Below are 71855 nucleotides of genomic sequence, written 5' to 3'. Positions count from 1 at the left end.
TGGGTGACACATGCCTGTACTCAGAAGGCTGAGGCTGGAGGACCCTGAGTTCATGGCCAGCTTGGGATACATAGTGACATCAGGGTACAAATAAACATTTAATTTTTGATATTTGTTCCCTACTGTATAGAATTATAATTTACCTTATCCTTTAATTAGACAGGGGCTTGCTAAATTACCCCAAGCTGACCTGGGACTCAAGTTCATGGCTAAGCTGTCCTCGAGCATGCTGGCCTCCTGCCTCAGCCCTCATAGTAGTTGTGATTACATGCCTGTACCTCCAAGCCTAACTTGAAAGGACTCACCTAAAAGGTTTATTTTATTATTATTGTGTTTGTGTGTGGACAATGCATGCATACAGGGTACACTTGTGCTACAACATGCATACAGATGCCAGAGGAGACAACTTTGTACAGTGGGTGGTGCTTTCCACTTTTATGTGGTTCTGGGGATTGAACTCAAGGCAAGAGCCTTTACCACTGAACCACTTACCTAACTCTTGCTTAAATGCACTCTTGGACCTGGAAATCCAAATCAATGCCTAGTATAGTCACCAAAAAAATAATACTAACTAGCATTTACTCTCTCTCTCTCTCTTTTTTTTTTTTTTTTTTTTTTTGGATTTGGTTTTTTTGAGACAGGGTTTCTCTGTATAGCCGTGGTTGTCCTGGAACTCACTCTGTAGGCCAAGCTGGCCTCAAACTCAGAAATCCGCCTGCCTCTGCCTCCCAGAGTGATGGGATTACAGGCGTGCGCCACCACCGCCCGACTAGCATTTACTCTTTTAACTGTATTTTTTTAAATTAGTACATGGCTTAGTAGCCTGAAGCAGGAGGATTATCACAAGATCAAGGCTAGCCAAAGCTACAGAGTGAGACTCTGTTTCAAAAAACAATTAAAATAAATAAAAATGAACAAATAAACTAGTGTACAAGGCCAATTCCTAAATAGAATGTTTGGGCTGGAGGGATGGCTCAGCAGTTAAGAGCACTGACTGCTCTTCCAGAGATCCTGAAATTCCCAGCAATCACATGGTGGCTCACAATCATCTGTAATGGGATCTGGTGCCCTCTTCTAGTGTGTCTGAAGACATCAACAGTATATGTGTGTGTGTGTTTGTGTGTGTGTGAGTGAGTGTGTGTGTGTGTGTGTGTGTGTATTCTTATATATAAGAAGGCTTATTCTTATTTGCCACTTCTATATGCCTATTTTCCTTCATATATAAAAATATCACGCCGGTGGTGGTGGTGGTGGTGCATGCCTTTAATCCCAGCACCTGGGAGGCAGAGGCAAGCGGATTTCTGAGTTCAAGGCCAGCCTGGTCTACAGAGTGAGTTCCAGGACAGCCAGGACTATACAGAGAAACCCTGTCTCAAAAAAAAAAAAAAAACAAAACAAAATCACGTTATTCTGTCTGTCTAATATATATATATTATATATTAGACATATATATATGAGACAAGGTCTCACTTTATAGTCCAGGCTAGCCTGGACCTCATTACATAGTCCAGGTTGGCCTTAAATTCACATTGTTTCTCCCACCTTACTCTTCTAGATGTTGGGATTATAGTAATGAGCCACTATGCACAGCTTGAAAACATCATTTTAGATATAGGCATTTTGTATTTTGCATAGTTGTACTACTTACCAATTTTAGCAACTACAGGGTTGGTAATTAATACTAGTCTATCAAAACAATTCAAATTTCAGATGCTGCAGAAAACTAATCAAATAATTGCATAAAGAAACTAGCTCTTACACACTGAAACTAACAGAAGTTATGGACCAAATGGATTTAACAGATATCTATAGAACATTTCATCCTAAATAAAAGAATATACGTTCTTCTCAGCACCTCATGGCACCTTCTCCAAAACTGACCATATAATCAGTCACAAAAGAGAACTCAACAGATACAAGAAGGTTGAAATAATCCCATGTTTCCTATCAGATCACTATGGATTAAGGCTGGTCTTCAAAAGCAAAAAAAAAAAAAAAAACCAAAAAACAAAAAACCCCCAGAAATCCCACATACACATGGAAGCTGAACAATGCTCTACTCAATGATAATTGGTCAAGGAAGAAATAAAAGAAATCAAAGACTTTTTAGAATTTAATGAAAATGAAGCCATATCATACCTGAACCTATGGGACACAATGAAAGCAGTGCTAAGAGGAAAACTCATAGCTATGAGTGCCTCCAAAAAGAAACTGGAGAGAGCATACACTAGCAGCTTGACAGCACACCTGAAAGCTCTAGGACAAAAAGAAGCAAATACACCCCAGAGGAGTAGACAGCAGGAAATAATCAAACTCAGAGCTGAAATCAACCAAGTAGAAACAAAAAGAACTATACAAAGAATCAACCAATGTAGGAGCAGATTCTTTGAGAAAAATCAGCAAGTTAGATAAACCCTTAGCCAGACTAACCAGGGGGCACAGAGACAGAATCCAAATTAACAAAATCAGAAAGGAAAAGGTAGACATAACAACAGAAACTGAGGAAATAAAAAAAAAACAAAAACAACAACAAAAAAAACCCAAAAAACAGATCCTACTACAAATGCCTTTACTCAACAAAACTGGAAAATCTGGATGAAATGGACAATTTCCTAGACAGATACCAAGTACCAAAGTTATATCAGGATCAGAAAAACCACCTGAATAGTCCCATAACTCCTAATGAAATAGAAGCAGTCATCAATAGTCTCCCAACCAAGAAAAGCACAGGACCAGATGTGTTTAGTGCAGAGTTCTATTAAACCTTCAATGAAGACCTAATACCACTATTCACAAACTATTCTACAAAATACAAACAGAAGGACCACTACCCAATTCTTTCTATGAAGCCACAATTACCCTGATACCTAAACCACACAAAGACCCTACAAAGAAGGAGAACTTCAGACCAATTTCCCTTATGACTATCGATGCAAAAATAATAAAATTCTTGCAAACCGAATCCAAGAACACATCAAAACAATCATTCATCATGAACAAGTAGGCTTCATCCCAGGAATGCAGGGATGGTTCGATATAAGGAAATCCATCAACATAATTCGCTATATTTAAAAACTCAAAGAAAAAAAACCCACACGATCATTACATTAGATGCTGAGAAAGCATTTGACAAAATCTAACACCCTTTAATGATAAAAGTCTTAGAAAGATCTGGAATTCAAGTCCCATTGTTACTATGTTTACTATGTTACCATTGTTTACTATGTTCATACCTAAACATAGTAAAAGCAATATACAGCAAACCAGTAGCCAACATCAAACTAAATGGAGAGAAACTTGAAGAAATCCCCCTAAAATCAGGGGCTAAACAAGGCTGCCAACTTTCTCCATACCCATTCAATATACTACTTGAAGTCCTAGCCAGAGCAATTAGACAGCAAAAAGAGGTCAAAGGGATACAAATTGGAATGGAAGAATCCACTATTTGCAGATGATATGATAGTATATTTAAATGACCCCAAAAATTCTACCAGAGAACTCCTAAACCTGATAAACAACTTCAGCAAAGTGGCTGGATATAAAATTAACTCGAACAAATCAGTGGCCTTCCTGTACTCAAAAGATAAAAATGCTGAGAAAGAAATTAGAGAAACAACTCCCTTCACAATAGTCACAAATAATATAAAATACCTTGGTGTGACGCTAACTAAACAAGTGAAAGATCTGTATGACAAGAACTTCAAGTCTCTGAAGAAAGAAATTGAAGATTTGGTTCTCTGGTGTCAACTTTTTGAGTTCTTTGTATCTATTGGATATTAGCCCTATATTGGATGTAGGGTTAGTAAATATCTTTTCCCAATTTGTTGGTTGCCATTTTGTCCTATTGACAGTGTCAAAATGGAAAGATCTCCCATGCTCATGGATAGGCAGGATTAATATAGTAAAAATGGGCCATCTTGCCAAAAGCAATCTACAGATTCAATGCAATCCCCATCAAAATTCCAACTCAATTCTTCATAGAGTTAGAAAGAGCAATCTGCAAATTCATTTGGAATAACATAAAACCTAGGATAGCAAAAACTATTCTCAACAATAAAAGAACTTCTGGGGGGAGGAATTATCCCTGACCTCAAGCTCTACTACTGAGCAATAGTGATAAAAACTGCATGGTATTGATATAATGACAGGCAGGTAGATCAATGGAATAGAATTGAAGACCCAGAAATGAACCCACACACCTACGGTCACTTGATCTTTGACAAAGGAGCTAAAACCATCCAGTGGAAAAAAAGATAGCCTTTCAACAATTAGTGCTGGTTCAACTGGTGGTTAGCATGCAGAAGAATGCAAATTGATCCATTATCTCTTTGTACAAAGCTCAAGTCCAAGTGGATCAAGGACCTCCACATAAAACCAGATTCACTGAAGCTAATAGAAAAGAAAGTGGGGAAGAGCCTTGAGCACATGGGTACAGGGGAAAATTTCCTGAACAGAACACCAATAGCTCATGCACTAAGATCAAGAATTGACAAACGGGACCTCATAAAATTACAAAGCTTCTGTAAGGCAAAGGACACTGTCAATAGGACAAAACGGCAACCAACAAATTGGGAAAAGATATTTACCAACCCTACATCCAATAGAGGGCTAATATCCAATACATACAAAGAACTTAAAAGTTGACTCCAGAGAACCAAATAACCCTATTAAAAATGGGGTACAGAGCTAAAAAAAATTCTCAACTGAGGAATACCGAATGGCTTAGAAGCACCTAAAGAAATGTTCAACATCCTTAGTCATCAGGGAAATGCAAATCAAAACAACCCTGAGATTCCACTTCACACCAGTCTGAATGGCTAAGATTAAAAAAAAAACCTCAGGTGCCACAGACACTGGCGAGGATGTGGAGAAAGAGGAACACTCCTCCACTGCTGGTGGGGTTGCAAGCTGGTACAACCACTCTGGAAATCAATTGGGCGGTTCCTCAGAAAATTGGACATAGTACTACCAGAGGACCCTGCTGTATCACTCCTGGGCATATACCCAGAAGATTTTCTAACATGTAATAAGGACACATGCTCCACTATGTTCATAGCAGCCTTATTTATAATAGCTAGAAGCTGGAAAGAACCCAGATATCCCTCAACAGAGCAATGGATACAGAAAATGTGGTACATTTACACAATGGAATACTACTCAGCTATTAAAAACAATGAATTCATGAAATTCTTAGGCAAATGGATGGAACTAGAAAATATCATCCTGAGTAAGGCAACTCAATCACAAAAGAACACACATGGTATGTACTCACTGATAAGTGGATATTAGTTCATTAGCTCGAATACCCAAGATACAATTCACAGACCAAATGAAACTCAAGAAGAAGGAAGATCAAAGTATGGATACTCTGGTCCTTCTTAGAAGGGGGGACAAAATACTCACAGGAGATATAGAGACAAAGTGTGGATCAGAGACTGCCCCACCTGGGGATCCATTCCATATACAGTTACCAAACCCAGACACTATTGTGAATGCTAACAAGAGCTTGCTGACAGGAGCCTGATATAGCTGTCTCCTAAGAGGTTCTACCAGTGCCTGACTATACAGAGGGGGATGCGCTCAGCCAACCACTGAGCACAGGGTTCCCAATGGAGGAGCTAGGGAAAGAACCCAAGGATCTGAAGCCCCATAGGAGAAACAACAAGATGAACCAACCAGTACCCCAGAGCTCCCAGGGACTAAACCACCAACCAAAGAGTGCACATGGAGGGACCCATGGCTCCAGCTGCATATGTAGCAGAGGATGACCTTGTTGGACATCAAAGGGAAGAGAGGCCCTTGGTCCTGAGAAGACTCAATGCCCCAGTATAGGGGAATGCCAGGATAGGGAAGCAGGAGTGAGCAGGTTGGTAAGCAGGGGGAGGGGGGATGGGATAGGAGGTTTTCAGAGGGGAAAACAGGAAATGGGATAACATTTGAAATGTAAATAAAAAAATCTAATAAAAAATAAAAAATAAAAAAGTAGAAACTAGCTCTGTAGTCCACAGATTATTATGGAAATAACAGATGTGTATTGTGATAATCAGTGAACAATTATATAGTTCCTTTTAAAGTCTCTCAGTGAATGGACATTGCAGAGTACAGACAGAAAAGGAAGTAAGCATGTTACTTCCTTTTCTCTTTGTGACTAGTCCATGTAGCATTTTACAGGAGGTTGGTTATGACAAGAAGGATGCAGATATTTCAGAGAAAATGCCACTAGCAAAAATGGAATCATTAAAGGAACTCTTGGGAAATTTTTCAAATAGATACAAAACTTAGAGAGGATTATAACCATTTTCTGAGGCATAGAAAAAGGTGTGGTATATCATGTTATATTGTGGGAAGAAAGCAAGCACAAGGTATTATACAAACTACTGAGAAGGTTTTGTTTAAAAACAATTTTGTGTATTAAGACAGGTTCTATCATATAGTCCAGGTTGGCTTTGAACCCTCATCCTTCTGATACCTTTTGAGTGCTGGAATCAGAGGAATATGTCATCACATCCAATGCCCAAAACCTATTTCCTTTTTAAATGCAAACAAAGCATTTATTCAATGTTACTGATGTTTTAAAGTATAGTATGTGAAATATTACCTTTACATTCTCCTAAATGTACATAGGAAGAGAGCTTTTAGTGTTTCCCCAGTGATTAGAATACCTTTGTGTTTCAAGTTGTACAATTTATTTTAGGTCAGTGGGCAATAATTCTAGTAAAAATATGTGTATCTTCTCATACATCCATCTTGTCTGATAGGAAATGGATTGTGATTCATTTCACTGCAAGTAAAACATTACAAGATATTTACAAGAAAGTATTACAAATAAACACAAAAGTCAAGATGACATAAAGCTGGGGAGATGACTCTGTGGATAAAGTGCTTGCTGAAACGCCTAACAAGCTGGGCACACACCTGTAATCCCAGCACTTGGGAGGCAGAGGCAGGTGGATTTCTGAGTTCGAGGCCAGCCTTGTCTATAGAGTGAGTTCCAGGACAGCCAGGGCTATACAGAGAAACCCTGTCTTGGAAAACAAAAACAAAACAAAACAAACAAACAAACAGAACACGCCTGACAACTTGAATTTGAATCCCTGAAACCAACCTCAAGCTAGACACAGCACACCTCACCTGCTAGCCCAGTTCTACTTTAATACAGGAAGCAGAGATAGAAGAACTCCCAGAAGCCTTTGAGCTGGCTTACTTGGCATATGTGTTATGAACAACAAACACACAAACAAAAATACCCTGTCTCACTCATGACAGAAAGCAAGACCCAACATCTGAGGTTGCCCTCTGACCTTCACACTCAAGCTGAGTGCTTGCACTCACATGAACATATACACATACACATACATACACCATACATATACATACAATGAACAATTTTTAAAAAAAAGCAAAGATAAAACTAATTTTTCCTCTCAGAAATCTTTAGGGCCCACAATGTACAAGAATCTAAACAAATGAGTTTCTTCTGATAATAAATTTCAAAAGAAAAAATGGAGAAATAAAGGAATGAAATGATTGTGTGAAAGAGGATGGGTGTTAGCAGCAATGCTAACCAGATTATACAATTTATTCTGAATAAAATGCCTTCTCTGTGCAGTAAATTCTAAGAGTAAACTTTAAGATATTCCTTGCACTGAAATTAGAAAATACTTTGACAGCAGAAGCATCTCTTTCCCTTAAGTTTAATAAAATCCTCTTGTACCATGAGCCACTGTACCTGCCCAGTCATTTTTAGATCTCACAGTAATCTACAATTGGAAGGCTGTGCTTCAAATGAAGTAAGATATAACTCTCCCCAAACATAATCAAATAGTGCATCTGAAGTGTTTGGACACACTAGTAAACAGGACCCCATAAGCTCTCCTTTTACTAAGAGCACCCCCAGAATGTTTTTTCCTCTGTAATGTGCTTAAACCTGGAGCTGGACTTGAACCATCCTAAACCAAGTTAGTTTAGTACTAAAATCTCTCAATGGGCTTCAACTATGTTTGTAACAAAATCCAAAACTCTTTGTCCTGGCCTCAAGTTTTTGTCTTTGTGTTTTCCCAGATCTCCATGCCTGAGCCAGGCTTGCAGCTTGCAGTGGGCTGCCTACTCCCCAGGCTCCTTTCATCAAGAACACATGCAGATTCCTGCTGTGCTCTTTGAATACACCTGTGCTGTGCCTTTACACCTCTTAGGACACTTACTGTTCAGTAAATGATCCAATTGTTCTCCCTTGAGTTGGGTTCTATTAAAATCTCTCTTTCTCTCTCTCTCTCTCTCTCTCTCTCTGTGTGTGTGTGTGTGTGTGTATGTGTGTGTGTTGTCAGGAGGGCGTTGCCCTGTGGGGGGGACACTGGCCTAGCATGTACAAGGCTATCAATTTCATCCTAGTACCACAAACAAAACAAAACCATACTTTTTGTGGGTTTTAAGAACTTTTGCCTTCATGGACACTATCTTCCATTTAAAAAAAAAAAAAGATAAATTAATAGATTTTGTTAAAAAAAGAGTTAAAAATGTCAAGGTTTCCCGGGGCGGGGCAGAGGGGACAAAAGCAAAGTTTCTTTGATCGTCACAGTTCATTGTTTCCTTCTTACTGAAGAAATTAAAACATGCTCAGTGACTCACACCTGTAACCCTGGCTCTGGAAAGACAGAGACAGAAATTGTTATGGTCTGATCCCACCAGCATAACTGTAGCCATTTTGTTCCATGCCTGCCAGCTATTTCATATTGCTGTGATATGCCTGCCAGCCATTGACACAGAAAAATAATAACTTGACTCAGAACAGGATCATGCTGATGACATACCCTGTTATATTATGTTATGTTATGAGGTTTGTTAATCTTAAGAAATTCCACAAGGCTTCACTAGAACCCATCAAGTTAAAGGTCAATATGAGAGTTGTTATGTCTAAAATACCTTTAGTCAGAGCTGACCACCAGGCAGTGGTGCACCTGAGTATGAACTCATTATAGTTTTCATGATTTTTTCCCCCTTTATAAGCTGACAAAGATGTCCATTGTTATACTTCAGATAATTCTGAGCTATGTTCCACATCTGACCAGTATTAGGACATGTGCTCAATAAACTATTCTGCTTAACTGAGATCAGTGTTTGTACGGTTTGTGTGGTGATTCCTGAACCCCAACAGAGATATCACCCTTAGTTCCAGACTAGAGACAGAGAGATAGACAGGTGAGAAGAGAGGGACAGAGAGACGGAGCTAGAGAGACAGAGACGGGGGTGGGGACAGCCCCACCACACACACACACACCACACGACAGGGAGGGGAAGAGAATGCATGAAAGGAAGGAAGGAAGGAAGGAAGGAAGGAAGGAAGGAAGGAAGGAAGGAAGGAAGAAAGAAAGAAAGAAAGAAAGAAAGAAAGAAAGAAAGAAAGAAAGAAAGAAAGAAAGAAAGAAAGAAAGAAGAAAGAGAATGCATTTGTTCTTCCTTCCGTCAGTCAGTCAGGGGGCTCTGGCCAGAGCAGGTCTTAGGCCTTGGGCCTCGCTGGTCCTGACACCCCTCAAGCGAGCAAGCCCCAGTGGACTTCACCGACCCAGCGATGGTGATGCAGTTCTCGGGCCGCACCCTCACACCTGCTCAGAGGACTGACCTAAGAGTGTTCTCAAACCAACCTCTGAGGCGCCATCTTGACTCCCAAGCCCTTCGGTCTTTTTCTTTGCCCAGAGGCCTGAACACTGCTGTTGCTCCTAGAGAGAACGCCATCTCAGGCAAAGCTCACCTCAGGCATGCCCTCTCAAGGGAACACCTCGGGAGATTTCTTAAGAGAACTCCTTCAGGTGCCGCTCCTCAGACAAGGCCACCTCAGGCATTACCCTTCAGGTTCCTTACCTCAGGCTCTGCTCCCTCAAGAGTCCACCTCAGATGCCTTCCCCTGGGTAACTCCCTCAGGCTTTCCCGCCTGGTTATCCCCTCCCCATCAAACAAAAGCAAAGCTCTCCGCACCTCGAGCTCCGCACCTCGAGCTCCGCACCTCGAGCTCCGCACCTCGAGCTCCGCACCTCGAGCTCCGCACCTCGAGCTCCGCACCTCGAGCTCCGCACCTCGAGCTCCGCACCTCGAGCTCCGCACCTCGAGCTCCGCACCTCGAGCTCCGCACCTCGAGCTCCGCACCTCGAGCTCCGCACCTCGAGCTCCGCACCTCGAGCTCCGCACCTCGAGCTCCGCACCTCGAGCTCCGCACCTCGAGCTCCGCACCTCGAGCTCCGCACCTCGAGCTCCGCACCTGCACGCCTTCCGCAGGCTCAGCCTCTCTAGGAAGCTCCTCCTCCGGCACCTTCCTCCGAGGCTCCGCCTCCTCCGACTTTTCCCTCAGGAACTCTGCCTTCCGAGTTCCTCTCTTGTAGGGAGCGCCGTGTAGGACCGCCCCCTCCCAGAGGCTCCTCCCACTGAGTCTCCTTCCTTCCTCTGGGGCTTCTTCCCCTCAGGCTCCTGCAGTTTAGACTCCCCATGGCGCCCTGTGGCCACAGGATGTGAAGCTTTAGGCCATATCACTGCACACGGCCCCTCGCCCGCACTCCCGACCTCTAGGGTCGCTCAAGTTCTAGCGTGTCTTGAGAATAGTCCTCTATGGTCCATGAGCAGTTGGACATTTCAGAAAAACAAAGTGAAGATGACTTTCTCTTCCTTGTCCCCTCCCCCCCATCGAACACTGGAGCAACACTCTAGGGTCTAACCTTTCCTGTCCACAACTTTACTCAGTTGGCCAACTCTTATTCAGTAAGTCCCGGTGTCGAGCACACTATACCATGCAGCACTCATGGGTATGGAAGTACACAAACAATGGCCATTACGTCCCCTGTCCCCTCCTTGTACTTTGGTCTTACAGGTGCATGCCACCATGCCTGATCCAATGGCATTTGTTAATGCATTGCTAATGTATTTGTTAATGTAGTATATGTCTCAACTTGGACTGTAGGAATACTAAAATTATTTTTACTTCTCTTCATTTTTTATGAAATAACTAAGGAAATTAAACAGATATTCTAGATGAGAGGCTGATGTAAAAATATTTTAATGAGTTAAATGGAACAGATTTAGAGTCTTTCTATGAAAAGTCTCTTTTTTGAGGTTAAAAAAGATGGCTTCATTGCTTCATTTTTTTGTTGTTGTTTTCACCTTTTAAGAAAAAGATTTAGTTTTATTTTATGTGACTGTTTTACCTGCATGCAGTGTCTGTGCACTACCTTGCAGTGCCCGAGGAAGCCAGAAGAGGGCGTTGGATCCTCTGCTGCTGGAATTACAGATGGTTCTTGGCCACAGAGTAGCTGCTGTGAAGGAACCTGGGGCCTCTGTAACAAGGGCTCTCAACTGTTGATCGCCTTTCTAGACCCTGCTTTTGTTTGTTTGAGACTGGGTCTCTCATCCTTGAACTCAGGTTGCTCAGGTAATCCTCCTGCCTCAACCTTACTGAATATTGTGATTAAAACTATCCTTTTTCTCTCCTTTTATCCTCTTCTCTTCCCCTCCCTCTCTATCTCCCTCCCTTCCTCTTTACTTCCTCCCTTCCTCCCTCCTACTCTCTCTTTCCTTCGTTCTCTTCCCCCTAGAGATTGGTACAAAGCAAGTTCTCTTCCACTGACTGTATCTCCAGTGCCTAACTTGAGCCTTTAAGCTTTTAGAAACTAATTCTAAGGGAATTATCAAAGGAGACTAAAATGCACATGAAATCATTAATTACAAAGGAAACTATATTCACTTGTAGGATACTATATGGGTCTTAAAATCTGAACTTTTGGTGGGATGTGTTAAATCGGGATTGACTGAATCGATGTGGAAATAAAAGGAAGTGGAGAGCAATCTTTACATGAGAAGAATTGTTCTTTGATCAGAACAAATGATTTCATGCTGTCAATCAATCAATGTCAATCAATCCTGATCTAACATGATGGGAAGTGCTTGATCTAACATGATGCTTTTGGGCCTGGGATTTGATTTCATCCTATCTACAAACTAACAACCTGTAACTATACCATAGTGATGTAAGACCCTCAGTCAGAAACAAAGACTTCGCTATCTGTGGCCCAGCAAAAGACCATCAGGTTATTTTTAGGAATTCCTTTGGCTCTCAAATTCCATTGGGAGTCATGTACTCTGGAGCAGATAGCTATTGTGCCTGCAGTGGGTTTGAATGACTCTTGTGTGTGTGTACATGTGTGTGTGTGTATTATATAACATATTATTTAATTAACATATATGTATTCATATGTGAGTGTATGTAACTGCAAAGATCTGAAGTTTGCACTAAGAACTATGTACTTAATTGTATATGGTATTACAGATTGTTCAGTTTTGGTAAGAATGACATTGCAAAAATATGGATTCAGGGCTGGAGAGATGGCTCAGCAGTTAGAGCACCGACTGCTCTTCTGGAGGTCCTGAGTTCAAACCCCAGCAACCACACTGTGGCTCACAACCATTTGTAATGGGATCCAGTGCCTTCTTCTGGGGTGTCTGAAGACAGCTACAGTATATTCATAAGCACACAATAAATAAAGATTTAAAAAAATATGGATTCAAGGTAGATGGAAGGGGAGCAAGAAAGTCCAAGAAGATCAATCCAATAGAACCTTCTTTGGTAATAGGAATGCTCTACACCTTCAGTGTCTAACACGATAATGCTAAATAAGGGCAGGTCTGATAACAGTGAGACCAAGCGACAGCAGGACAAATGGCAGGAACTGATACGTTCTGCATTTACTCATCCATTCAGAATAGTAAACACTCTGTACAGGTACTGTGCTAAGTAAAGAAGATATGGCAACAAGGGAACATAACCCTTATGAGAGAGTTTATATGCCAGTGGGAGGAGTCACCCAGTGAGTAGGCAGGTGAAAACATGTCATGTGAGATGTTGGCAAGAAAGTTGGTAAATGCAGCAGGTACCACCTACAAGTACTTCACATAGAAGGAACCCGAGCATCTTCTCTCCAAAAGAGCCTCACAATGATGCTTCTCAGTGTGTGCATCTCATTAATGTGTGTGTGCTCTAATCTAGCAGGTCTCCATAACGTCTCTAGTGACACCCAAGACTGTATACTTTGAGTAGCTAAGATACATACTTTTTCTAGGTTTGCCACATGACACAAACTGTTTATTTAACCAGCTTGCTATAACTCTGCATTCTGACTTCTTTCACTGCAACTGAATGTCATTCTCCAAAGCCACTATCTAGCTTCAAGAGGATAACTGAGGGGCTGGAGAGATGGCTCAGTGGTCAAGAGCACTGACCGTTGACTGCTCTCCTAGAGGACCTGAGGTTTGATTCTTAGTACCCACATGACAGCTCACAACTGCCTGTAACTCTAGTTTCAGGAGAGATCTTCTTCTGGCCTCACTGGGCACCAGACAAGCACAAATAACAGACATTCATGCAGGCAAAACATCCATACACATAAAATAATATAAAATAAAACAATTTAAAAGAAGGACAGAGCTGAATGTTGGTCAAAATGGGCTGTGGAATTTATTGTGAGGTAAAGAAGAGGATATACAGTATTTACTCTTAAAGAAAACTAAAAGCAAAGAAAACTATGTAAACCATTCTATAGTCTGAGAAGGAATATCAGGTATGAATATTTTTGTGAGGAAGTAATATTTAAGAAATTAATAATCCAGAATGGATCCACAAAATTTTGATGATTTGAGTAGTAATGGCCTCCAGAGGCTCATATATATGAATGCTTAGTCAGCAGGCAGTGATACTATTTGAAAGGATTAGAAGGATTAGGAGGTGTGGCCTTGTTTGAGGAAGTGTGCCACTGTGGGCAGGCTCTGAGATTTCAAAGGCTCACGCCAAGCCCAGGCCACACTCTGTCTCTTCTACAGATCAGGATGTAGCTCTCAGCTATTGCTCCATCCCTACCTCTGTGCTGCCATGCTCCCCACCATGATGAAAATGAACTAACCCTCTGAATGTGTCAGCAGGCCCCCAGTCAAATGCTTCTTTATAAGCATTTCCCTGGTTACGGTGTCTCTTCCTAGCAATAGAACAGTGACCAGGACAAAAGCAAACACTTGTTTTCCAAAAATTTAAAAGTTTGTACTTGCTTTTGACCATAACAAAGTATTATTAACGCCATGAAGGAAGCAAATGAGATGCACAGCCCAGGAGTGAAGACAGAGCCCAGACCTCAGAAGATATAGAGGTCTGCATGGAATAATGAGACCTGGGGGCGGGGGGAGGAAAAGGTTAGTGAAGGAAACTTGAGGAGGGAGCACATGGTAAGTTGGTAAAAGGGCAGCAGAGACTCACTTTGCTAAAGAAGAAATCCTTCCCAGATCTGTGCAAAGGCACAAACATATATTTTAAAATGTCAGGAGCATCTATGGTCATAAATCCAGTAATTATATTTGGAAGTGTTTGAACAGGTAAAGAATTCATGATGACATAGGGTATAATTGTAGGGTGTTTTTTACTCTCTTAAGCCCTGAGAGAGGAAAATAAACACACTAAGTATTACTATTTAACTCCTGAATTCACAAAGATCATTTTCCATTCCTGACCATTTTCAAAGATCATCTTTCCTTCTGAAAATTTTTTATTTTTTTATTTTAAGATCTATTTTATTTTGTGTGTATGAATGTTTTACTTGCATGTGTATCTGCGCACCACATGCATGCTTGGTGCCTGAGAAAGTCCCAAGCCTTCATATGAGTGCTGGGAATCGAACCTGGGTCCTTTGCAAGGACAGCAAGTGCTCCTAACTTGTGAGCCATCTTTCCAGTTCCACAAATATCATTTTTTTTAGAACTGGCTTGATTGAAGTTTTGGTTATGGAAAGGAAACAAAATTGCTAGAAGAAAGTCATGACAGACCATGGTTGCCTTCATGAGCTGTGGGAATGTGATCAAGACTAGAGAGTTGGTCAAGCTTTGCTCAAGAACTCTTCCCAGTAAGTAAATAGTTAACAAAGAGACCTCCTTAGGAGACAGAACAGTGTATGATAAACTGAAGCAGTCTTCAGCTTGAGTTAGTGAAAGTCCTCACTGCTCACAGACACCATGGATGCTGTTCTAGACTTCCATTCTACAGGTGTCTAAGGGCTGCTTGCCCATCGTTACTCCAACTCAGGTGTTATGAGTATGAACACTAACACACAAAAATAGAGGAGTGCATTTCTGCATGGCTGGACTTGTTATTTGGCTGCTACTGAGATGTGCTGTTGGTCTGTAAAATACCTATTGTGTGCACAGCACAAGTAGAATATAAATCTGCAATTTTAGAAAGGACATCAGGGATGCTTCCAGCTGGTCTTTGTCTTCAGTTGTTATTCTTGATTTATGATTCTTCCAGCTGCTGTGATAAAGACCATGACCAAAAATGGCTTATGGAAGAGTTTGTTCTCGCTTATGTTTCCAGAGGGAGAGTCTATAATGGTGGGGAGGCATGGTAGCAGGTGACTGTCCCAGGACGCTAAGAAATCATATCTTCAAGTATATCCAGAAAGCAGATATGGCAAAGTGCAGTGAGGCTATCAACTCCCAATCCTACCCCAGTGACACACTTCCTCTGGTAAGGCAGCACCTCCTACAGCTTCAATCATCTCTCTAAACAGTGCCACAAACTGGGGACCCAGTGCTCCAGTGCCTGAGCCTATGGAGAGCATTTTTCATCCAAGCCACCATAATAATTATGTAACCTTTACAAATTCTTAATAGTTATTGTGAATTATCTAGTTAGTCCTTAGTAAATTGATAGATGTTTACTGACATCCATATTATTTGAAACCCAAGCATTCTCTCTCTCTCTCTCTCTCTCTCTCTCTCTCTCTCTCTCTCTCTCTCTCTCTCTCTCTCACACACACACCTTCAAAAGTTACATCTGTGTATGTGAGAGTGACTGTCATGTATAGGTGTGGGCAGAGGCTGGAAGACAGTGTTGAGTCTCCTGGTGCTGGAGTTGGCAGTTAGGAGTTGCTTTGACATGGGTGCTGGGAACCAAACTCAGGGACTTTAGAAGAGGAACAAATTCTCTTAACCACTGAGCTATCTCTCAAACCTGCCGAATTCTCTCTTAGCTTCACCATAATATATGTTTATTATGGTCCAAGCAGTAATTTTTAAGTAGGAATTCTTCATAGCTTTATCGACAAAGCAGGTTGTAATTAAATCCGTTTGTAATTGTATGGTATTTAAATAATTCACAACACTGTATTAAGTTAAATGTAGTAAGATGATAAATTTAAATGTGCTATTTGGTAACATACAGATTGCAAACATAAACCCTTTTCCCTTTTTTTTTTTTTTTTTTTTTTGGTCATTACCACTAAAATCCTCTTTTTCAATGTGAAAGTGAGGGTTGGTCCAGGGCTTGTCGACATACCTAAGCTGGTAGGAGTTTTTAAAAGCTAAAAAAACGGCCCATGTGTGGGAAGTCCATCAACTCTGTATCAGAGGCAGCAAATCCCAATGCAGTTTTCTGGTAGCACAACACGGGAATGTTACCTTCTGCTTCAGGTCTTCCTCCCAGGATGCTGAGGAGAGGATATGAAATCGTATGTAAAACACCGGGAAAGCACAAGTTCCCTCTGAGACAGGAGGAAGTTTTTTCACATGTCAGAGTCCTGCCCCAAGCCACAGCTGCTGTAGAAGCCCTGGGCACTTGGTTCCTTAAAGGCTGCCTAGAAATGAGATAGTTTTACGTGCACAACAGGGCTGTGGCCCCACTCCAGGTCTACTCCACTGGTCATATATCTGTGGAGTCTCCTCTCAAGTACACAGTGGTCATTCTTGACTCTGGCCAGCACACTTCCCAGTCACCTTCATTCTTTTTTATTTTGTTTTTTTTATGGATTCACCATTGCTCTCCTCAGACACACCCAGAGAAGGCATCAGACCCCACTGCAAATGGTTGTGAACCACTATGCGGTTGCTGGGAATTGAACTCAGGACCTCTGGAAGAACAGTCAGTGCTCTTCGGTACTGAGCCATCTCTCCAGTCCCATCACCTTAGCTCTTATTTAAGGACTGTGATTTTTAATTTTATTACACCCATGTAGGTGTTTCGCCTGCTTGTATGTCTGTGCTCTGTGGATGCAGTGCTTGTGGGAGCCAGAAAAGGGGGCATAGGATTCCCTGTGCTGGAGTTACAGATGGTTGTGAACCATCATGTGCGTGCTGGGAACTAAATCCAGAGCCTGTGCCAAGAGCAGCCCGCACTCTTAAGTGCTGAGCCGTCTCTCCAGCCCAATGTTTCATAGTGGGATGGTTAACAATGTCTACTTGATAAGTCTAGAACCACTCAGAGATGAAGTTTCACCAGTTATTGTGAGGGAGTTACCAGATTTTGTTGAGCTGGGAAGACTCACCCTGATTATGGATGGTACCTTACTCTGGGCTGAGCTCTCTCATCTATTGCAGATGCAGTGTGACCAGACTCCTCACTTTTTTGCCACCCTGCTTTTCCATCACGGTGGACTATATTTTCCAAATGTGAACCAAAATAAATCCACGCTTATGCTGGACCTTAGCAATGAAAAAAGTAACTAACATACTCATAAGTATATTTGCATTTTAATTTATTTAGTGTGTGTGTGTGTGTGTGTGTGTGTGTTGGGGGCTATCAGTACCATGGCATGCATGTGAAAGTCAGAGGACCATCTGAGCGAGTGGATTCTCTGCTTTCCATGTTGTGGGATTCCGGGGTGGAGGCAGTGGTTAAATCCCACTCAGACTTCAAGTTTAGCAGCGGGGTGGGGGTGGGGTGCCTTTACTCACTGAGCCATCTTGTAGGAACAAAAAAAATTCTGAAAAATCTGGTGCCTGCACTCACACTTACATCTTTCCCCTAGTATTACTTATATGCTCCTGTAGCACAGATACGGATATTAGGGAATTTGGAGCAATTGCTACAAATTGACTGGTGACTCCAGGCCTAGGAATGTTTCCATCCTTCTAAGGAAGAAACCCACACCTACACCTGTCCTAGCTCCGCCCATACCTGGGTTGGGCCTCTCTTCCTCATCCCTCCTCCACTCAATTTTGATTGGTTATAGGAAGAAACCAGTTCTCCATTGGTCCCTTTGTGAGTGGGAGGAGTCGGGTTGTGTTTCATCTCGCCGCTGCAGGCCGAGCTCGGCCGAGGGTACCCGAGAGGGGCCGAGGCCCGCACAGTAGCGGTACTGAGTAGAGGCTGCTGGACGCGCCCCACCCGGCACCAGGCGGAGCCAGAGATGCTGACCAGGGCTGAACGGCCCCGCCCGGGCCCCGGGCCGCCTCCGGTCTCTCCCTTCCCGCCGCCGTCGCTGCTGCTGCTGCTGTTGGCGATGCTGAGTGCCCCGGTATACGGCCGCGTCCCCCGCTCGGTACCCAGAACCTCGCTGCCCATCTCCGGTAAGATGCAGGGACCCTTGTCCTCAGCCCTTTGCACGGTGCCCTGCCCTTGCCGGCAGGTGCCCACACCCACCTGACCTGCTAACCCCAGTGGCAGCATCTAGGACCCCTCTGCACGGTGCACACCCCTCTGGGACCAAGACCGAGACCTCTACCCTGTGCCTTTCCATCTCATCTCATCCCACCCCACCCATCCCACCTATCCTACCCCCAACCTAGCCTCACACCTCAGCTCCTAAAGCACACACAGGATGCTCCCGGAGCCCCCCTTTTCAGCAGGGTGCAGTCCTTCACCCTGCAGACCTGGATACTGAGGCCCAGGGAGGACCTGGGGTTTGCCGTTATCCCTCTGTTGCCTGCACATATACCCACAACTATCACTTCATTTCTGTGCCCATGCTATTCCCTATTTTCTCTCTCTTTCATTCTAATGGGTCATCAAGACCCACCTTGATCCCTAGCCCAGAATTTTCGTCTTTTCAGCTTCCTTCCCCGTCATCCTTTCAAATGCCCTCCCACTGCCATCCACCCGTATCCCTCCAGCCCACTTCCCCTACGGCTATCAACTCATCCGCTATCAACTAACTCACTTTAATTTCCCGAATGTGTGCTGCTTGCCCTGACCATCCCCTACTTTGAGTGCTAGAAAACACTTTAATGAGCCGATTCAAAGTTCTTCACACAAAACAAAGGGGTGGGGGGGCTGGAGAGATGGCTCTGTTGTTAAGAGCACTTGACTGCTTTTCCGGGAGATCTGAGTTCTGTTCTCAGCACCCATGTCAGTGGCTTACAACCACCTGCAATTCCAGCTCCAAGCAAGCAGGAGTCTATAGTGCATATATGCAGACACTAATGTGTGTGTGTGTGTGCATGTTTAAAGAAACCTAAAAGTTATATATATATATATATATTTTAAAAACCCAACAGGATAGGGCTTAGGTTCTTTATGAAGACATGGACTGCACCAGGGGTACTAGAAAGCATAAATGGCGTTCACAGTTTAAATACTCTTTGCTGATGCGGGCATGAGTGTGGCATGGGCTTGTTTTCTTTTCAGTGGGTACAAATGACTCCACAACTCACAACTGGGTCACAGTAACTTAAAGCTTATGCTTAGGACAAATGACATCTGTGGATGCTGAGTCCAGAAGTCAAAGCTGAGACTAGAACCTCTGGAGTTTCAGTTTGTGCTGAACCCATACCCCACAAAGAGAGTTGCAGACGCTGGTCTTTGCTGATATGCAGGAATCCAGAGAGGCCTAGATGGCAGGGCAAAGCAGAGTAGGTAACACAAGCAGCACCAGAGACTGAGCAAAGGTGAATTCACACAAAGTCATTGTGAACTTTAAATAGTTAAGTGTTGCCGGGCGGTGGTGGCGCTCGCCTGTAATCCCAGCACTCTGGGAGGCAGAGGCAGGCAGATTTCTGAGTTCGAGGCCAGCCTGGTCTATAGAGTGAGTTCTAGGACAGCCAGGACTATACAGAGAAACCCTGTCTCTAAAAAAACCAAATCCAAACAAACAAACAAACAAACAAACAAACAAAAAACCAGTTAAGTGTTGTGGATGCTGATAGTGAGTTGAGTCTGGGTCTAGGCAGAATATGTGCTAAGGAAGGAAGGAAGGAAGGAAGGAAGGAAGGAAGGAAGGAAGGAAGGAAGGACGTGAGCATCTGTGAGGTGTTGGCATGTCCACTTGTTACCGCATGTAATTCTCCCAACACCAGGCTGGTCTATTTCAGAAACACATATCCATCCAATATAGCTTCGGGTTTAATGGGGTAAGGGGAAGTCAGGAGTGTAGGGGAGACAGGAAGTGGACTCCAAATGTGTTAGGGGAATAGTGCCTGCTGTGGTGGTGGTATACACCTTTAATCCCAGCTGTCAGGAAGCAGAGGTGTTTGAGTTTGAGACCAGCTTGGGCAACATAATTATAGTCTATCTCAAACAACAACAACAAGAACAAAACAAAAACAAAAACAAAAAAAACCACACATGAGGAAAGTACTTATACTCTCCATAGGTCCTTTAAAGTACATATCACATTGCTATGAATAGAAGTGACAGATTTAATATTTGTTCAATTTTTTATAGTGTTCTTTTTATAGAAAAAGCATGTCTGACTGGGCCATGTGCTAACTGTTCTGGCCTCCTTGGTTATTGTTCACTGGGGACAGGAAGATGGTTTGCTTGATTCGGCTCTGTTTTTCCCCCTTTGTTGGCTACCAAATAACTAGTCCTTGAAAGACACTAGAAATCACCCCCTTTGGGACCCAGTGTTTCTGACAGGATGGCTGACTCTCCCCTCCCCTCTTCTCTTCCTGCCAGAGGCTGACTCCTATCTCACCCGGTTTGCGGCCCCTCATATATACAATTACTCTGCTCTCCTCGTGGACCCTGCTGCTCACACGCTTTACGTCGGTGCGCGGGACAGCATCTTCGCTTTAACCCTGCCCTTCTCTGGGGAGAAGCCCCGAAGGGTGAGAGATGACAGTGGGGTAACCCAGAGCCAGTAGCATACATTTAAAGCCATCATCTTGAGGGCTGTAGGTGGGAGAATTTCATAATAACTAAAGATGTAATGGAGCAGAAGGGGGAAGGGAGGAGAGAGAGAGAGAGAGAGAGAGAGAGAGAGAGAGCCTGCAGCAGCCTAGAGTTATTTAGGGGTGGGGGGGTGGGTGGCAGGAAGGGTTTTCTGTGAGTGACTGTGGTGGGTATTGGTAAGACCATGACTGTATGGAATAGAGGATGGGGCAGAGGATACCCTCACAGGGTATAAAACCCTTGAATAGAGGATGGGGCAGAGGATACCCTCACAGGGTATAAAACCCTTGAATAGAGGATGGGGCAGAGGATACCCTCACAGGGTATAAAACCCTTGAATGTCAGTAAGGGAGGAGGTAATGGGAAGGGGGTTTTCTTACCTGTGTGGGCTGTGAGGGGGAGCTGTGGTGATAGGAGAGGCTCTGAGGCAGGTATAGAGTTGGGGAAAGGGCACAGTGGCATGCTTCAGGGGCAGCAGGCAGTGGTATCTATCTCTAAAATGGTGGTTTCTCCAGAGAAAGAGAGAGAAAGAGAGAGAGAGAGAGAGACAGAGAGAGAGAGAGAGACAGAGAGACAGAGAGACAGAGAGACTGAGAGAGAGAGAGAGAGAGAGAGAGAGTTTGCAAGCCAATTTCACCACGTATTAGTAAGAACTGTAGTACTTTGTGACACAGTGCACAAAAACATAAATGTGTCCTGATGGAAACTCCTCAGAACAGCACTGTCAGTCATTAAGTCATAACTTCTGACAGTCTATTTCCTTAAATGTGGTTTGGGGTTGGGTGTTCTTTCAGTAGGTCACATGCTTAACTGGCACGCCAAAATCCCTGCATCTGCATCTGCACCACAAAATCTGATGTGGAGGTGTATGCCCGTGACCCCAGAACTGAGGAGGGGGACAAGATGATCAGAAGTTTAAGGTCATCCTTGGCCCTATAAAGAGCCTGAGGACAGCCTGGGCTACCTGAGACCCTGTCTCAAAAATAAAAATGTTTAATCTCACAGTTGATTTTGTTACTCATTCGTGGGTAGGGGACTTCCAGCTGGAAGTGTGGAGAGTGAGGAATCTTGGAAGTTTCCAGATTGTTGAAGCTTGTGGAACTGTCTCTTGTCCCCCTGGCCTCAGTGGGCAGGGTTGCGGGGGAGGGAACCTGGGGAAATGAGTTCTTCTTCTTTCTCAGATCGACTGGGTGGTGCCTGAGGCTCACAGACAGAACTGTAGGAAGAAGGGCAAGAAAGAGGTAGGTGGAAGCCCACACCCTGTCTCGTGTGTCTGTGGAGACCTTGGCTCAGCCCCCAGCAGTGCTCCTCCCGAAGGGTCCAGGCAAAGACTCTAACACCATTGCCCATTGCCCCCATACCGCAGCTGCCTCTAACTATCGATACCCCACCCTGTCCTTCCTCATGCCCACTGCTTCTGATTCTAACCGTCTCTAACCCCCCAGGATGAATGTCACAATTTTATCCAGATTCTCGCCATTGCCAATGCCTCTCACATCCTCACGTGTGGCACCTTCGCTTTTGATCCGAAGTGCGGGGTTATTGTGAGTGACAGGGGCAGAGGGAGAGGGAGAGGGAGCCTGCAGCAGTGCGAATTACTTGGGAGTGGTGGGAGGAGGCTGGGAAGGGATTTATGGGAGTGACCGTGTTGGGCATGGTTAAGACAACCATTATGTAGGATAAGTACTGGAGGGTAAAGGATGCCTTTGTCTGCCTCCAGGGGAGGGCAGTTGGAGTGGGGAAGGGAGATTGTCGTAGAGGGTAGATTATGCTAAGTGTAACAAGACATGAAGTGAGACGGTGAGTGGGGTTAGGGTAGCTGCTGGGCCTGGGAACTGGACAAATCCAAGAGATGCTTCAGAAGCCAGACACGCATGTTTCCTTGTCCATTGGGTGCCTGGGCCCAGCTCTGGAGCCTTTCTTCTTTGGAACAGCCCAGGCTGTCTTCTCCCATCGCATGCCTCATCATTGCTGGCATCCTCTGCCAACCCCGTTCTCTGCAGGGTGTGACTCTCATGACTTCTGATGTCACCACCCTGTAATGTGGTACCAGCTGGCTCTGTGCTCTGAATCTTTGGGGTGAGCCACCCTGTCCACCACATTTTCTTCTAGAGCTTATTTATTGGTGAAGGCCTGTGGGATCTCCCACCCCCAAACCCGGGCAGTCTTGGCATGAATATATTCTTAGTGATGTCTAGTCTACTCACAACTACTTGTTTGGAACTCTGACCTTTCTCTGTTAATTGTATGGTGGTTACCACTGGTCTTCAGGCAGCAGACTTGTGTGACTGAGTGCTGGGGTGAGTCAGAAAGGCTGTGTGTCCTTTGCACACAACAGTGTCCACCATGTCTCTTTCTTGGCTTTGATCCTGAAATACAGATATTGGCTAGACTGTTCTGCAGTCTGCACTAATACAGTGACCCACTTGGGCCTTGATAGTATACATTCCCCAAACCTTCTGTTCTGCAGCATCCTCCTGTCTCTGGTTTAGGATGGATGCAGGCAGCCCCCTTGACTTTCCTTAGGTTTAGTTGGGCTTGCATTCTTTCCACATGCTCTTTATAAAGCCTGGATACGTTTATTAGTTCTGGATAGCATTTGAAACCCTCTGAATCCCATCAACCCATACTGGTGGCTTAGTTCTTTATAGTTACCACTAGGTCCGTAAGGAAGCAGGGCTACTTTCCCCATCTATTTAGACATACTATGACCATCCCAGCTCATATTCTTGGACTTTCCTTTCTTCCTTGGATCTCTGAGTTGGGACACAGGTGGGTCCTAGCCAAAGTACGAAGATGGAATACCTTCTGGGAATGCCTGCAGTGGTTGGTGTGTCTTGGCCCCCTATCTGTTCTTGAGAGATTTAGGTAATGAAGAGTGAGGCTAGGATTCTGTGTCCCACCAGTTCATCTCACCAGTTCAGCATTTTCTCTGAAGCCTTCCTTTTATCTCACAGACCCATGAACCGAGGGGCCGCTCTCTGGAGGGAGAAGATTAGCTCTGATAGCCTGCCAAGGTCCCTCATGAGACTGCTCTGTAGACTCTGTGAACGTCCTCTTCTGATTTTACTCTCTCATTCTGTCTGATCATGATCCTACTTTCCATTAGTGCTGACGCTCCGAGTGATGGGGTTGAGGCTGCGGATAACTGTTCCCTGGCATCTTTGATCTAGACACATCTCAGTCATTGATGACTGTGGAGAAAGGAAGGTCCATGCGAAGTCCTGGAGCTAACGGTTTCTCTAGAGTGCTGTCTTTCCGTGCCAGCTTCCATCACACATGACTCACTGAGGGAACTCCAGCCATTAGTAGAGAAAAATACTAGGCTTCAGTAAGGACCACCAGAAAGGCAATGGCCACTCGCTCTGTTGCAGGCTTAGGTACCTTATATTCACAATTAAGTTTATCATCACATCATGGTATTATTTATTTCTATTATATATTCAGGAAACTGATATTCAGAGAAATTAGATATGCTAAGATTATATAGCTAGAAGAGGCAGAGCCAATATTTGAACCTGGGTTGATCTAGATATGTTCTATAACCCTGTCTGTGTGGCCAGCCTGCAACCTAAGGGACTTCATCTGGTTTCAATCTCTTGTGGCATTTGACACGGCTTATTCATCTTGGAGAATCCTGTAGTTGTTGTTTTTCTATCTGGGAGAGGCCTTTATTTGGCTTCTATTTATTTTTCTTGGGCAAGGCCTTCCCATCCACCCCCAGATTTCAGCTTTAGGGACTGGCCCTCACCAGAGCTGATAGTGAGGCTGTCTACTGACATAGTGATGTAATGAAGAATGTCTGCATACAGATAGAGAAAACCAGTGAGACCGTCTTCCATTTTCATACTGTAGTTCAAGGTCATTTTAATAATCAGAACCTATTTGATGATCAGAGGATAATCTGAACCTACTTATTAATGGGTGGCTCACTTTCTCAAAGGTTAGAAGCTTAGATGATATGATTATGCATGCCACTGGGGAAAACTGTGAGGGAGCTAGTCTTGACATATTGAGTTTTAAGAAGCTGGCAGGTAAGTATTGTGAGAAAGCCCAGCAGTCAATGGGATAGGAACTCGGATTTGGAGGACATGGACTCATTGGAGGGCATCAGTCTCAGGGAGTTGGGTCACTGGTTCACATAGAAAGACTGGGAATACAAGAATGAGTGGGATGTTTGAACGATATGTTAGAAAGACTACAGATAGATCCTAAGGATAAACATGGTGGAGCTCGCAAAAGAAGGAGCTAGAGAAACACCTAACAAATAGGAGGAAGGACTCCAGGAAGATAGAGTTTCAAGAGCCAAGAAATAGGATATTTCAAGGAAATGAATTGAAAGTGCCAGTTGATACTTAGAGATTGAAGTGGATAGAGATCAGGAAAAGGCCCATCTTTTTGGTCTTTGGTGAAATGGAAGGGAACAGTTTTAGACACAGGGGTGGAGAAACAGTTTGGTTTCCAGAATAATAGGGACTTTGTTTGGACAGAACAAAGATCATATTGAGAAATAGTAGAAAATAGGTAGGTTGGGTTGGAGTTTGTGTTCCATGAGCAATGGTGGGTTGTGTGTGTGTGGCATGTGTATGTGCATGCATGTGTGTGTGCACATTTGTGAGTCTGGAAGAGTGATGTGAGGTAAGTATGGCAGTAACCTGGGGGTGGAGCTCTTCAGTGTAGGGCAAGGAGTAGCTCAGGTGAGAGAGAAGGTGCAGCCACACTCGGTGCTGACTGGACTTCAGGGTTGCCTGAGCACCTTGGTAGTCAAAACCACCATCCTCCTCCTCAGGTAAAGATGTTCTCTGGCACATGCGTGGAGTATTGTCCTTCTTTGTGGATCCTTCATTCTAAAATCCTCTTTTAAAACATCTCTCTCCCTTTGGAGAAGCCATCAGATTACCTCTCATCTTCACAGGCCTTCTTTAAGAATTGTCTAAGTGACTCAAGCCTTGTTTGCCATCGGCTGCAAAGAGAGGAGCGACGGGCATCGTCCAGTAACAGCATTAAGCTCAGGGGACACATCTTTACTTCTCACTCCTGAGTGCTGGAGCCACAGTGGATGTCTGTGGAGTTCGTGGGTTAGAGACAGCATGCCTGGCACGTCCATGCCATAACTTTGATTTGAAACCAACTACAGTAATGTCCCTTCGAGTCCTAGCATGAAAGCATCCTTCATTTCCACTTTTAGATGTTGTCTTGAAACCCTCTTAGTGCTGTATGCTAAGGTCACTTGTGACTAACCCTGGTGGAACTCTTATGTCTGTCACTTCCCACCCCTCTGGAGATCCCTGGAAGAAGAAGAAAAAGATACTTATCTCTCAAGGCCTAGGATCATGATCTGAGACTTAGGTCTTCGTCACTGACTTCAGATCCTTCTTCTCTGCTTGGATGTGGAACCCTGGCCTCCCCTCTATGCTTGGGTGGGAACTGAGGGAGAGTGATACTGTTTTCTTCCAGCCCCTGGCCTTCAGCTGGTCCCCGCAGGCTTACGGCCTTTCTTTGCCCTCTTCAGAACGCCGGCCCTCAGAAGGCTGTCTGCCTCCTTCCGTTTCTTTGACTGTAGCCTATCTTCTAGGCAGTTACAGGCTCCAGGATCTGAGAGGGAAGGTCTATGCCAGCCTCATGGTATTCTTCTAGGGCTATTCTAGGTGTGCTTCATGGGGAAGTGTGGGGACGGGTCTGGGGCAAAGGGAAATAAAGCAAAGAAAGAAATGAGTGGGGGGCTGAGGCAGGAGTAAGGTGGCTGAACACGGAGGCGGGAGCGGGGTGAACGGGATATGGATGGACATGGGCTTTTCCTTCATTTGATCTTATATGTTTAATTCTCACCGTGAACCTTCTCCATACACCCTAAACCACCTGCCCCTCCCCTTCCGGTCTGTAGGATGTGTCCAGTTTCCAGCAGGTTGAAAGACTTGAGAGTGGCCGGGGGAAATGTCCTTTTGAGCCAGCTCAGCGGTCAGCAGCTGTAATGGCTGGTGAGTGGGAGAGCCAAGGGTCGGTGGGTCTTGGCTAACGACCTCCTTCCCCATCCCCACTGCTCGGATTTTCGTGTCTCTCCGTCCCTTGGAATGTCTACCTCGCTCATGTCCCCTTTCAGCCTTTCCTGATGTCCGCGGGTGACTGTGACTACCAACATGTCTCCATAGGATGCTTTTTCCCTAGCTCCTCTTCAGAGACTGTAGCCTCTGCACCTCTAGTGTGATTGCTGCTTCTGTGGACCCCATTTTCTTCTCTTACAGTACCCATTCCCGTTTGCAGGAGGGACTGACTGCAGCATGTAGTGTATACATTTGGAGAGAGCATTTTAGAGAGACACAGTGTAGAACAGCACAGTCAGACGACCTTCCTGTGATAACTGAGATGGTTGAGAGCTTTGTCTGATTTGGTAGCCACTTGCTGCCTCGGCTGTGAAGCCATTGAAATGTGATGACTGCGGGGAGGGAATGAGGGAATTTTAAATTAAGTCGAATTTAATTTAGGGAAAGTGGCCCCGTGCTTCCCGTAGCTATCACTTAATACACTTCTAGAATATCTCTATTTAGAGAACCACTGCCAGTGTCTTAGGATATTCCTTTTTAGCCTTTGAGATGTGTGCACACACCCATATGCACTTAAGCATACTTTGTTGTCCCTTTCTTAGTTCTTCAGGGGAATGGCTGTTTTACAATTTATTTCATTACCTCCTCTGAAGGGGCCACCTGCTCAGGGTGGACCCCGCCTAAACTTCTTTTGGAGAATGACGAATTTATTGGCATAGGGAACAGATTGTTTCTGTACTACATAACCCATATTTTAGGGGAGGGCACCTCACAGAGACTCTCAGAACTCAGAGAAAAGCCAGTTGTTTCTTCATGACATTGCAGAAGAGACAGGAACAGAATAGAAATCTTAATGTGTGCATTGTAACATTTAAAGTAGTTAATTTCTGACATAAATAGAATTTGTTATTAATAAATGTAACTTTATCACTTCTCGGCCTTTGGCTAAGATCATGTTTAGTATAAATGTAACTTTAGAGAACTTTCTATAGGATCTTGAAATACTTTTTTGTTCTTATTTTGAGACAAAGTCACGTGTAGTTCAGGCTAGCCTCAAACTCTCTATGTAGCCAAAGATGAGCCTGAACTCCTGATCCTCCTGCCTCTGCCTTGAAAGGCTGGAATGATAGGCTTGCATCTGCCTTATGCAACATTGGTGAGGAAACCCAGACTTCCTGTGTGCCAGGCAAGGCCTCTGCCAGTAATCTTCATCCTCAGCTCTAAAAATGCTTTATGAAGACATTTTAAAAAATTCTATTAGATCTATTTATCTATCTCTGTCTGTCTATCTATCTATCTATCTATCTATCTATCTATCTATCTATCTATCTATCTATCTTTGGTTCTTTGAGACAAGGTCTTACTATATAGCTCTGGCTGTCCTGGAACTCACTCTGTAGACTAGGCTGGCCTTGAACTCATAGAGACTTGCTTGCCTTTCTCTGCCTTCCAAGTGCTGGGATTAAAGGCATGCACCAGTTGAGAAGACAATTTTAAAAGGCACTGTGCTATTCATCTTCTGAGCATACTATAAGTTAATCAAATAATTCCAAATTGTTACTATTTTATATTTTAAGTTTTTAGTATTATCCCCATTGCTACAGTGAACCTGTCTGCGTATGGTCTTTGTCCTCAGTTTCCATCATCCTCTGGGATTCCTAGAAATGGAGTACCACATTGATCTTCCTGCCTTTTCCTCCTTCAGCAAATCCTAGCAGCAAGCCCCACCACAGCCAGCAGATTACCACATTGAAGGCTGTGATAGTTTGTGGCTCATTATCGAAAACCAATGCCACCTTTAGATGGGGTGTACCAATTTACACCCTACGCCTCCGATGTATGGGTTTTTTTCTCACTTTAAATTTGCCATTAATATATTGTTGTCATTTAGGAAAATCTGTGCTAATCTGAGGCTAAAAGTGGCCCTCTGCTTTAATGCCTGAGTCTTTGAATGTCAGTGTAGTTGCGCTTTCCCCCATATTGTTGTGGTACTTATTTTTGTTTCTTCTTGGGAAAATTCTCAGTTCAGATAGGGTGTTAGTATTCCAAGTCACACAACTTTTCCTCTATGGTGTGTGTGTGTGTGTATGTGTGTGTGTGTGTTTTATTTTATGTGTATGAATGTTTTGTCTACACTGATGTCAGTTCAACATGTGCATGCCTGGTGCCTTCAGCAGTCAGAGGAGGCATCAGATCTCCTGAAACTGGAGTTGTGGGCGGTTGTGGGCCACCAGTGATGTGTGTGCTTAGAGCTGAACCTGGGTCCTCTGAAAGAACAGTGAGTGCTATTAACCACTGAACCATCTTTCCAGGCTGATTTAGGTTTTTTTTTTTTTGTTTTGTTTTGTTTTGTTTTTTTGTTTTGTGGGTGGTGGGGGGTGAAGGAGAAAGGACCTCTCTGTGTAGTCCCAATTGTCCTGGAACTTATCATGTAGACCAGGCAGGCCTTACGCTCACAGAGCTCCACCTGCCTCTGCCTCCCCAACTCCAGGCTGAGACTAAAGGTTTGTATCTTCACACTGGCTTTTGATTTATACCTTCTTAAAATTCAGTCTTCTTTTTAAAAAACAGATAGACGTTTTTCCCTTTAAAAAGTTCTCACTGATTCTTTGACTATTTGGAACTTATTTTAATGAATGGTATGTGTGGGGCTCAAAGTCTGTCTTTCCTAGCTAGCTAATGCAGGACTTGTTCTCACAGATTGAGCTGTTTCTTCTTTCTTCCCTGACACTCATTGCCAAGGTTATCATAAAATAAAATTTTCATATATTTTTTGACACATTACAAAAGTTTTATTACCTTTTAATTAATTGCTTCAATGTTATTTTTTTGAGAGAGGGTTTCTCTGTGTAGCTCTGGCAGTCCTGGAATTCACTTCATAGACCGGGCTGACCTTGAACTCACAGAAATCCACATGCCTCTGCCTCTGCCTCCAGGATGTTGAGGCGTGTACCACCATGTCTAGCTTGAATAATATTTCTTACAAACCAAAACTTGACACTTGGACTGCACAAGTGAATTTTGCCCTTACGGGTGACTTTACTCTTAAATCACCCTTCAGTCATACAGTTGATGACTTTCTGTTAGCGAGCAGAAAGCTGAGTAACTACAGTATTCGGCCATCACGATCACCGTCATCCACTGCTGGACCTGAGGAGACCTGGTTCGTACACACTCAGATTTGAATAAAACAGCTTGGTCAGTATTTTTCTTGGCTTTTTACCAACAGTTTTGGCAAAACTCTGAATTGGTCACTGGGGTCATTAAGAAGGATTTCTGAATTGTAGCTGTTGCAAACACTGCTACATTTTGCATAATTGCCTGTCAACACAAATGACTTCCTAGTTACAGGAATGTGAGGTCATTACTAGCATTTTTTTTTCTCTAAGCAATACTCTTAAAGGATATTTGAGTCTCTGGATAACTTGTCTGTTCTGTGAGAAGAAAATTCATATTAAGACATGGTTTAAGGAGAGAAACTTAAACTTTCTTTTAAGTTTATTTTATTGGTTATGTTTATTATTTTTATTTAATTGAACAATCTCCAATGTTTAATTTGATTTGTAATTTTTTTCCTTTAGTTTTTCTTTTCTTTTTTTCTTTCTTTTTTCTTTTTTTAAGACATGGTCTCAGCAGTCATTGACTGACATGGAACTGGCTAAGTAGATTAGACTGGCTTTGAACTTGTAGAAATCTGCCTGCCTCTGCCTTCCGTGTGCTGAGATTAAAAATGTTCACCAACCCGGTCCTGGTTTGTGTTTTGAATGGCATTTCTCCTGGTCAAACAGTTTTCCTCGTATTTACTGGTATTTGTATTTCTTTGGGGGTAAGCCTAATAATCTAGGGTTTATCACTGTTGTTGCTATTGGTTTTTAGACAGGTCCCTCTGTTCCCCGGGCTGGCTTTGAGTCTCTGCTAATAGCCTTGCCTCAGCCTCCCGAGTGCTGGGATAACAGACAAAAGCATCCGTGTCTAGCTGTAAGCACAATTTTGAAATATGACATTTATCTGTACTGTAGTCAGATAAAATTAGCAAAATCATCTCAGTATCTGTATTGGTGATATTTATACCCAGGAAAATGTGAATACTTTGGCAATCGATTCTTATTAGCCTGAAACCGTGGCGGGTCCTTGGCAAGCTCCTTGTCTTCTGTTTGCTCTTTGAAGGTTGGCTTCCACCCAAAAGCCTCTTCTCATCTTCACAGTTGTGCTCTTAACCAGCCCTGTGGAGTCTCTCACATTCTAATGGCTCCTGGTTCTTTACCTGCCCCCCAGACCTAACCTGGATGGAGAACAGGCATCCAGCTGCTTTTCAGAGAGCTGTGCTTGAATGCCCCACAAGGATATGAAAACCCTTGCACCCCAACAAAAGCTCATCATCTTCCTCTGAGTCCCCCAAACCTGCTCCTCGCCCAGCCTCTCTCTGGGTTCAGAGCACTGTTCTTACCAGGCGTCCACGCCAGAGCCAGCGGCCATTGTCTTTGGTCTCCCACCGCATCTTGTAATAAATCAGGTTATCATGATGACGAGCTGAAGCTGGTGCTGTTTCTTCTTTTGGAACCCTTCCAGTACCTTTTCCTCTGGATTCCAGAACCGTTCCATCTGGTGGCAATGCTTCTGCCAAGGTGTCCTGCAAGTGTTCAGGTGTGCAGCTGCTGCCGACATCTTAGGTCAAACCCGACCTCTTCAATCCACATCTGGCCCCGGACATCCAAGTATACACTGAAACATGACAGTCATAGATCCTATATGGCCAATGGAGAGCGATAAGGACAAACACACTCTCTCTCATGACTTGCTAATAGATTGGTGAAAAAAAAAAAGGTAACCTGCTGGTCTAATCCCTAGATAAGGAAATGGAAACCGTGATGGAATCAAAGCAGAAAGTCTGAGAGCAGCTGGGTGCGGTAACAAGGGGATGGGGAGCTGAGAGATCAGGAGTTCAAAGCCATTCTCAGCTAGATAGTGAGTGCCAGGCCGGATTGGGCTTCATGACACCTTGTCAAAGGAACAGGAAGGAGGGAGGGAGGGAGGGAAGGAGGAGGGGGGAGGGAGGAAAGGAGGGAAGTAATAAGGAAGGAAGGAGCCTGATCATAAGAAAAACTAGAGCACATTAATGATCTTCTTTTTAAAATCGACAATCCCAATTGTTAGTTTTCTTTAACACTGAGCATTTTGAGAGACTGAGATAGGAAGATCTGGAGTTCAAGGCTGCCCTAGGCTACAAAGAGAGATTATTGGGTTTTGTTGTTAAAATTCTTTTGGATTTATTTTATGTGTGTCTAGAGGCAGAGTCTCACTGTGTAGCCTAGGCTAACGTGGGGTACCCAATACTCTTACTTCAGCTTCCTACTTCAGTGTTGGGATTTTCTGGCAAGCACCACTGAGCCAGATGTGTATCGGAATGTTTACTGATTGGTCCATTCAGCAATAATTGGCCAAACAATTACATACTCGTGAATATTTTACTAATGAAGGTTACAGTTCTGTCCTATTGGAATTGAGAATGTCCGGGAGACTCTAGATTGTGTCATGGTCTTCTGTCCTCGTATGGACATGGTTTTCCTATCTGTGCGGTTGATGTCCCTTCTGTAAGTATTTGAGAGCGTGGTGAGCCCCTGGCACTCCCTGAGCACTTGGATACCTGCCACTTCCATCCCAAGGTGTCTGTCCCTCCTTCTGTCCCCTAGTGTCAGTGGCCCTTTTCTATTCCTCCCTGAGGGACAGCTCTCTTCTGCCATCGCAGGTTCCAGTCTTGCTATCTCTTCAGAGTGTCCATCCCTTAGAGCATTTGGGGACCTTTGACCTCCAGTGCTAGCTAGGCCTTGTGTGATTATCTGTGATCCCTCTTCAATGTTTATTTATCACCTTTATCCCCAAAGACACGCTCCCCAAACGTGCAAGCCTCTCTGCTTCCCACATCTTCTCAGGACAGCGCGACACAGCTGCTTATGGCTTTCGGAGGTGTGGTTTTAGAGTCCTCTGTTTATGGCCTTCTTAGGAGCCTTCCCCGTTTCCTTTTGCAGACAGTGTCTCTCTGTGTAGCCTTGGCTGTCCTAGAACTTGATCTATAAACCAGGCTGGCCTTGAACTCCTAGATCCACCTGTCTCTGCCTCCCGAGTGCTGGGATTAAAGGCATGTGCCACCACTGCCTAGGTTCTAGGGACCATTTTTCAATCAGTTTTTCAGTATCAATTCTCTGTCACTTACCACCTAGCAAGTACAGAGACTTGGCTCATGTTGGGTTCCATTTGTTGCTGGGACCTATGACTAATATTTAGGTTTTCTGTCCTAAACTCTTCTGGACGGGATTGGCATGTCATTGGACAGCTGCCCCTCCTCTGCTAGCAGCAAGACAAGCATATGTCTCTGAGGTTCCACAGGGACTGTGACTGGTGGCACTGAATGCCCACCATGTGGCAGGCCCTCCCTAGGGTTCTGCACTTGGTATCCAGCATCTGCATTGATTCTAAGTGGAAGGTGGCCTTCTCCCTGTTCTGCATTTGAAGAACCTGGGATTTAGGAAAATCAGTTTGCCCAAGATTGTTCTGTCTAGGGAGTACTGTCAGAGTTCACACCCAAGTCTGCTGATGCCAAAACCCCGTCCACAGTCTCAAGCAGTAGGATCATCCTCCTTCCCATCCTCACCCTGTGAGGAGGTTTCCAATCTGCAAGTCTCCTGGCTGGTTTCACTTTGCACTGAGTGTCATTTCAGGGCTGGGTGTCTGGACATAGCTGACAACACACAGTCTTCAGGGAGTGTCTGTCACCCCAGCGTGGCTCTGAGCCTGCTCTCTCCTGTGTCCCCTGGCTAGCACAAGCCCCTTCTAGCCCTTACTTCTCCTGGCTCTCTGGTCTGACCCCTCAGCTGCCTGCAGAGTGCTGTCCTTTAGAGGGTGGCGTTCCCTAGGGCACCCTAGTCGCTTTGAGTTTCTGATCAGTACCTTTGCCTTGTTGGGGCCTAAACAGGATGTGTAGGATGCGTAGGTGCTGGCTCTGGCTCTGTTTCCTGGACCCTTTTTAGTTGCCTTCTTGAGTTTTCCACATGTTCTGAAGGCCCTTTTGCCTTAGCCTGTCCAGGAGCGAATGCCCTTCCTCTCTGCTGCCTTCTTCACTGGCCCTCCTCTGTTGTTCGCCCTGTGTGGGTCCGCCATGCTTCTTGAGCTGTGTGAGTGGCCCTTTGTTGTTCCTCTTCCTCCTCTCTGTCCTCTTTCTTTTCTTCTCCCCCTTTCACCCTTTTCCATCTCCTCTGCCCCTTCTTCCTCTTCTCTTTTGGAAAACATAAACATCACGTTGTTGTAATGAGTTCACGAATCAGAATGTCACACAGTGAATTTAATGTTGGGGTGGCTCCTTCTCTTCTTCATTTTCATTTCGTGTGTGTGTGTGTGACTGTGTGTGTGTGTGTTGCATGCCTGTGTGGTTGAGTGCCACGTGCCTGCAGTACCCACAGAGGCCAGCAGAGGGTGTTGGGACCTCTGGGACTAGAGTCGAGGATGGCAGTGAGCCCCCATGTAGATGCTGGGCATCAGACTCAACCTCTGCAAGAGTAGCCAGTGCTCTTAATGGTTGAGCCATCTTTGTTGTTGTTTTGTTTTGAGACAGGGTTTCTGTGCATAGCCCTGGCTGTCCTAGAACTTGCTCTCCAGATCAGGCTGACCTTGAGATCTGTTTGCCTCTCTACTCCCAGGATTACAAATCCACACCAACATGCCTGACCATTGTCATTGTCATTATTACACCACCACCACCACCACCACCACCACCACCACCACCACCACCACCACCACCACCATCACCACCACCATCACCACCACCACCACCATCACCACCACCACCATCGTCACCATCATCATCGTCACCATCATCACCGTCATCACCATCATCATCGTCACCATCATCACCGTCATCACCATTATCGTGGTCTTCTAACCCAGGACGTTGGCTTACTGGGCCAATACTCTACCATTGAGCTCTACTCCAGCCCTCATTGCTTTCTTTAAAAACCCAAATTGATTGTTATACTTCCCATTTTAAAAACATCTCCACTGTTTTCTTCCCTGTGAGATAAAGACTTGGTTTCCTGGCATGTCAGGGCACACTTCACAAACGAGGACACAGCTCCATGCCCCAGCCTTGCCTCTGCTCATGCGCTCGGTGCAGAAGCGTCTGCCCCTGTGGCTGTCAGCCACCATGGTCCTTATGCCCGCGTGTGGCTCTTCTGTTCACTGCCTCCCTGTCTCTCTCCCTGATGCCCTCTAACTGGCAAACGTTTTGTTCTTCGGACATACTGTGGAGCTGGGGATACAGCTCGGGTGGTGGGACACCTGCCTGGCATATGCAGGGTCCCAGGTTCAATCCCTGGTTCTTCCCTGCTACCCCTCAAAAGATGCTGCAACCCCAAATAGGCCGGATCCTCGTCTGCCCGTCTCCCTCTCCTGGTCCCTGCTTGTCCTCCTTGTCCAGAGGGGAGTCCATGGAGACAGAGATGCGCTCAGCGCGGTGCTGTGTGCACAGCAGCTGGTGGGCTCCTGCCACCTTGCCTTTTCCAGAATGCCCGTGCTGCTGGGGACCCCCAGGTGCCCATGACTTTCTGTGGCCCCTGCCACGGTCTTGCTCCTGTGTCTGACCCCTTGGGCATGCTATTCATGGTGACAGAACCGTTCTTCTGCTCTGTCCCAGCGTGCCTGTGATTTATCTCTTACCCCTACCAATCCTACAGCACTCTAGACTGTCTCAGTGCGGGAGGCAGAGCCCCACCCCGGTGTCACCCTCACTTTCTATGTCACTTCCTCTCATCCAACTGGTCTGGTATTTCCCAAAGTGCGGCTTAAACCACTTGTATCAGAGTGACTCCTTTTTTGAAAGGCAAGGACATGCTCCGATTTTACCCAGTTGGCATTGCTGGGCCTGAGGACCTTCACTACATCAAGTGTCCAGACAACCCCAGTGTACTCTTTAGCTGTGAGTTGTTCCAGGGTAGTGAACCCAGCAGTGTTCAGAGAGAACACAGGTTCTCTGCTCCATAATGGAAAACTTGGGGTTTGCTGCAAACACCACCTCCTGGGGAGGCTCAGGACCGTTAGCTCTCACCAGGTCACTGCACTGATACCCGATGTCCGCTAGATACGCCTTAGTGCTCCTGTCATGCCTGGGTCCTTCCAGCAGTTCTCCCCAGTGCAGGCTTCCTACTCCAGCACTTCCTGTATGTCAGGCGTCCCCCGTGATGGCGTTTGGTGCGTGCTCAGTCTGCGTGTAGCTACTCTGCTTTGTCCCCGCGCTCTGCGTGTGACTGCTCCCGCTTCCGGGGTGTGTGTGTGTCTCTGACTGCTTCTTCCTGTCGCCCTGCAGGGGGCGTCCTCTACACCGCCACTGTGAAAAACTTCCTGGGGACTGAGCCGATTATCTCCCGAGCTGTGGGTCGAGCTGAGGACTGGATTCGAACCGAGACCTTGTCATCCTGGCTTAACGGTGGGAAGAGGGACAGGGTCACCTGGGACACAGGTCAGGTGGAGGCTGGGTAGCCCCGGACTGTCTGAAGATCTGAGGGCATTGGTTTCTTCAGCCCCAGCCTTTGTCGCAGCTATGGTCCTGAGCCCGGCTGAGTGGGGGGATGAAGATGGAGACGATGAAATCCTCTTTTTCTTCACGGAGACCTCCCGAGTGTTGGACTCATATGAGCGCATCAAGGTCCCACGAGTGGCCCGCGTGTGTGCGGTGAGATCTCTGTCCTGGCTGGGTGTCATCTCCCGGTGTTTGGCCTTCCATATCTTCCTCCCTGAGTCTCTTGTGCCTCTCTTCTCTGTCTGGTTCGTTCTTTACCTAGGCTTCTGTAATGGGAGCTTGAGGAATGCGAGGGCGAAGGCTCTGGCGGCTCTGGCACGCCCCCACTCTTGCGAGACACTGTCTATAGGAAGTTGGTTTACATTAGACGTTCATGGAAGGATGTAATGATGGTTCAAGTCCTGCCCCACCACTGCCAGCCTCTGTGACCTCTAGTTCCTTCTTTGGCACCTTTCAAGCATATATGTAGAGTTCATATAGTAATCGAGGACAAGCTGTGTTTTAAGGACTAAGTGAGGTCACAGTTCTTTGTCACAGTTCACGTCATCACTGTCCTTGTTATCACAACCCTATCCATCTCTGTACCCTGTTACCCTCAGTTTCTCAGACTATATGTCTGTTCTTCTGGATGTCTGTTTCCCCATCTGTCCACGTGTGCTATGAACTCAGGGAGAACAGAAGAGGGTCTATACATGTTTTGTCTGATATTGGTCTTCTAAAGAGTGTTTCCCATGTTCTTGTCACCTCAGGGGGATCTTGGGGGCCGGAAGACCCTCCAGCAGAGATGGACGACGTTTCTAAAGGCTGACCTGCTGTGTCCAGGGCCGGAGCATGGCCGGGCCTCGGGGGTTCTGCAGGATATGACAGAGCTTCGACCTCAGCCTGGAGCGGGGACCCCCATCTTTTATGGCATCTTTTCCTCCCAGTGGTGAGGGGGTCCTGGGGTGGATGAGGGGGTGGGCGACAGGGTGGGAGGTCCGCGGAGTTGGTGTGGTCACTGCAGGTGGACTCTCTCTCCCTCAGCTGCATGGCTCCCGTGTGTTTCTCGGGGATCAGCTCATTTGATAAGGGATGAGTTGCTGTCACCTAGCTCTCTCCAGATACTGGGCTCCAACCTGTGACTCCTCCAGGGAAGGAGCTGCCATCTCTGCTGTGTGTGCCTTCCGACCCCAAGACATTCGGGCAGTGCTGAATGGTCCCTTTAGGGAGCTAAAACATGACTGCAACAGGGGACTACCTGTCATGGACAACGAGGTGCCCCAGCCCAGACCTGGAGAGGTGAGGGGGTGGGGCGGGTCGGCATCTCAGGCTTGGGTTTTTTGGGGTTTTTTTGTTTTTTTTCACCATTGCAAAGAGCAAGAGCTTTGCTAAACATCCCCACACCTCCTGTCCCTGAGAAACGCTGTCACCCGGGCCCGTCTCCTTTAGTGTCTCACCAACAACATGAAGCTGCAGCAGTTTGGATCCTCACTCGCCCTGCCAGACCGTGTGCTCACCTTTATCAGAGACCACCCGCTCATGGACAGGCCGGTGTTTCCAGCTGACGGCCGCCCCCTGCTGGTCACTACAGATACAGCCTATGTCAGAGTTGTGGCCCACAGGGTGACCAGCCTCTCCGGGAAAGAGTATGATGTGCTCTACCTGGGGACAGGTATATTTAAGCTTCAAGCAAATTTCCCATATAGTGCATATCGCCAGCACGGAGAGGTGCCCTGTGACATCCAGGCACCAGGGTTCCAGGCACAGTGCCAGCTAAGCCATTTTTTTGCCCTTTACCTTCCTCCTAGAGGATGGACATCTCCACCGCGCTGTGCGCATCGGAGCTCAGCTCAGTGTCCTGGAGGATCTGGCCTTGTTCCCAGAACCACAGCCGGTTGAGAGCATGAAACTGTACCATGTGAGCTGTGTATTCGGGGCGCCTGCTGGGGAGAGTCGACTCTGCTGCCAGTTAATGACCTGGTCTGGAAGATGCAAGTTTTCTCTTCCGCTCCATTTCTACAGGATTGGCTTCTGGTGGGCTCCCATTCTGAGGTGACGCAGGTGAACACCAGTAACTGCGGCCGCCTCCAGAGCTGCTCCGAGTGTATCCTGGCTCAGGACCCCGTGTGCGCCTGGAGCTTCCGGCTCGATGCCTGTGTGGCCCATGCAGGCGAGCGCCGTGGGTGAGTGGGGCTGCCTTGCTTTGGTCTCCTGCCTGCCCTCCGGGACTCTGCCCCTCCCATATGCCTGTCTCATCTGCTGACGCCATTCTGTCTGTGTGTGCCTTCTTGTTTGGAGCCTGCATCACTTGCCTGCTCATCTGTCTGTCCATCTGGTGCTGTCTGATTCATGCTAGACCTGCCCCGATAGTGTGACTGAGTCCGTGTCAGCCAGTGACAGAAAGGCAGCGGGACTGACTGACGGCTCTAGGAGACATTTCTCAGTTTCTGTCTTAGCAGAGCGCTCCCAGTTGGCCTTCCCTCCTCACTGGAAATCCTCTCCTTTTACCGTCTGTGAATCCTCTCACCCTACCAATGGCCTCCCCGTCGCCTCCTCAGGGTTCACACCTAGGTCCCTTCCCTTCACACTCTGCTTAGGTGATCCCATTCCTATGATGCACACAAGTATTGCTAGCAGAGCTGCAGAATACCCCTGTGCCTCTGTACGCCACACCCCCTGCAGTGCTTCATTAGCAGCCCGGACACACCCAGTCTATGCACGCACTGTGGTTTCCTCTCTCCTGGGTGCGCGCGCGCGCGCGCGCGCGCACGCACACACACACACACACACACACACATCTCAGTGGAAGGACTGAGCCCCTCCAGGTGCTCACCCCAGACATCGCACACATTGTCCCTCAGATGATGTTGACTCCAGGCCCACGGTGGACCACTGTTCCACTGACTTCCTCCACTGCCACCAAGCCAGTGTCGTGTGTGTGTGTGTGTGTGTGTGTGTGTGTATGATGTATTAGGATGTATATGTATGTGTGTGTTTGTGTATGATGTGTATGTATGGTGCATTTTTATGTACCGTGTGTGTGTGTGTGTGTGTGTGTGTGTGTGTGTGTATTCATGAGGACTGGCAAGTGTATGTCATTGCCACAGCTTGCGTGTCAGAGGTCAGAGGTCAGAGGAAAACCCAGGTGCTAGTCTTTTTCCACTTTGAGACAAGGTCTGTCTGTGGCTCACTATTGTGTATTCAAGCTAGCTGCCTTCAAGCTTCTAGTTTCTTCTGACTCTTCCTTCCCATCAGTCAGTAGGGCCGCACAGGGACTTCTGGGAACCTGTCTTACTGTGGCCAACTCGGTTGTGGGTCTGGGGAGCCAAGCTTACTCAGTCAGGTTTGTAGAGCAGGCACTGTGTCCACTGAGCCATGCCCCACCCAGTCACTTCTCACTGGGGTGGGGGTCCTAACTGACCTCTTGCCATTCTGAGCTCCTGCCATCCATTGACCTCTCAGAGGTGACCTTAAAAATATGCCACACCAGAGCAAAGCCCTGACATCTCCTTTGCCCTGAGTAATTCAGAATAGCTCTCTATCACATAAAATCGTGGAAAATCTAAACATATTTAAAAGTATGATGAATGAATAAATACGACTAAAATGATAAATTTGTCTTTCTCTACCCCTTCCGCCACTGCTGCCTGGCCAACACTTTAACAACTTCACTGCCAGTTATTTTGAAGTATCTTATTTTATTCATAAATCTTTGAGAATCTGTGGCATACAAGGGTACTAAGAACAAAGAAAAGGGTGCTGGAGAGATGGATCAGCAGTTAAGAGGTTGCTCTCCTAGAAGACTCAGGTTCAATTCTTCAAACCTATGGGATGGATCACAGTTCCAGGGCTCCAGTGCCCTCTTCTGGCCTCTGCCGGTATTGCACCCATGTAGTGCACTGACGGTATTACATAATAGGTAATACTGATGTAGCCAAACCCAACTCTTAATTTCTTAGTGTTATCAAATATCCAGCGAATGTTTCAGTTTCCTCATTTGCATATACTTAAAAACAACCTGTATAAATCAAAATTCAAATAATACCATCAGTACTAGTATGCTTATGTGCTTTATAACTTTTAATTTAAAAAAATATTGCGATAAGATCTTAATCTATAGCCCAGGCTGGCTTAGAACTCACCCTAATATGTAGAACCTGGGCTGGCCTCAGATTCATAGTGATCTCTCCTGCCTCATCTTCCCCCACACTGAGATTATAGGCGTCACTATTTGTGCCTGATTCAAACCTCTGTCTGTGCGTGCTAGGGAGGCACCCTCCCCTGAGCTAGTCCTAGCTGTTAATCTTTAATTTCAATTCTCTCAATGGAATCGTTTTGGCTAGCTGTTTGCAAACTACTTTTTCATAGTCACATTGGGTCTTTGTGTTCTGAAGCCCCACGGTGCGCCGGCAACCTGGCCTCATACCCAGCCTCTTACCTGATGCTGGAGGTTTGAACCAAGTCCCCATGCTTACTCAGCAAGCATGCTCGCCCGCTGCGTCGTACCCCGACCCCCAAGACCTCAGGTCTAAATAAGAGACACCCCGCATCTACGGACAGCCAGCTTCACTTCTTAGGTTTCCTTCCTCTTAGGGGACACCCACCAAGCATCTTTCCATCAGATCGTCAGCTAGGAATATGTGCATATTTGACAGGGAAAATGCCTTGAGGAACATAAGGTGTATTAAGGGAAGATTTGGTGGAGGAAAGGATGCTAACTAACCCCAGGAGTGATTTCTAATGTGATGGGTTCTGGAGTGAGTACTGTGATAACTGAGTACTGTGTTAACTGAGTACTGTGATAATCGAGTACTGTGATAACCGAATACTGTGGTACTAGGAGTACCATGGGGCTGAGTACCATGGTACTGTGGGGGTCTGAGGAAGGTGCGCACACTCAAACACTAGATTACCAGATATTCTCTTGTTTGTAGGATGGTTCAAGACATAGAGTCGGCAGATGTCTCTTCTTTGTGTCCGAAAGAACCTGGAGGTTTGTATGGCTCAGAGAAATGGGGGAAGGATGTATAGAAAGGGGCTAGAAAGTTGATCTCTTTTGACTTATTCAAAAAATTTGAACCATGAAGACAAGGCAGCCCGGGGCCCAGGGCCTTTCCATCTTTGGGAATCCCTTTTGTCAATGTCTCTACAACTCTATCTTCTATCTGACATCTCTCCATATGCCCTTCCCCCATCCTACTTTCTGACTGCAGCCTCATGTCTTTTGTGTCTTTGCTTTCGCTCCACAGAACATCCTGTAGTGTTTGAAGTTCCGGTGGCGACGGTGGGCCACGTGGTCCTGCCATGCTCCCCCAGTTCTGCCTGGGCATCCTGTGTGTGGCACCAGCCCAGTGGAGTGACCGCCCTCACCTCCCGGAGGGATGGACTAGAGGTGGTGGTGACCCCAGGGGCTATGGGGGCTTATGCTTGCGAGTGTCAGGAGGGCGGAGCCGCCCGTGTGGTGGCTGCTTATAGCTTGGTGTGGGGCAGCCAGCAGGGGCCGTCAAGCCGGGCCCACGCAGTTGTGGGGGCTGGGCTGGTTGGCTTTTTCCTGGGCGTTCTCGCAGCATCCCTCACTCTCCTCCTGATTGGCCGCCGTCAGCAGCGTCGGCGACAGAGGGAGCTTCTAGCTAGAGACAAGGTGGGCTTAGATCTGGGGGCTCCAGCTTCTGGGACCACAAGCTATAGCCAAGACCCTCCCTCTCCTTCACCTGAAGATGAACGGCTGCCGCTGGCCCTGGGGAAGCGGGGCAGCGGTTTCGGTGGCTTCCCTCCGCCCTTCTTGCTGGATTCTTGCCCGAGCCCAGCCCACATCCGGCTCACTGGGGCCCCTTTGGCCACGTGTGATGAGACGTCCATCTAAAGCCCAGGAAAATGACTGCCAGCCGTGAGCAATCTCAGGAACTGGCGGCTACCAAGACCAGGGTCACTGAGCCTGGGAGCTGATCAGGGCTGCTCCATTCTCCTGAGTCTGTGTGATCTCACGGCAGTGTCTGTCCTCTAGACCTGGTGGGCCGAGGGCCAGACCTCTGCCTGATTCCTGATTCTCATGAGAGATCAACCCTGTAACCCTCTGCTCTGGCCTCTGGTCTCGGGCCCATCAGCTTGTGGGGTGGTGGGCCCCAGAAAGAGGAAGCACTGTGAGGTAGTTGGGGAGTGTGTGCGCCCTGCATCCTTGTGGTGGCTGTATGATTTTCCAGTTTGCTGACTCTGGGGAGCGCATGATCCCCTGACTGCCTTGAGATCTCTCCCAACTCAGTTTCCCTTTGTCCCTGGAAGAGTGTGTGTCTATACACTGGTGTGCCTAGAAGTCGTGTCCGTGCGTGCATGGATGGCAGGGTCGGTGCCCAGGTGCTTTTCGGGGATGGGAGAGGAAGGCTGGACCGGGGACAACTTCACCCTCGGTAGCCAATGAGGGAAACCACATGCCCCCATCGCCCCACAGCACTTCTTCAACTTTGAGTAAAGTTCCCAAAGTGACCTTCTGGGTGGGAAGGGTAGCAGGACACGTGTCTCTGTCCGTCCGTCTGTCCGTCCTTCTCCTTGTCTTTCTCCTCTGGCTGCTACCACTGCCGTGTCACTGCTGTGCTTCCCCTGGCTATAGTGGAGGCTGAGCCCTCTTTTCTTGGTTTCCATTTAAAACGAACTTCACAACATTCTAAATATTGGAGGATGACGAAAGGAACCCAGAAAAGTGTGTAGGAGATACAAGCAGGTTAAAAAAGATTTGCCTCAGTGACTTTCACCCTTGCCCTAAAGCAGGAGTCCCCCAGCTAGGGTCCATGGACTCCCTGAAAATGTATGCAAAGTATCTGTCCATGTGTGTCGTGTGTGTGTGTGTGTGTGTGTGTGTGTGTGTGTGTGTGTGATGACTTTCATCAGATTCTCAAGGCCTTAGTGAGGTTAAAGGACCACGGTCCATAGTCACCACAGCTGGGCCACATAGAGGAGGTGTTGCTTTGAGGCAGTTAGCTCCTCCCTGGCCTGCTGCCTGAGGCTGGTCCCTGGACACATTGCTGCTGGAGAGCCCGTGTCTCTCCAGTCCTTGGAAGCTCTGCACGCGCTTGAAGACACCGTCCTCTCCTCTCTGGCCTCGTTACCCCTGTGTGCGCTGCCTTTGCTCAGTCCTGCTCTTGGCCTGCGAGTGTGGCTCATCCTTCCCCCGTGAGGGGCCTCAGACCCCCGTGATGATGCAGCCCTTTTCCAGCTGACATTTCTGTTCTACTTTCCTTGACAGCAGCCTGTGAACCACTCAAGAGTCCCCTTGGGTTTGGAGTTACCGGTGGCTTTGAGTAGGATCTTTGGCACATAGTCTAACCTAGGGACATTGGTTATTCAACTGTAAAATGGGGATATACCTACCTCAGGGTTGCTGCAAGGATCAAATGAGGAAATGTATGAACAATAAAGCATCACCCACAGCAGTCGACATTGTTATTGTTAACTATCGCCTTATCACACCATCATAGCTAAACCACACGACGGCCGTGACGGGCGGTCACTGTGAACCCGTGCCGTGAGCGGTAGGCGTGCTCTCACCCACATCTGCTCTTAGGTCATCTCGGGATGGGCCTTAACCACCCATGGCTAGGCTTTAGTCAAGTCTGTGATCTACTTTTTTAATTATGTGTATATGTGTGTGTTTCTGCATGTGTGTATATGTGATCTACTTTCTAAATTATGTGTATATGTGAATGCAGCTGCCTCGGGAGGCCAGAAGAAGGCCCTGGTCCCTGAAGCTAACATTACAGGCAGTTGTGAGTTGCTTGCCTTCTGAAAGAGCAGCAGGTACTTTAAAATGCTGAACCGACTTTCCAGCCCTCTGGTCTTAAGCATGTTGCGCGATGTTGCTAGCCCCCGACGCTTCCTTCTGCTAAACCAGGAGCCACGGGTGCCATCTTTGCTTCTCTATGGAAGGGACACATGCACTAAGTCTTTGTGTTGTTTCATTTTCAACATGGACGTGGGTTTTACTTCAGAATAAAAGGGATTGAAAACACAGGCACGCATGCACACACACACACATACACTTCAGCTAAGAAGGAGATGCTGAAATAAGGGTCTTTTTTTTTTCAAGACAGGGTCTTACTACATAGTTCAGACTGGTCTTGAGCTCACTGTGTAGCCCAGACTAGCCCAGAATTTGTGATTCTCCTGCCTTAGTTCTCCAAAGTCTTGGGATTATAGGTGTACACTGGTGTGCCTTTAAGAAGGCCCACAGTTAAGTAAAAGGAGAAATTCATGGCTTGCTTAGTAGAGAAGTCAGGACTAAGACACCCTCAGGGCTGCACAAAAGACTGGGAGTCAGGGTCCCAGCCCCTGGAATTAGGATTCAGTGTTAGAGGGAGCCTCTCTGTCTGTCATCTCTGCTTGTCCTGCCTGATTTCTCTCTCTCCCGCTATTAATGTCCCCCCCCCCCCCCCGCCCCTGTAGGAAAGATGGCTGCTGCCGAGATGACACAATGAGCAAAGGCATGTGCTGCTGTGTTTGGTCTCCAGATCCCACGAGGCAGGCAGGCAGGAGAACTGACTCAAGTTGTCCTCCAACCTCTATGTGTGTGCTTTGGCACGCATGTGCATGCACACATGCACAAAATAAATGTTAAAGAAAGAAATATGGCTGCTTCCACATTCTTTCAGCCACAGATCTCAGAAGCCAAAGCTACTTTTTCATCTCTAAACCAAGAATCACAAGGACAGCTCTGCTCATATCACGTGACTACATTGAACCAATGAGTGTGTCCCAGGAAATGGGATACTGTGATTGGCCAAGCCTAAGTCACATGCCTGTCTGGAGGGAAAGATTACATTATGCGAAGAATGGGCATAAGGAAGTTGGAGAGGAAAAGAAAAACAAAACAAAACATTAGTTGTAGTTTACTAAAGGTATTTTAGATGTAGATAGTGATCTTTCAAAAATTAAATCTAAATGCGTTCCTTCCAAATTAAAACTTTCTAATGGTTTCTTATGATACCCAGGAGAAATTCCAAACCCTTCCTTCTAATTTAGAGCCCTATTGGCTAGGGTACTTATTCTCTTGCTCAAGTTTATATATATATAATATATATATGTGTAATATTTATAAATATATATTTTATATATTTATGTATATTTATATATAAATATATAATATATAATATTTATAAATATATTATAAATACACATATATTTATATATATTCGTATATGACTATGTATATATATATATATAAACTTGAGCAAGAGAATAAGTATCCTAGCCAATAGGGGCTATAAATATATATAAGTAATAATAAGTATATATATAAATAATATATATATATAAAGTAATATATATGTATTTTATTTTTTATTTGTTTTTTATTTTTTCTTCCCTCTTACTCAAGGTAACCACCGTACCAGCCTTCACCCACATTGTGGACGTTAAGGCTTTTCCTACCTTTTGTCTATTGAACTCATTATTCCTGGCAGGCCTGGCTCCTCCCAGCTATTTGGGCTTCTCTTAAGTATCACTTCCAGAGTGAGCCCCGCCCCATCACTCAGTATAGATGCTTGTCTGTTGCTGGGATAAAAGACCCTGACCAAAGCAGCTTAGCAGGGGACCACAGCCCATTGCGGTGAGGAAGTATGGCGGCAGGAAAATGAGGATGGCCTGGCAGTCAGGAAGCAGAGCGACCACGTTTCATCCCCACATAGAGGGGAGAGAGAGACAGAGACAGACAGACAGAGAAACAGAGAAACAGAAACAGGCAGAGACAAAGAGAGACAGACAGAGAAAGAGAGAGAGACAGAGAGACAGAGTAATAGAAACAGACAGAGACTTCGTTCATAGTGATTAACTTCCTCCAACAAAGGTTCCACTGCCTAAAGGTTCCATAACCTTTGCAAACAGCACCACCAGCTGGTGCCCGTGGGAGCCCGTGGGAGACATTTCATACTTACACTTAAACACTACCTACATACACATCCTTATCATTAATGTGCATTTCCTCTTTTCGCTTGTTCATTCTGTTAGGATTATTTCCGCTCTTACTAAGCCTATACTTCATACCATCCTGCACCATAGCCGTTTAGCATAATCCTAAATGTATAGTGTCTAAGAAGTACCCTACAGAGACGTCCACAGCGTTTACTGAATGAGTCCATGTGACCATCGCTGGGGCTCGCCGAGTCACAGGAAGAACTAGGGAGTACTCCCTCCTGTAAGAACTCACAAGGTGCCAGCTGCCTCTGTTCCACAGCACTGAGTCATGGCTGCTGGGAAGCCTCTGTCTCTAAGGCTGACTGACTTAGTTGCTTTTCTGTTGCTGTGGTAAAACACCACAACCAAAAGCAACTTACGGGAAAAAGACTTGGTTTTGGCTCACGGTTCCAGAGGGGTAAAAGTTCACCACGGCCAGGAAGCCTGGCGGGCGTGGTGACAGCAGCAGCGGGTAGTGTGACTGGAGCAGAAAACTACGAACTCACACCCTCAACCACAAGCACAAGCTCAGAAGAGTACACTGTAAGTAGGGAGGGGCTACCCAAGCTCGAAGCTGACCCCAGTGACTCACAAGACCTTGCATCTTAAGCCTGCTGAACAGCACCAGTAACTGGGCTCTAAGCGCTCACCCGCCTGAGCCTGTGGAGGTCACATTCAAACCGCCACAGACTCTGCCGCAGGTGGTGTCAGGGTGTTTCCCTTTTGTTTTTATTTTTTTTAAAGATTTATTTATTATATGTAAGTACACTGTAGCGGTCTTCAGACACCCCAGGAGAGGGCGCCAGATCTCATTACAGATGCTTGTGAGCCACCAAGTGGTTGGTTGCTAGGATTTGAACTCATGACCTTCAGAAGAGCTCCTAACCTCTGAGCCATTTCTGCAGCCCCAAAATTCACCTTTTCTTTCTTTCTTTCTTTCTTTCTTTCTTTCTTTCTTTCTTTCTTTCTTTCTTTCTTTCTTTCTTTCTTTCTTTCTTTCTTTCTTTCTTTCTTTCTTTCTCTCTCTCTCTCTCTCTCTCTCTCTCTCTTTCTTTCTTTCTTTCTTTCTTTCTTTCTTTCTTTCTTTCTTTCCTTTCTTCATTCCTTCCTTCCTTCTTTTCTTTTCTTTTTCCAAGACAGGGTTTCTCTGTGTAGTCCTGGAACTCACTCTGTAGACCAGGCTGGCCTCCAACTCAGGAATCTGCCTGCCTCTGCCTCCCAAGTGCTGAGATTAAAGGCATGCACCACCACCGCCTGCCTGTGTTTTCCTTTTATAACTCCCACAAGCTCCCTCTAGATTGAGTTCTGGACTCCAACTTAAACCTTAATTTTCTTTGGGCTCTATTAATAATTCATGTTTGGATATTTGTAGATTGATCTTTCCTGCTCTTCCTTTCAGATCAAAGAAATTAAACATATTTATCTGAGATACAATATTCTTTTCTGAGAATAAACATCCTAAACAGGAATAGTTGCTTTAAAAAAAAATCATGTCCATACATGTACTAATTTGTATGTTTGGTATAGTAAACATTTTTCATACTAAACTAAACTCCAGAAAGTCTAGAATAATTAGTCATATTCGTAGTCAAAGAAACAGGTTCAGAGAAGGAGCCTGCTGAGGGTCACACACTCATCTCCTAGTTGAGTTGGGACAGTTTACAAGCGTCTCAGATTCTGAAGCCTGTGTGGAGATGTATTGCTAAAGATTTTCATCTTAGTGTTAATTCTAAGACTAACAGAAAAATACAGTGATTCAATGAAAATATGACTCAGTGTTGGTATGAAAACATGTCTGCAACACTGGCTAGTGAGAAAGAGCCAACGAGGGGGGAGAAGAGTCACCCGGAGAGCCGGGCGCCCCGGAGAGCCGGGCGCCCCGGAGAGCCGGGCGCCCCGGAGAGCCGGGCGCCCCGGAGAGCCGGGCGCCCCGGAGAGCCGGGCGCCCCGGAGAGCCGGGCGCCCCGGAGAGCCGGGCGCCCCGGAGAGCCGGGCGCCCCGGAGAGCCGGGCGCCCCGGAGAGCGAGTCGAGCACTCGGGTTCTGCAAGCTCTGCGGAGCTGGGAATGGCTCAGAGCATCAACACTGGGTAAGTAAGACACTCAGTGCTGAGCACAGGCCAGGATGAAAGCAAGAGCTCTAGATACGTCTAAACAGACACAGGCACAAACAAGGATAGTGCCCAGACCACAGAGGAGAGCACGGATCCGCCTCTCCCGCTGATGTAAGGACGTGGGTGTTGGACTCTCTTCTGGCTTTGGCCTTGCACTAATCTCCCCTCTTTGCAGACAGGGTGTATTAAGATGTCTGGTCTCAGAACGACTTGGCTTCTTGACAATATCCAATCCAAGCAGTGCCCCGAATTCTTAAACCTTTCTTCACATCACCTGCAGTGGCCCAGGCCCCATAATAGGCTCCTCCCAATGCCCCGCCCTTACCGCAACGTCTCACAGACCCCCACACTCCCTTTGACCACAGAGAGCCGTAAGCTTGCCGATGCCTGCTCATGGTGGTTTGAGGCAGGAGAGCACTGGCAAGTACTGTCATCTCACTATCGACTGTGATGATGGCACATCGCTATTGTCACAAGTTTGTGTGGGACAACACAGCCAAACTGTCAGTGATGGCTAGTTCTGGTAGAGATTTTACCTTTAACTTATGTATGGTGTGTGTGTGTGTGTGTGTGTGTGTGTGTGTGTGTAGGCCAGGGGTTGATGTTAGGCATCTTCCTCAACCATTCCTCACTTTATTTATTTAGTTTTGATATAGTCTCTCGCTGAACCTGGAGGTGACTAGCTAGCCTGGCTAGCCAATGAACTTCAGGGATTCTCATCTCTGGCCTCCCAGTGCAGAGAGATCACAGCCATGGACCACTGTGCCCATCTTTTTACATGGGCATGGGGGACTTGAACTTAGGTCTTCATGTTTGCTCCACGATCATGCTGCTGAATGAGCTCTCTGCCCAGCATCAACTTACATTTTTAATTAAAGCATAACATCTATTTATTTATTTGGTATGTATGTCTGGGCATATGTGGCATATATGTATGTAATGGTAAGAGGGCAATCTGTGGGAGTTAAGTCTATATTTCCATCATGTAGGTACCAGGGATTGAACTGGGTATTTTTTTACATAAAAGTATATATATGTGTGTGTGTGTGTGTGTGTGTGTGTGCACGCACGCGCGTGTGCGCTTTGTATCTTTTATTTCATATTTATCATGTATTACATATTAATATATATAAATTTTATATATTTAAATATATTTTATGTAAGTATTGTCTTTTTATATATTTATATGAGCTTTGTATTTTTACATTACTTCCTAGTTTATAATGAAGTTATGGAAGGAGGAGACTGAGAGCTGGTCCTGGATACACGAGGAGTGACCATGGCAATAAATTCCAAGTCCCAAGAGGATTGATCCCAACACACTATGTCACTCTGGGACATCCGCGTACCTTGCTCATTGTCTCAGGTCTATAGCTCTTGAAGGCCCTGCTCCTGGTGAAGGCCATCCAGCCCGGCCACCCTCTAGTTCTATGATGGGAACTGGGTCGGAAAGGAAGATGAGGGCACGGGGGTGGGGTGGGGTAGGGGTGGAGGGTGGGGGTGGGGGGGAAGATGATGAAGAAGCTGTAGGAAAGCTGTGGGGCAATGCCAGCTAGCAACTGGATTAGCTATCTGCTCATTGCTGTGACACCATAGCTTCCCGGAGTCCCAGCTCCAGGAGGTCAGGGGTCCGAGTGGGAGACATGGAGTTGGAGATAAGCAGACACACACACACATACTATGTTTGAAGCACAGTACTCTAATTTCCTCCTTTTCTCTTCTGACTTTATTTTTTTATCTCTTATATACTACTCAGAACAAAAGTCTTTATGCAGAAAGAGATGACCTTATAATCATAAGTCACATAAAGAACAAATTTCCTCAGAAGCCCCCATGTGGTTAAACATTCCTCCCAGTTTTTCTTCTATACTACATCTTTACCCAAAGAAACAATTCTTTTATGACTGATTAACAAAGTTTATGCAAAAAAAACCCCAAAAAACAAAAAACAAAAAACAAAAAAACAAAAACAATGTTTATGCAAGCAGAGTATATTTCAGCCAGTTTCTTGTACTGGCTGACAGCAGTTTGTGGTTACAGAGTGGCCGACTGTTGTTCTTGTTCTAGCTTACAAAGCCTGGCTGAGCCAGCCTGGCCCACCATCTAGCTAACCATTCACTTTCCTTCTCTTTCATTCCCAATAGGATCATTTTCTTACAAAGAAGAAAATTCTATTTTCTCGAGGTGCATACCCAAACTCTGCAATTAGATGTGTAAGCTACACGACCAGGAGACGCAGACCCAATCAGGGTTAGGGACATAATTGCTGGCCTTCTTCTCATAGCTAAGACTTGTGGGCTACCAATGCTTCAAACTTCCCTGTTCTTATTCCCTATCTCCGGGAAGTCTCACGTCCAGATGGAAAAGAGGTATTTTCTAGTCTTATTCCTATCTTCTCTTCATCCCTCAGTAGAAGCCCTAGCCACTCGTGTCGTTAAACTATTTTCAGAAAGCTCAATTGAATCATGAATCCCTAAGCACCATTGTCTTAGGGGAAGCATCACTTATATTATGTGTGGCAGATAAAGTGCCCAGAGAGGGGTGGGAAGCTCCCACAAATAATCACACCAACCTAACCACAGGGAGAACGTGATGGCACCAAGCACAAGAAACTCTAGCAGCAACAGAGGCCATGCTGGGCACAACCCTCCCCGGGGGAATTGTCTCTTAGAGGTACATTCATCGTAGCTGTGCTAACCACTGAGCCATACTCCACAAAGTCCAGTGATGGCTGCAGTTCCTCTGGCCTGGACACCACCAATACCTGACAAAAGCAGTTTAAGGAGAGAAAGGCTTACTCTGGACTAAACTTTTAGGGGTCATAGTTCATCATGGTGAGACTTGATGGTGGCAGGAATGGACACGGCTACAGGAGCCAGAGGCGGGGTTGCAGTGTGTCTGCGCTCAGGAAGAGGCGGGGTTGCAGTGTGTCTGCGCTCAGGAGGGACAGAGCACTAAGTTCTGCTGCTCAGCTTGCTTCATCATTTCCCCTCAGTCCTGCCCACATTTAGGACAGGCCTTCCCCCTCACTTAAAACTCTCTGCAAATCCCCTCTGATGTGCCCAGAGCTGTGTCTCCCAAGTGATTCCAAGTCCAGTCAGGCTGACAACAAAAGCAAGCCTTTAAGATGACTTGAACAGATGTAAGAAAATGGCCAATCAGTCCCCTCCTTAGAAGTACTGAGACCCACTAGGGGCTGTGTCACAACTTCAGGACACAGAGAAGGAAAAATGAAGACGGAATATGGGTTGGAGATGTAGCCCTGATGTAAGCTACCTGTGTGTGCACGGCCTGTGTGTGCACAGCCTGTGTGTGCAAGGCTCACAGGTCAGAAGCAGCACACACGGCAGCCACCTGTGCATCTGTGCCAGGCGATGTGTCTAGGATGTGGTGGGTGTTGGTAGACTAGAGTTCATGAAGTGTTGTCTCACACCAGTCTGTGGTCTTCAGGGACTCAGCTCAGACCAGGCCTTTTTAGAACCCAGAGCTTCCCATCTGGAGATGTGAAACTTTCCGTCTGAATGAAATATAGGACTTTGCAGAGCAGACCAATTTAGAAGTTCAGAGGTGGAGGTGAGTTGGGAAGTGGCCTCAGATTACAAACACCACCACTCTATGAGAAATGTACCCTGAAATGGGTTTTCCATACACACAACCCCATTAGTGGGTAAAAGAGATTTATTGATTTTTAAAATTGTTATATAAATACATCCCCACAATAAAGCACTCAGGAAATTCTGAAAGATCTAGAAAACTAGCTCCATAGGTCAGGGGTATAATCTCAAATATGGAAAAATTTATTCAACATAAGCCTGTAAGGGAGTGTGTGTGTGTGTGTGTGACTCATGCACATACATGGGAGCCAGGAGACAACCTTGTGTGTCCTTGCTCAGGATTCAGTGCACTTTGTTGCAGTGGTTTTTAGTTTAAAAAAAAAAAAAGGTACAATAGAAAAAAAAAAGAGAAAGATTTACCTATTTTTATTTTAGGTGTATGAGTGTTGACCTGCATGTATGTAAGTGTATCACACGTGTGGCTGGTCTCTGAGGTCAGAATTCTGTGTCAGATTCCCTGGAATTGGAGCTATAGGTGGCTGCAGTTACATGTGGGTGCTGGGATCTGAACTTTGGCCCGTGGAAGGACAACAGATGCTCTTAACTGCTGAACCAACTCTCCAGCCCCACCCCTTTTTAGAGCCCTATTTAAGCCAGGCTTCTCTCAAGCTCCTGAGAGACCCACCTGCTTCTTATTCCAGAGTTCTGGGATTAAAGATCTATTCCACTATGTCCTGAAAATCTCAAAATGCGTTTTGCTTTTTGAGACAGGGTCTCTAACTGGCCTCACCAAACAGACTAGTTAATTGGACAACGAGTGAGTCCCAGGGATCTGCTTGCTCCGCAGAGCTGAGATCATCATGCCTGAGTGGTTATGTGGGGTCTAGGAATTGAACTCAGATCCCCATGCTGGGGCAGCAAGCCGTGCAGTGACTGAGCTGTCTCGCTATCTCTAAACATATTTATTATATAAATGAAATCTGAGTTTGAAATAGTTTTGTGATCTGCTTCTTCCATTTGATACCATATCTGAATAAATTTCTTTCTCTCTTATTTCAGCAAGCTGTCTAGGCCTTCCAGGACAGCCTACACAGAATTCAGTTTGGTTTTGTGGCAGCTCCTCTAGTGTTCTAGCAAGTTTATCCATTTTTCTTGTTGATTTCCAGTAAGTTTATACTATTTTAAGCATGGTTACTGCATTATTTATTTATGTGTCTCTGGCCTGTAGCTGCTAGAAGAGGAGGCTGAATCCCCTGGGGCTGGAGCTACAGGTGGTCATGAACAGCCTGGCGTGGGTGCTGGCATCTGAACTCGAGTCCTCTGGAAGAGAAGTAAGCCTTTACACTGCTGAGCCTTCTCTACAGCCCCCAAATTTATAGTACTAAGGAAGTATTTTTGTGTTTTTTTCCCTAACACATACAGTGTTTTATATCTTTATTTTAAGAGAATCAGGCATTGGGTGTTATGACACATTTCTACAATTCCCAATCCTCAGGAAATTGAAGCAGGAAGAAGAGGAATTTAAGGTCATCCTTGGCTACACGTGGAATTCTAGGCTAGCCTGGGTTATGTAAGAGCTAGTGCCAAAAAATAAATAAAATAAAATAAAATAAAATAAAATAAAATAAAATAAAATAGGGGCCAGACTGAAGGCTCAGAGGTTAAGAGTACCGCCTGCTCTTCCAGGGGTCCTAAGTTCAATTCCCAGCAACCACATGGTGGCTCACAGCCATCTGTAATGGGACCTGATGTCCTCTTCTGGCATGCAGGCATACAAGCAGCTAGAGCACTCATATACATAAAATAAATGAATAGTATATATAATAAAATTTAAGAAAATGAAAAATATAAAATACACACAAGTCAGAGTGGATGCTAAATTACATCAAATAACTAACTTCTTGGCATCCACCAACATGATGATGTAGTTTTTCTCCTTTACCATAAGTGTCCTGGTGTGGCACCTGCCTTGGCTTCCTGGCATGACCCCTGTGTTAATGATTCTGTGATCTCGGAAGGGGAAGTGGCTGCTCTCGGAAGTCTTAAAGAAAAGATAGCCTGCTTTACAACCTGTGAGACACCTGCTCTTTTTACTTTGCCATAAATCCAGGAAACTGTTCCCTATCAGCTCCAAGAGCATTTCCTTATTCTCTGGTTATGGTCACAGCGTGCTCCTTCCTGTGGCTGTGTCAGAGTTTATGGAGCCAGTTCCTGGGTGGAGGAGATTCGAGGTGGTTCCAGACTTCTGTTGCCGCAGTTGCTTCCTGCACACATTATATTACGGGGGGTGCGGTTCAGCAGACTTTCTCAGAAATGGGGTTGTTCTGTGTATTGAACTAAGAAGCTTGCAGCCTTTTAGAGATAACTAAACAGACTATGACAGGCTCAGATGCACAGAGTCCAGGTCACTCAGCTGTGATCTGTCTACAACTACGTGTTACTAACAATCTCCACAAAGACCTCTGAGCAGGGAGTGCATGTGGGTGGGGGCATTCTTTTATGCTTCTTATATTTCCTTTTTTATATCATATTTTCCCTAGCTTGTATAACCTTTAGGCTTTCAAGTATTTTGTTTTGTTTTGAGATGGGGGTCTCACTGTGGAGTGCTGGATGGACTGGAACTTACTATGTAGACCAGACTGACTTTGAACTCATAGAGATCTACCAGACTCTGCCTCCTAAGAGCCGGAATTTTTTTTGTGCATTCAGATTTTTGAAGAGCAATGTCACCAAGGAAAATAATAACCATTTCTATTTCTGTGATAAAACACACCATGATCAAGGCAACTTAGAGAAGGAAGGGTTTACATGAGCTTGTTGTCCAGAAAAGATAGGGGTCCATCACCATCATGGTGGGATCCTGGCAGGCAGCACACAGGCAGCTGGAGTCACAAGCTGAGAGCTCACATCTCAAACAACAAGCAGGAGTCAGGGGGAGTGAACTGAGTAACCACAGAGCCCTCAGCAATGTGCTTTATCCAGAAAGCCGTATCTTTTAAGCCTTCCCAAACTGCTCCACCAATACGAGCCAAGTGAATATATAGATATATATTATATATATTCATAATATATTATATGACTACAGTGTATATATATTATATATGTATATACATATACATATACACACACACACCATAGTTGTCTTCAGAGGGCATCGGACCCATTACAGGTGGTCTGTGAGCCACCATGTGGTTGCTGGAAATTGAACTCAGGACCTCTGCAAGAGCAGTCAGTGCTCTTAACTGCTGAGCCATCTCTCCAGTCTAGGAACCAAGTATTAAAATGCCTGAGGCTATGGGGGCGCATCTCATTCCAACCTCCACAATAGTCATCAGGCACTGAGCCCTTTCCCAGGGCCAGGCACTGTGCTAGTTGCTCTGAGAGTGCTATTTCTCTTTTTCTTAAAAAAAAAATGTATGCATTGTGTATGTATGAATGCATGGATCCATGGTGTGTGTGGTGCATGCATTGTGTATGTATGAACGCGTAGTGTGTGTGGTGTGTGGTGCATGCCTGTATGTGCACTGATGTGCACACGAGGAAGCCAGAGAATCTTCCTCCACCTCTCTTCACCTTTTGTCTTGAGACAGGGTCTCTCTCTCCTGGAACCAGAACCTCACTGTCTTGACTAGGTTGGCTGGCCACAGAGCTCTCAAGATCTGCCTGTCTTCGCCTGGAGAAACTTTTTTTTTTAAGATTTATTTATTTATTATATATGAGCACACTGTTGCTGTCTAGAGACACACCAGAAGAAGTCATCAGATCTCATTACAGATGGTTGGGAGCCACCATGTGGTTGCTGGGAATTGAACTCAGGACCTTCGGAAGAGTAGCCAGTGCTCTTAACTGCTGAGCCATCTCTCCAGCCCTACAGCCAGCTTTTGATGTGTGGGGCTTGAACTCAGGTCCTCGTGATTATGCAGCAAGTGCTCTTGGCCTTCTGCTTAGCCCTTCCTTTCTTTCTTTTTTCCCACTTCTCTTTTTTCCTTTAGTTTCTTTCTCCTGTTCCCTCCCCCACTGCCTCCCTCCTTCCCTCCTTTCTTTCCTTTCCCCCATTCCTTTGTTTCTCCTTATTTTTTGAGACAAGGCCTTTCTGTGTGTAGTCCAAGCTTGTCTTAGCTCACCCTCTTCCTGTCGAGCCTCCTGACACTGGGACTGCAGGTGTAAGACATCACACTCCACTCTGAGTGTGTCACATCTAACTCTCATTTTAACCACACCAAGAACACTTTGGGCTCTGTTTTATACAAGGTCCCAGAGCACAAGTGGTTCAAGGCTCAGCTAAGAAGTGGCAGAAGCTGGATTTGAACCCAAGTCTGCCTGCCCCATACCGTGCCCTGTCTATCAGCCAGGCTGACCCTTGAGCCCTGTCAGTATTCTCGATCTGCAGTGAGCAGTATGCTGTACTGTGTCCTGTTGGTTAAGAACGATACTCGGTAGCTTCTGGATCATTTCCCCAAATGACAGCTTATTCTGATGTCAAATCGTGTCAGATTAATGAATATGTCTGTAGTGTCTCCCGTGGGGGAGGAAGGGGGCTAGTTGCTGTATGGAGTATAGAAGTTTAGGTCAGAGCTCATCGTGAGACAAATAGAAACCTGGTTTTGAACAGCAATGTGAAAGTTGGCTGGTTGCCTGGCGAATTCCCATCCCCACCAGATAATTAATGTTGCTCAACTAGTGTCCCCAGGAAGGACTGTATACACTGTAAGATAAACACAATCATGAGAATTCCTGCTCCTTCCTGGCGTCCCTCTCCACACAGCCAAGGTAAACTTTAGGTCTGTAAGTTTATTACCATCTGGGTTAAGTCATAGAAAAACTAGCAAAGAATACCCTTCCCTCTTTCCTCCTCCTCTACCCCCTCTTCTGGCTCCCTCCCTCCCTCCTTCCCTTCACCCCTTCTTCTTTTCATCCCTCCTCCCCCATGCTTCCCTTTCTCCATTTCTCTTTCTTGAAGGGTTCTCACTGTAGCCCGAGCTGGCTTCAAAGTCATAGCACTCCTTCTGCCTCAACCTCTCTGGCACCGTGTGTCTTAGTCAGGGTCTTACTGCTGTGAACAGACACCATGACCAAGGCAACTCTTATAAGAACAGCATTGAATTGGGGCTGGTTTACAGGTTCAAACGTCCAGTCCATTATCATCAAGGCAGGATCACGGTGATCTCCAGGCAGGCATGGTGCAGGAGGAGCTGAGAGGTCTACGTCTTCATCCATCATGCACTTGGCCAGGGGTGAGAGTCTAGCAGCTTCTGGAGCTAGGACCAGAACCAACTGTAAAGTCAGCTGGCACCCACCAGTCACAGAACACCTCCACTGTCCTTCATTATTACTATGATTTTGATGATTTTAGGACAAAGTATGTATCATGGAACTTGCTAAGTGGACCAAACTGGCTTCAAACTTGCTTCCTGTCTCTATTCCTAAGTTCTGGGATCACAATGCCTGGCCTCCATCTTCCTTTAGACTTCAGTTGACTTGCTGTTGTCTGGACTCTTCTGCCCAGCCCAGAGCCGTGGAAGCTCCCAGGTCTAAGGCACAGCCCTGACCTCAGCTCTCCCTTCTCTACTTCAGGCACAGCAGAGCAATCCGACTCGCCCACACCCATCCCGTCCCCACACCCATCTCGTCACCCACACCCATCCCATCCCCACAGGGTTCCACCACCCTTGCTCCCTCATCCCTACAACCTTAACTGAAATAATTCCAAATGATTGAACAAGCTAGAACTGGATTTTATTGTGTAGAGGGCAATTGACCAAGGAGAAGGTTGCTCTACCGTACTACCCCACTACTGCCTTTTATAGGGTCAATTCCTTTCTAAGAGGATTGACTGGAGTCAGTGTGTAAAATTCAAAGCTTCCAAATTAAGCCAGAGAGACAAGCACGTGAACATGGGTAACTGACACGCCAGTACAAGTGAAGGAAGTAACCAGATAGGAACTGTGAGATGCTGGGGATTGTCTCAACACTGGTGAGACCTGCCTGGTCAAGGTTATTTGTGTACACAAGTAAGAGGGCACAGAAGGTACCAGGACACAAAACAGGGTGCAAGCCCAGAAAGCCTTGTGTCCACAGAAGGAGAGGCCTGGGAGAAACTGAGGGCAGGTGGGGCTACCCTCCTGAGGGCAGGTGGGGCTACCCTCCTGAGGGCAGGTGGGGCCACACTCCTGTCTTCCAGGTAACAAGGTGCAGAGTGGACCAGGCCCTGCCAGGATCAAGACAAAGCCTTTGTCACCCAGCCCAGCACCCACTCTTCTGGAAACTGTTCCTGAGAGAGTTTGATTTTCTTACTCTCTTCTTTTCTTCCCCTCACCCCCTTTCTTGACAGGTTCTCTTGTAGCCTAGGCTGGTCTGAAACTCACTGTATACCAGAGGATGACCTTGAACTCCCGATCCTCCTGTCTTCACATCTTGAATGCTACATCACAGGCAGACACCAGCACACTTTGTGTATGCGGAGCTGAGGTGTGCAAGTGCCAAGGCTTCTTGTGTGCGGCCTCCCTAGGCCTTAATTCCATTTTTTGAAAATTAAAACATTGGGATTACTTAGAAATAAAAGATGATGAGTGGGCTGGAGAGATGGCTCAGTGGGTAAGAGCACTGACTGCTCTTTTGAAGATCCTGAGTTGCCCGGCAGTGGTGGCGCACGCCTTTAATCCCAGCATTTAGGAGGCAGAGGCAGGCAGATTTCTGAGTTTGAGGCCAGCCTGGTCTACAGAGTGAGTTCCAGGACAGCCAGGGCTACACAGAGAAACCCTATCTCAAAAAAAAAAAAAACAAAAAACAAAAAAAAAAAACAAAAAACAAAAAACCAACCAACCAAACAAACAAAAAAGGGCTGGAGAGATGGCTCAGCAGTTAAGAGCACTGACTGCTCTTCCAGAGGTCCTGAGTTCAATTCCCAGCAACCACATGGTGGCTCACAACGATCTATAATGGGATCTGATGCCCTCTTCTGGTGTGTTTGAAGAGAGCAATGGTGGACTCATATACATAAAATAAATAAATAAATAAATAAATAAATAAATAAATAAATAAAAAGGTCTGTTCAGCTACAGTGTACTCATATACATAAAAATAAAATAAATAGGTCTTACACAAAAAGAACTTAGGCATTAAAAAAGATGAGTGGAAATACTCAAGATACATTGTATGTATATATAAAAATTGTCAAAGAATAAATAAGATATTAAAATATAAAAAGATATGTGGGAAATTTCCTTCTTATTTCTTTTATTAATTTCTTAGGCTCCATGTATATGTGTGTATGTGTGTATCCATATGTATGTGTGTACATGTGCTCATGTGGAAGCTCAAGACTGGTGTTGGACATCCCCCTCAACTGCTTCCAACCTGTTTTAAAATGTTTTTTTATACATGTATGTGTTAGTTGTGTGTGGTGTGTATATGTGTGTGCAATACAGACAATACTAGTGTTTGCAGAGGCCGAAAGAAGGTATCATATTCTATGGAATGGAGTTACGGGTGGTTCTGAGGTACCATATGTGGGTGCTGGGAACTGAACTCTGGTCCTCTGGAAGATTAATCCTCTTAACCATTGAAGTATTCCTCTGCCCTGATATCATTATCATCATCATCATCATCATCATCATCATCATCGTCATCATCATCATCATCATGAATGAATGAATGATTCTGCACGGAACCTGGAGCTTATCAGTTCAGCTAGTTTGGCTGGCCAGTGAGCTTCGGGGAGCCGCCTATCTCTGCTTGCCTAGCACTGAGGTCACTACAAATGTGTGCCACCACCTCCGGCTTTTCTGTGTGTGCTGCAGACACAAATCTAGGTCTTCATTCTTGTGTGGCAAGAATGTTACTGACTGAGCCTTCCCCGCGACCCTGCATTTGGTTTTGTCAGGCACTATTAGGTGCCTTCCAAAGAGCTTGTGCCACTTCTGAATCCTCTGGTGGAACAGAGGCGTTCGTCCTCGCTGCAGATCTGCCTTCTTGAGCTCTATGTCCTGTGTCGTCTCACCTCTTGAGTACATAGTCTTGGGACACCCTTGGTAGCAAGAAGATCCAGTTTAGACTTACAAACTTCGCACAATTGGTGTCTTGAGTATTGGTGTCCCTCGCCTCAGGTCACCTTCTCCTTTTGCTTCTCTTTGTGTGTGGGGGTCACTGCTGAGAATAGCCCCGGATGCTGAACAATCAGATGGCCAATTCTAAACAAGTCCTCAAAAAATGATCCTGTGGATGCAGGGGAAACTCATTACACTTCACTGAAGACACCGAGGCAAAGAAGACTGAGATGCTCTTCCAGGATGGAGCTAAGACAAAGTAGAGAGCATTTTGGGATGGAAACACTAGAGAGGGGCAGGTCATTGGAAAGAAGTAGAAAGTAGCATTGAGGGCTGGCTCTAGACTGAATACAGATAATAGAAAAGTCTTTAGTTCAAATATAACCGAATTCTTTTAATGAAGATCACAATGTTTAGGGGAGGGAGGGGGCAAGGGGATTCCAAAGCAACAGTAGGTACTGTGTAAAAGAATCTAGTTAAATTGTCAATCTCATGCAGAGTGTGAAAACCTAGATCAAGAGATCTATCCGGTAAAAACATTTCAATTGGAGAAAGCCAATAGCGGTTGTAGGCTGTAAACAAGGAAAAACAGGTACAACTTATATTGTGGGGCAGAATGGCTAGGGCTGGAGTTGTCACATGGGTATCCAGAAAGCTGGGTGAACTATCCTTTCTCAGAGAGAAAGGATAGTTTCTTCTTCAACCCAAGAAACAGACCTATCTGTAGATGTAAGCTCAAAAGTCCTTTCCTGGCCTTCAGGCTGTTGGGCTCCTCCCTAAATTTGGGGGTCTCTGACCATCCCTGGATAGATTTGCTGGCTCAGAGCTGAAATATGAAAATGCTACCATAACTTAGGTAATCTAAAGCCCATATTAGGATGGTTCCATACACAGAAAATGATGTTCAGACTCTACAAGAAGTCAGCTGTTCACCGTGGGGGACAATGGATTGTGGATGAAGAGGGAGGTACCCACAAAATACAACGAGTGATTGAAGAGGAACAGCGACAGAAAGGGTGCTGATGACAGTCACCCAGAAGGAGAGAATTGACCACAGGTTACAGTGACATCAGTGGTAGAGCCCTAGACATTTGGCAGCTGTAGGCAAATAGCAGTTTCTTTAAAGTGAGACAGAAAAGAGGAAGGAGGAAGTGGTTACAGAGAAGAGACAACTTTCTGGGGTGTTGGGGAAAATTGAGAGCTGCTTGGCTTTCGGAGGGATAGATCTGAGCTGTTGCTTCTTCCTCCTGCTGCTCTTTCTGTTTCTCCTGCTTCTCCATGTCTTCTTCTTCTTCTTCTTCTTCTTCTTCTTCTTCTTCTTCTTCTTCTTCTTCTTCTTCTTCTTCTTCTTCTTCTTCTTCTTCTTCTTCTTCTCCTTCCTTCTCCTTCTCCTCCTCCTCCTCCTCCTTCTCCTCCTCCTCCTTCTCCTTCTCCTCCTCCTTCCTCTTCTTCCTCTTCCTCCTCTTCCTCCTCCTCCTCCTCTTCTTCTTCCTCTTCTTCTTCCTCTTTTTTTTTTTCAGGGTCTCCTGTCGTCCAAACTGTCCTTGAACTCACTATGGTCCAGGATGACTTTGAACTTCTGCTCTTCCCACTTTCACCTCTGAAGTGCTGAGCTGACAGGCTCACACTACCATGTCTTGTCTATGTGGAATGCTGGAGATGGAATTCAGGACTTCACACATGCTAGGCAGGCGCCCTACATCCAGCCAACATCTGAGCTGCTTTCAATGCCAGTGGAAAGAGTTCAGGAGGCGAGAATGGGGTTGGGGTGGGGGAGGTGTGTGGGTGTAGACAGAAAGAGATGGTTGATAGAATAACAGTCTTGCAACAGTGGGAGGGCGCTAAAGGACATAGGAAGCATTCTTCTTAAATGTGTTTTATTTATTTATTTATTTATTTATTTTTGTTTTTTAAGACAGGGTTTCTCTGCATAGTTCTGACTGTTCTAGAACTTGCTCTGCAAACCAGGCTGGACTTGAACTCACAAAAAATCTGTCTGTCTCTGCCTTCCAAGTGATTAAAGGCATGTGCAATGTCTGCCCTGCCTATTTTTATCTTTTTGGATTAGGGTCTCATGTGATCTACAGCAGCCTCAGATTTACTATGTAGCTGTCGAGTGCACTGAATCCAGATGTACCTTGAAATACAAAGTGTATTAGTCTCACGGACACTGCGCATGCGCGTGCGCATGCGTGTCCTGGCCCCACTGGCAATTGTTTCAGCTGCATTCAGTGACCCACAACCCGCTTTCCCTATCCACCCGTATTAGGTCACTTCCTAACTCAGTCATTCCTCATGTTTGCTGTCTATGCTTGAGTTGAGCCAGAGAAAATTCAGTCCGACTGGCCGACTGGGGACAGACTGATGATGTCTTCCCTCAGCTGGTTCTCGACACTGCTAGAAAAGTCTTTGTATTCTGTATTCAGTCAGTTCTTTTAAAAAAGACAGTGTCTTTATCCATTCGTCGAGAATTTCATACAATGTCTTTTCATCATATTCACCTCTTCCCACTCCTCCCTGGCCAGTCAGACATCTCATACCAACTGGTCAGGTCTTTTGAAACCCTCTCTCCTCCTCTGAATGCCTGCATTCTCCATACGCCTCAGATTCATGCAGGGCGGAGGCCGGGAATGAGTACTGACTGGGTCGTGAGTGAGGGCAGCGTATTCTGTGCCCAGAATGTGAGGAGAAAGCGCACTGGGCAGTCCTTACAATGAGACTGACATCACCTGCATCAGTATAGAAGAGATACAAGAGGCAAGTGATAGTCCAGGCTGTGATTTCAAGCCTAAGAAGAAGACTTTGGTACTCTGGGTACTTTGGACAGTCATGGAAGCCTGTGCAAAGGAGAATCTCAGAATCAGTCTCTGGGGTTAACCATGCCAGCCACCGAAGAGTGGTGTCATGGAATTCCATGAACAGTGCTCACAGAATGCCCAGCAGGAGCCAGGGAGACAAGTGCGGGAAGCCGGAGTCTCCCACTGCATATGGCGGCTGCAGCAATCTAGAGAACCGGTCCCTTCTGCTAGGCAACTTCTCTCTCTCCCCCTCCCTCCTTCTCTCCCTCCCCCTCTCTCCCTCTCTCTCCCTCTCTCTCTCTTTCTCTCCCCCCCTCTCTCCCCCTCTCTCCCTCTCTCTCCCTCTCTCTCCCCCTCTCTCCCCCTCTCTCCCTCTCTCTCCCTCTCTTTTCCCCTCTCTCCCTGTCTCTCTTTCCCTCTCTCCTTCCCCCCTCTCTCTCCCTCTCCTCCTCCCTCTCCCTCTTTCCCTCTCCCTCCCTCCCTCTCCTCTCTCCCTCTCTCTTCCTCTCTTTCTCCCTCCCTTTCTCCCTCTCTGTCCCTCTCTCCCTCTCTCTCCCTTTCTCCTTCTCTCTCCCTCTCTCTTTCTTCCTCTCTCCCTCTCTCCCCTTCTGCCCCACTTGAAGAATTCATTATTATTTTTAAAAATTGTGTGTCTCGCTCTGTGTGTGTGAGTGCAGTGTCCATGGAGGCCTGTAGAGGGCCACAGATCCCTTGGAAGGGGAGTTATAGGTGATTGAGACCCAGCAGATCTCCAGCCCAGTTTTTATTTTCTTAGTTGTTTTTGTTTTTGTTTTGAGACAGAGTCTCACTCTATAGCCTTGGCTAGTGTGGAACTCACTATGTAGATCACCCTAGCCTCAAACTCACAGAAATCCACCTGTCTCTGCCTCCTGAGTGCTGGGATTACAGGTGTGCACCATCATGCACACAGCCTTAGTTGTTCCTTAAGCCAGTCGAGTTGACAATCAAAAGTAATCATCATAAATGCCTTCTCGGGTTGGTGAGAGCTGTTCAGTCCTCATGAACAGCCGATCCATCAGCAAATAATCAGGGGCACAGCCCAAGCAAGAGAACGCCAAGAGCTAGAGAGAGGTAGCTTCACAGGTAAACACACGCCTTTGGAGAGCGCCAGAGCTTACTTCCCAGAAGCCACATGTCAGTTTATGGCTAACCACCCATAAACTCCGGTTTCAGGGGATTTCATGCCCCTTTCTGACCTCCATGGGTATTAGGCCCGTACACAGACATACACACAGATATCCATGCATGTGGAATACAATACACATACAATACAATACATCTTAAAACAAAACACACAAAAATTAAAGAAATAAAATAAGAAAAGAAACAAATTATGAAGCCCATTTTGTGTGTCTGTGTCTGTGTGAGAGAGGGATATAGATGCAGAGGAAAGACAGAGACAGAGAGAGAAGAGGGACAGACAGATGGAGACATACACAGAGACACAGAGACAGAGAGAAAGAGAGAGGGGAAAAACAGACAGAGACAGATGAGAGAAAGAGACACAGAGAGAAACAGAGAAAGACAGACAAACAGAGACAGAGAGAAAGACACACACAACAGAGACAGAGAGAGACACACATACATACACAGAGAGACAGAGAGTTTTTGCAAAGAGGGTTACCTGGAGGGAGAAAACCCACCTTGATCAGGAGTGGTCCCCTCCCATTGGATGGAGCCCAGACTTTAACGAAAAGGGGGAAAAGAACCAGTTGGGCCCTAACATCCTTTCCCCTTTCTATTTCCTGCAGAAGGAAGTAGACCAGGCCTGTGCCACCTTGGGGGAAACCCACTTCTATTATTCCGTAAAAGGAACACGGCAGCAAGATGGCAACACACCCTCTGAGCAAATACTTTCTCCAGGAGGGCAGGCAGGAGGGAAACGAAGGGTCACAGGCCTGGGAGCACACAAGTCTGAAGGACTCTTAAGGCTCACTCCCAGCAGTCTGGAAGGGAGTGAGCAATTTCTCTCAGGTGTGGAGACTGAGCACTGGGCTGCCCCAGGCTGCATAGAGAGTTCCAGGGTGGCAGATTTAGGGACATGTCGCCCATGTTGGGGTGGGCTTTCTGGTGATGTGGCTGCTTTTGAGTGGTCCCTGCTCTTTGTAAGTAACCTCTCACCCACAGTCCCCTTAGTAACTGCTGCAAAAACTCACTGGTTTACCAAATTGGCTGTTGGTACAGCAGTTGCTTTGCTCTGCCAAGGCCTCTCTCTCTGGGATGAGTAGATGAGTGTTTTGTGTCGTTCTGTGAAAAGTCTACCATACAATAGGTAGGCAAGCACTGGTCTGTGGGCAAGCACTGCATCGCTAGTCACACCCCACCCATCCCCCACCCCTGCCCCAATATCTTAAACTGCATTCTCAACAAGGATCCAGAAGGGCACAAGGGGGTGAAGCTGCCAAGGCTCATGGACGTGGCAAATGGTCTGGAACAAAGAAGGCATTATGGTCACGACTGATGGAGACAAACAAGGTTCTGGAAGGCCAGGAGAGCTGAAAAGCTGAGAAGGGATGTTGACAAGAGTGGTCTGGAAACATGTCATGCATGGAGGGAGGGGGTCTCAATGGAGGAACGGTGAAGCAAGCCTCCCTGGCCCGCCCTTCTCTGCCAGCTGCTGGGAAGCCCTTTGTGTTACAAAGGCCAGAATGAAAGGCTAACTTTGGCCTTTTCCTGGAAGATGCTGTCATTAGGGAGCACCATGAAGAGCAGAAAAATCACCCCAACGACTTCAGGCCTCTCCCTCACGGCCTGGTCAGCACTGGGTGGACAGGGTGCCTGTCTTTCAAGTAAAGCCCAGTCTTTGGCTCTATTAATAACTGAGCTCCCAGAGTCTCAACAACAGCTTTTGCTTCCAGACCACTGATTGATGAGAACTGAGGGGAACATGAGCTGCCCTGGATTGACCCCGCCCCCCCCATGAGATGCTGATGAGAAGGGGCGCTGTGGCTCTCTGTATCTCTTTGTTAGTGGTATGGTCAAATCCCAGTGCGGCCTGTGGTTCTGAGTTCTCATGAGCACGTCCACGAACCCTGAAAGTGGTACCCAGAAGAAAATGTTTCTTGGCATGTGTAGTTCCTAGTATCCATTTTATTTGTCTCTCTTAGAACTGAACCCAGGACTTCACGCACACCAGACAAGGAGAGCATCCTCCCTCTAGGCCACACTTTTAGCCTCCTAGTGTCTACTTTAGCTGGGAGAAAAAGGCCAGGATGTAAACATCAGGAAACAGATTCATTTTGGGGGCCTCAGTGAGTGTCAGATCTCTGGAGTCAAGTACAGAAAATCGACCCCAGTAGGTTTGGGAGGAATTGAGGTGCTCTGCTAATACTTGGGAGCTCTTTTCCACCCCACCCTGCATTCTGCAATTTAACTTTGATTCTGCAGTTTAACTTTCTTTGGGCTGTGTAGTTTTCAACTTGAAATAGCATCTAGCATGACTCTCGGACTGCCTGCACTACATTGTGGTTTCTTTGTTGACAGATGGGCCTGAGTTCTGAGCCTCGGTTTCCTTTTCTGTAAAATAGGATATGACATCATTGGAAGGGTTGGGTTAGAGACCACATGTAGAGCCCACCGCATGGCATGTGGAAGGGTCTCAGCCGACATTGTAAAAGAGAGACAATGCTTACTAGTGGCCCCAGAAGCTGCTATGACCCTGCTTCAGAGTCCAGAGGCCTGCTCTGCCTTCTGCAGTTGTAGCTGCTGTTTCTAAAGCACCATGTTTGTGTGCTTCCATCCTTCCTGCAGGGTCCCTCAAGTTCCTGCAGGGTCCCTTGAGTGACTAGTGGTTTCTAGGGCCTGCCATGGCTTAGTTGTTCTTTAGAATCAAAGACAACAGGAAAATGAGTTTAGAATTCTAAATGACCCTTTTGTCCTAGTGATTCTTTTTTTTTTTTTTTTAAGATTTTATTATTATATCTAAGTATACTGTAGCTGTCTTCAGACACACCAGAAGAGGGTGTCAGATCTCATTACAGATGGTCGTGAGCCACCACGTGGTTGCTGGGACTTGAACTCAGGCCCTTCAGAAGAAAATCAGTGCTCTTAACTGCTGAGCTGTCTCTCCAGCCCCCTGTCCTAGTTATTCTTAATGGCCAACTTGACACAGCCCAGGATCATGTGAGAAGAAAGCCTTGATTGAGGAATTGTCCCTACCATACTGCCCCACAGCCTGGGGGGATTGTCCTGATTATTAGTTGATTTAGGGGAGCCCAGCCCACTGTGGGTGGTACCACCCCAAGCCAGAGGGAAGTGGGGTAGATGAGCAAACTAGATAATGGCCTGAAGACCCTTAGAAATCAGGAGAACTTGCTGCTTTTCCAGAGAATCCTGGATCCCGTCTGGGAGCTCACAACCATCTGTAATTCTCATCCCAGGGGACCCCATGTAGAAACGACAGACAGACAGACAGACAGACAGAAATATCATAACCATCTGCACTTCTCATCCCAGTGGATCCCATGTCTGTTATAAACAGACAGACAAACTGACAGACATCTCACAATCATCTGTAATTGCCCTCCCAGGGAACCCCTTGTATATTATAAACAGACAGACAGACAAACAAACAAACAAATACATAATAAAATAAATAAATAGGCACCCAGTGTCTGTAAGCTTTAACAAAGAGAAAAGGGTAGTTGAGCACATGCCTGTGAGTGAGCCAGAGAGTAAACCAGCATCCGTGGTCTCTGGTGATTCCTGCTTCAAGCTTCCTGGCTACAGTCCCTACCCTGACTGTGTGATGGAGTGTGACGTGTAAGTTGTAAGAAATAGACCCTTTCTTCCCCTGAGTTACTTTTGGACTGAATATTTTGTCAAAGCAACAGAAAGAAAATGACACCTTTAAAACTGTCATGAGCATGGAAGGCATCAGATATTCTGGGGCCGCCTGCCCAGTGCTGCCGAAATGACTGGGGCTGTTGAGTATTTAGAAATCAAGCCCAGAGCTAATGGCTCTGGTTCAGGATGGCTTTCTGGGAAGGGACAATTGGGGACGTGGGTAGAGGAATGATGAGGCTTTAGGACTGCAGGAACTGAGTGGAAACACTTGGCCTTTGGGGCCAAACACATGCAGGGAGCAGCTGTTGTGTGACCAGGCATCTGTGACTGGCCAAACGAGAGCCTGGCCTTACCTTGGATGACCGCCATCGAAACCACTTGCTGGAAACGTGGCTGCTGCATGCTGGGTAGACAAGTGCTGGTCCATGGGGTGGTCACATGGCGCGCTTTGCTGATCTCTGACATTGGATAGCCTTCCTTGACTGGTGCCAGGGACTGGGAGACAGAGCTCTCTGGACCTGAGTCAGGGCACGGATTGCCAGGCGCCTGGAGAGCACCCCCGGGGAGGAGGAAAATAAAAAGAAGAGACCAATGGTTAGTGTAGGAACCATTAGTGCTGCTGTGTTCGCCACGGTTCGTGTTTCTCCACATCAAGGTCTCCCCTGAGACGGCTGCCACTTCTTCAGCAGTTCTGCAGCTCCCAGAGGCAAGAAGGGCAGAGGTTAAAGTCTTCTCACTCCATGTCAGACAGACTTGTGGTCAAGTCTCAGCTGTTCTCTTACTAGGTCGCTGACTGATCCTAGCTCTCCAAGACTTCTCAGTAAAATAACTGAATGCTAACTAAGTGTAGCCACCTTCAGCATCATGGGGACTGGATCCAGAAACCCCTACCAATGCCAAATCCAGGAGGGCTCTAGTCTCTGGAGAGATAGATGTCTCAGCAGTTAAGAGAACTGGCTGCTCTTTCAAAGAACCTGGACTTGGCTCCCAGCATTCACATAGCAGCTAGCGACTGCCGATAACTTCAGTTACAGGGGATTTGACACCCCTTCTGGCCTTTGAGGGCCTACATGTACATGATGCATGGCATGCGTGTAGGCAAAACACTGATGTACATAAAATAAAATAAACCTTAAAAAAAAGAAAACCTCCATCAGATTGACTTGTGGACATGCATGTGAAGGCAGTTTTTGATTGTTAATTAATGAAGGAGAACCCAGCCCACTGTGGGCGGTGCCATCCCTAAGCAGGTAGGTCTGGGCTATATGAGATAACTCTCTGAGCAAGCCAGAGAAAAAGATGTCAGGAAGCAGCATTCCTGCCTCCAGGTTCCTGCCTCCAGGTTCCTGCCTCCAGGTTCCTGCCTCCAGGTTCCTGCCTCTAGATTCCTCCTTGTGTTTCTGCCAGGATTTCCAACCATGGACTGTAGCTCGTAAGATAAAATAAACCCCTCCCTTCCCAAGTTGCTTTTGGTCAGTGTTTTATCACTGCAACAGGAAGCAAATTAGTGTAGACAGATCTTTCTGCATAGCCCAGACTGGATTCAAACTCCAATGACTCTCTTGCCTTAGGGTCCCAAGTATTTGGGTTCTAGGTGTTTGCCACCATGCCTGGTCCAGATAGAAAACAGACAGGGTGGCAGCTCTCTGGGAGAAAGGATGTATTGGGCTCTAGCTTGAGCTTCCTAGAGTTCACAGTCAGTCAGAGATGACAGTGTTCTGAGGACACATGGACGGACACACACACACACACACACACACACACACACACACAATGCACGATACTTCTCTTAGAGGTTTTATAAAGGCAGCTGTGTGACAGTAAACAGACAGAGCCCTGGCCTTGGAGGAAGAAGCTGTGTGTGTGTGTGTGTCCCATTTCCACTTACTGTCCATATCTAGTAAACCACTTGGAGCCTGTGTATCTTTGTCCCTGAACTGGCAGGGGTTGGCGGGGACCAAGAACAGCTACCTTCTAAGGTGGGGCTAGGGTTACATATAGTTCACGGGACACAAACGTCAACAGATGAACAAACAGATGCATACTGTTTACCCAGGAATCTAAGAGTCAAGATAAAATCAGTCAGTCTTGTAAATATCACGATGGCAAAAGGAACAAACACGTAAAGGTTTTAAAGACGTATGGTGCCTGGTTTGCGGCATCCATCTGAAATCCCAGTGTTTGGGAAGTGGAGGCAAGAAGAGTAGGAGATCAAGGCTAACCTCAGATACATAGTATATTGGAGGCTAGCCTGAGCCACATGAGACCTTGTCTCAAACAAATAGAGGGGGAAAAGAGACTAATCTTTATTGAGTCTTCACTGTATCTAAGCATGATAGACATATCTCATTTAATCTCATAAACACTTGGTGAGATTCTCTTACCCCCATTTTATTTTATCATTGTTATATGAGAGAAAGTCTCGCTCCGTAGCCCAGGCTTGACTGGAACTCACCATGTAGCCCCAGGTTGAACTTGTAGCAGTCCTCCTGCCTCAACCTCTCAAGTGCTGGGATTTTATAAACAAGCCTCTGAAACCCATCCTGTAGATGAAAACTTAGGCACAGAGAAAGGGAGTGACTCACCCCAAATCCCCATAAGTGTTAAGGCTTAAGGCCACACCCAGATGTTCAGGTTCAGACTTCATTTCTTTTCTCAGTTCTAAAGAACGGTGTATAGCATCTCATTTAAGGGGAAGCCCAGGGATAGTAACCTTGGCTTACTATCTGGTGCTACATAAACTGGCAATGGTGGCATGAACCCCTAATCCCACTCTCAGGGATGGACGCTGGAGGATCAGCTCATGGTCACTCTTGGCCGCATAGTAAGTTTGAGGCTAGCCTGGGGTACCTGAGACTCTGTCTTAAAGCACAAGAGTCCCCCAAGGACTCTGTTATTTCCAGTGGTATTTCTTCTCACACAGAGGTAACTTCAAGGTCACAAACTAGTAGTAGTTGGTGTTAAGACTCCAACTCAGTAAGGCTGTGAGCCACCACGCTAATGCTGTCCTTTAAATACTTTTGTAATAGCCACTTATGTTAAGGAAGGCGTTCCTTGCTGACAGTAAGCTGGCAGAGTAACCAACTACACTGTGATGACCCACTGGGGATGTCTATTGGTCACTCTTAGCAATGCAGACAGGGCAGAGCAGGCTATAATGGAAATCTCAGGGACAACGCTGCAGTAGGGGTAGAAAATCTGTTCTGACTGAGCCGCCCTAACTGCGAGCTTTGGTGGTGGATGTTGCCTTACACTACTGAATAGCATTTGTGTGGGAGTTCATCAATATGAAAATGTGGCCAGGCATGGATAATATGCTCTTATAAACTCAGCTCTTGATGAACTGAGGCAGGAGAATTGCTGGGAGTTCAAGGCCAGTCTGGACTAAAGAGAGAGACTGGGTCAGAAGAGGCATAAGGGGGACAAAAGAAAGAAGAGGAGGAAGGAAGGAAGGACGGAAGGAAGGAGAGGAAGGAAGGAGAGGAAGGAAAGCAGGAAGGCAAGCAAGCAGGGGAAGGAGGGAAGGAGGAAGGATGGGAGGGAGGTGAGGGAGCTACTTTCTGTATTTTGACAGCTATTGTTCTCTTCAGAGCAAGCATATCTAAGGGGCAAGCATAAACTGTGCTATCTGCTACCCTGCCCGGAGCCCCCCTCCAGGCCCCGCCCAGTACTGCAGTCTGGTCCGCCCCTCCGAAGGAGTGCGCATGGGCGACTTGCGAGGGCGCTCGGGGTTGTGAGTAGCACGAGCATCAGAATACTGACTCAGAAACTTGTGGTAGAAAGCGTCACTCCTCTAACCCCCACCAGTTTAGCTCCACTGGAATGACCTCCGGAGCAGGCTCGGTGGGTCCTGCAGACCTGGGGCGCAGGGTGGGCCCCCGGGCCAGGGCGGGCGCGGCATTCTTTGTGCGGGTGGGTTGGGGGTGGGGGACTGTGAGCAGAGTGGCTCCGAGGCTGTCCTCCGCCCTCCCTCAGGCTCCACGGCCAGCCCTGCGTGCTTCATAAGATCTTACGTAACCTCGCCCACTGCTACCCGGATCTGAGCATGGCCGCCCTCCGTGCTGTCGCTCCCGGGGACCGCAAGGTCTGCTGCTTGGCACCTCCAAGAGTGGGCTGC

The 71855-nt window shown here is 46.2% G+C and overlaps 1 protein-coding gene across 1 annotated transcript; it reads left to right on the top strand.

Moving 5' to 3' along the window:
* Positions 1–18092: 18092 nt before the first annotated feature.
* On the top strand, positions 18093–43932 carry Sema4f (ssemaphorin 4F). The gene is made up of 14 exons (XM_052174052.1): positions 18093–18357; positions 20684–20835; positions 22081–22140; positions 22345–22443; positions 26784–26877; positions 36293–36412; positions 36507–36658; positions 37255–37433; positions 37636–37783; positions 37934–38156; positions 38293–38402; positions 38507–38667; positions 41419–41477; positions 41734–43932. Exons 1-14 carry the CDS (start codon positions 18198–18200, stop codon positions 42345–42347), a joined length of 2331 nt encoding a protein of 776 aa, XP_052030012.1. The 5' UTR covers positions 18093–18197; the 3' UTR covers positions 42348–43932.
* Positions 43933–71855: the final 27923 nt, after the last annotated feature.

The sequence above is a fragment of the Apodemus sylvaticus genome, chromosome 2 (genome assembly GCF_947179515.1).
Source record: "Apodemus sylvaticus chromosome 2, mApoSyl1.1, whole genome shotgun sequence".
NCBI classification, from domain to species: domain Eukaryota; kingdom Metazoa; phylum Chordata; class Mammalia; order Rodentia; family Muridae; genus Apodemus; species Apodemus sylvaticus.
This window is presented reverse-complemented; position numbering and strand designations above follow the sequence as displayed.

Bases quoted from the DNA above. Each gene is read 5' to 3' on its own strand.
- Sema4f (XM_052174052.1), top strand. From the start codon at position 18,198: ATGCTGACCAGGGCTGAACGGCCCCGCCCGGGCCCCGGGCCGCCTCCG. The intron at 22,141-22,344 runs GTAGGTGGAAGC...CTAACCCCCCAG, and splicing joins GGAAGAAGGGCAAGAAAGAG to GATGAATGTCACAATTTTAT. The intron at 26,878-36,292 runs GTGAGTGGGAGA...GTCGCCCTGCAG, and splicing joins GTCAGCAGCTGTAATGGCTG to GGGGCGTCCTCTACACCGCC.